This window comes from Magnolia sinica, chromosome 5 (genome assembly GCF_029962835.1).
Source record: "Magnolia sinica isolate HGM2019 chromosome 5, MsV1, whole genome shotgun sequence".
In the NCBI taxonomy this organism is placed as follows: domain Eukaryota; kingdom Viridiplantae; phylum Streptophyta; class Magnoliopsida; order Magnoliales; family Magnoliaceae; genus Magnolia; species Magnolia sinica.
The window spans coordinates 110,222,427-110,294,515 of NC_080577.1; the positions used below are offsets into that span (position 1 = coordinate 110,222,427).

Below are 72,089 nucleotides of genomic sequence, written 5' to 3' on the forward strand. Positions count from 1 at the left end.
ACCCAAAAAATTAAATCTCTACTAACAGTTCATGTTTTTTGTCCGCCCAACCTGATGAAACACTCCTATCTCTCACACGTATCCAAAGTTCCCACGTGCGAGGCGAGTGGAATTTCAAAGTGCGCTCGAGCGAGTGCTTTTAGCAGCTTCCTCTCTCTCCGGCTGTCTCCTTGTCCGATCGCCTTTTGAGCTTTTCTTTGTTCTTTCCTTCTTCCCTATAAGCATCTCTTCTCCTATATAAGAAGTGAAATCAAATGCAGAGAAATACGATTCCTGGTTTTTGATTTCCTGCATTTGGATTCCCGTAAGAAATAGCATTCTGGTATTTCGCGACTGAGAGTAGCGATGGAGATCACGAAAAAGCCAAGAGAGCATATTGAGTATATTAGGAGAGAGACATTCTCCATGGGAGGAAAACCAAATCCTCTAGCGGGAGCTTTACATCAGGCCGTAAATTATCTGTCCGCCGAGCTGTATGCTAAAGACGTCCATTTCCTCATGGAGCTCATTCAGGTCTCTCTCTCTCTCTCCCTCTCTCTCTCTCTCTCTCTCAGAATGGCAAATAGGCTGAGCCGGCCGACACGGACCGGTTCGGCAGGAGGATGGACCGGTCTGGGTGGGCTTTAACCGCTGTTGGCCCGTTATGAGTTTTAGGCCCAATAACGTACTGGGCTCGGCTTAATCCATGATAGCAAATCTAATTCTCAGGAAATATTAAAATTTTGTGGGTTTTCTCGGGATATTACTGGGAAAATCTCGCAAAACTAACAATATTTTATAAATTAATAAATAATTTTAAAATGTTAATTTATAATTATGTATTAAGTTAGTTCCGAATTTAAATACTTGTTACGTTAATCACGCGATAAATTGGTGGAAAAATCGCGAAATATTCATCACATAGATATTTTAAAATTTGCAAGATTTGTGTTGATCCAAACCCGAACCCGATTTTAACACGGTTAGATCGGGTTCGGGTTTGATTTTTCTTACCCAAATTTGATTCGGCTGGTGTGATAATCTCCACGTCAATGATACGGATGGGGTTTTAACCGTTTAATACGATAATCGTTTGGCCTCGGGTTGATGAAGTCCGAATTGGGTTTATTAGATACTTATTAAAGTCCGGCACCACTTTAATCCAAACCGTGCAATTCTCGGGCCCCACTCTAAATGATGGCATGTGTACATCAAAGTCAGATTTGTTGGGCCACCTGTACTTCTTTTCTAGAAAAATCCTACGTTGATTCATGTAACGGGAGATAGTAGATGGTGGACCCCACATTAAGTGGGCCACGTACCTAAAGTTGAGATCCCAACTAGGGCCTAACTTCTGGGACCTGTTTAGATGATTAGTCGGGTTCGGGCCCATCTTTTACCCAGTTAAAAGATGTGCTGCTTGGTACAGCCCCACTTTAATCAAAACCGCACAATTCTCAGGCCCCACTTTAAAAGTCAGATTTATTGGGTCATCTGTCCTTCCTTTCTAGAACAAGGCTTTTTTCAAATAAGCCAATTCGTTTGGGACCCTTGCGGATCCATTCTTTTTTCTATTAAAAGATCAGCCATCTGTGTTTTCACGTTGAGGAATGGTGGGCCCCACATTAAATGGGCCACGTACCTAAAGTTAATATCCTAACTGGGGCCTAATTTCTAGGACCCGTTTAGATGACTAGTTGGGTTCGGGTCCATCTCTTACCCAGTTAAAAGATGTGCTGCTTGGTACGGCCCCACTTTAATCCAAACCGCACAATTCTCGGGCCCCACTTTAAAAGTCAGATTTATTGGGCCATCTGTCCTTCCTTTTCAGAACAAGGCTTTTTTTTCGAATAAGCCAATTCGTTTGGGACCCTACAGATCCATTCTTTTTTCAATTAAAAGATCAGCCATCTGTCTTTGTGTTTTCACGTTGAGAAATGGTGGGCCCCACATTAAATGGGCCACGTACCTAAAGTTAATATCCTAACTGGGGCCTAATTTCTGGGACCCGTTTAGATGACTAGTCGGGTTCGGGTCCATCTTTTACCCAGTTAAAAGATGTGCGTAGGCCATGTCTCAGTTAATGACTGGGTTATGTTGAACTTGCGTGATGACCTAACCTGATGGGATTTAAATTATTTTGGGCCTTATCTCTGATAGTAGTAGGTGGTCCAATTAAATGCTGCCATGTCATGGGACTGTAGATGTGATACCCGTAGGGTGAATGGGAACAACCTGCATTCAAAACATAAAAGCTAGAATGGGACCACAAAGACCTAGACCCGATGAGAGTGAAACTCCAGTGCACGGGTAATTCATACTCGTGAAAAGTCTTGTGATGGTCAATCACTTACAATGTGTTTACACGTGCTACAGTGCCGATTCTATTGACCATCTGAGCCGTTCAAAAGGTGGACCCATTTATCAAGGTCGCTTTGCTAGAAAGTCTGGCGGAGTCGTTCATTAACTTGGTCACACATCAAGTGGGCCACACATGTGTTGAATAAGACCATCAACGGTCCGTATATAGAGCTGTATCGTCTTTTATGCCAGTGTAACTTGGCCTAATGGGTGGGCCAGCTTGAACTTTATTCGAGGAGATTCTTCGAGATGAGCCCACCTTAGATTGACTTGGGCCTCCTCCGTACACGTCCACTGGCACGTGTGACAGGTTTGGTTACTCCATTCAATTCACTGTATTCCTAGTAAGAATCCAGAGGGCATTTGAATCTTAAGTTACTTAAGATAAGGAACTTATGCACGAGGATTTAGAATAATTGTTCGGCTTTGGTCGATGATAGGAATTTGGAATTCTACTCGGATTTGCTTTCATGGGTGTTGTACGTTGAGATCTAGATGGACTGCATCCTGTATCACGGTTTGCAGTTGTAAAAGCTTGATGACGTTCTTTTGTTATTTCCTTTACTTTGGCTAGCGCTGAATCCTGTGTGGGACTCATAATGGGAGGTCGAGTCGAATAATAAGGCCGAGTAAGGACTCTTGCAAGCTGCATTTCAGCCATACTTATCAACTGAACCACTTCATATATGTTCCCAATGAAATGTATCTGAACTCGATCATGAATTGTTGATCGTAAACTGTTTATGAACCGTGCTGCCTTTTATAATTTGGTCTCCGTCGAGTCATTCCGCGTTGCTAACCAGTGGAATTTTTCAGTGTATTATGTGACAGTTCGATTCCTTTATCGACAATTTTTGTATTGCTGGAACAATACATGCTCATAGTCAATAGGAAAGAATCATGATCGAAGAACGCGTTTCATCCGTGAACATGATCGGATGGGTACCTTGTTTTGTCGGGCACATGCAAGTTGTAATTGCTCGTACCATGAAAATACACCAGATTTTAATTTATTGCTACTAATTTCACTTTAAAAAAAAAGTAAAAATGTTCCGTTACATTCATGTATCAAAATATCGTTCTATTTCGGCTAATCAATCGAGGAAATCTTTTATACACAATAAGCCATTAAAATTGAAAAATTCGGCCTTACCTCGTTAATTTCTTTTAATATTATCTAGTTGATCGTCTTTATGCACCGGTCGTTGGACAACACCATGACTGATGTCCTCCTTGCTGGAGCTCGACTCATCTGGGGTAGCTCTACGATTCACCTTCAGAAGTGCTTTACGAAAATTAGGGTTATGCTGTACAGTGATCACAGGTGGTTGAGTATTGCTTGGGCTCGCAGTGGAATTAACGCATTTGCAATACGATTGAGTGTTGCCTGTAGTCCTTACATAGTCAATTGACTCTCCCGTTGGAAAGCTATCATTCTTCCCAATAAATAATGAATCCCTAAATCACCGTTTATAGGATTTTTTTGCATTCCATTATTAGTTGCCATCAGTCTGAGAGGAATCCTTTCTCTAATACCAATTCACACAGGGAAAGACGTGATAAGGTTGATCATCGTTTTCCTCTTGACAACTAATTTGAATCCACGAACTTCTTTGAATTCCTCACAGAGTTTCTCAAATCCATGAGGGATAAAAAATCAAAATAAATTTTAATAAATTTGAAAATAAATTGATCAATCATAAAAATGAAATTATAATCCTTTAAATTAGGGTTGATAGTCAGGCGGGTTGGGTCGGATTGGTGCTCAACCCTAGCCCAACCCAAGGTTCCTATACCTCAACCCTAACCCAACCCAACCTCGGGTTTGGAAAACTCAACTCAAGCTTAACCCAAGTAGGTTAAGCAGGATCGATCGGGTGAATACATGCTAATATTTTCGTTATTACATTAGTCTGCTATATTTTCAATATACATTTTATTTTTTGTACATATGATTTTATTAATTATATATGTGGTTATTTATTGTAAAGAACTTTATTTTTTCTAAACAAACAAGCTAAATATATAGGACAACTACTCCTTTAAAAGTCATGTTATGTAGCACGCAATCCATTAGGGAGAGAGAAATTCGGTGTATCTTATTAGCTTGGTCATCATAAATGACATGGACCAGTGAAACCTGATGGTACTGGTGCCTTCAACACAGTTGATCCGCACTCAATTATAATTTATAAGTGACTTATATATCGGTCGGGTTTGGGTTGGGTCAGGCATCTCGAGACCTCAACCCATGTCCAACCCAAGTTTTATCGGGTTTGTGTTTATATAGCCCAAGCCCGAGACTGAACTCGATACATCTTGCCCAAGCCCAACCCAATATCAGGATAGTCATGGGTCTGTCAGGTTAAACCCATCTGACTTTCAGCCCTCCTTTAAATAATGAGTTTAAACCTAGGACGAAGTTTTAGACTCAAACTAAAATCAAATTCCCTAAAAATGTGCCTTACTATAAATAATAAATTTACTATTTATAAATGGTCATGATTCCTACTAGATTTCATTATTTTTGGCTAAAAATAATAAGTGTCCAATTTGACCTAACCACATTATTCTCCTAATTTTTTGAAGTCGTTTCATGTTGGGCACTTCTCCTACAATTCAAAAGGATCAAAAGTTATGATCGAAATAAAGCTTACTATTTATACTAAAAATGAAAATAAAATGGACTTTCGAATGCCGGTATAATGGAATCTCATAAATCCAGCATGGGCAAACCAACATAGCGGGGTTGGTGGGCTAAAGTAAATTCTTCTACCTTAAAATCATATATGGTATGTCAAAAAACTTATTTCAATTTGTGAGATATGATTATTTTAAGGTTTTGACTGTCGCTAGCACTTCTGCCTCCAGTCGGCCACACCATAAGAAACATCATGAATTGAATGACCACTGTTGACAACTTCTCGGGGGCCATAAATTTTGATCTAGCTTATATTTGTTTTTGTTTTTTATTTTTCTCCTTCATTCATGTTTTTGTTACTTTATGAAAAGGTAGGATGACAAATAAACATCACTGAGAGCCCACTGGGAAGGTCTCAATGGTGGATGCTTTTATCTCCTTTGTTTCTTGTGATATGGTCCACTTGAGTTTTGAATATGCTTCAATTTTAGGCTCATGCTATGAAATAAAATGATATAGAATAGCGGATGGACAACGTAGATAATATATACATCCATGCTGATGGATGGCCCCACAAAGTGTACTCAGTATGCTATAGTAAGCAATCTGCTTTTAGGTCCCACATAATGAATAGTCCCAATCAAGGTTGATGGATATAATGGATGCAATGGGCCTTGTTCAATCCTCAAGTATAGGGTTGTGATGTAGTAATAAACTCGGTAAGATCGAGGTCGAATCCCAAGGGACTGATACTTGTACATTATCTGAAATTAAATAGAAGTAGAACTAGAATGAGATGAAATCTAAATCAAGTGTAAGTTGAGGAATAATGATGAAATAATTATCTAAAACTTAAAGAATTCAGGTAAAGAAAACTAGGGTGCCAAGGATCCACTTGTAGAGATTAGGGAGATCTTATGCCTGCGTCAAGAATTCAATTGGACTTAGAGTCCCATCTTCATGGAAATCAAAACCGAACTTCCTTTGATATAGTTTTCAAAAGACGGAAGGTATATGAATTAGAATGGATTCCATCACCAAACCATGCCCAGGAGACAAGGTAAACAATAGAATTAAACTAATTACCAACCAATCAACATGCTATGAAGGTTAGGAAGGGTACCATTATCCAACCATGCCCAGGAGACGATGGTGAACAACAGGGCTTCCTGACGTCATAAACATAAAAAAGGGAAAGAAAATACTCAAAGCCATCGCAGACCCATTGTAATTTTAGTCACAACAGACCATTAAAAACTAAAAATATTCCCATAATAAAATTAAATTAGAATCCATTCAATCTAAACAAAAGGCACACGCATAAATTCTCCCATTACGTTACAAGCTTCACCTCTTAGCCCTAGCTAAGAGGTTTAGCCAACCATGATTAGGCTAGATCTCATAAGAATAAAAGAAAACTCTAACAGATATACTCTCCCTGCTCCACGCTCACGTCCAGATCAACCCTCCCTTCTCGCTTCTCTCTTCTCTCTTTATAACATATTAGGGATGGTGGAGAGCTTTCGCAGCAACAGTCGGTGAGAAGATTACGCAGCAGAGAAGCGGCGTGCGCAAAAAAGAGTGAAAACCCCCTGCTTTTGAACTCGGTTTGCTCGATGGACTATCCAATTATTTTGAAACTGACATCATAGATAGAGTTAGGACCACCCTTTCAAAAGGTTGAACGGTCTGGATCATCGATCTGATCACGGACGGTGGTCCGCAATTGCCCGCAATTTTCGATTTTCCCGGACGAGGCTTCTTATGCACGGGTTGCGCTAAGCTCTCGGTGGGACCCACTTCAGCTATATTTTGAGAAATCCACGCCGTCCACCAGATTCCTCTCAAATTTTTGGTCGGGAATGGTCGGTTTTGGATAGGTTTTGGCATGGCCCACGGATTTTCTATTCAGCCGTCCATCCTGCGTTTGACGGCTGAAAACCGATCAAGCTGTCCTCTTTTAATTTCCACTTCTAGGTCTGGGTCATATGGTTCTCGTGCTTCAAATGGACGGTCCAGATCATCCCCATAATCGAAGATGGTGGCCCACTCATCACTTCAGCGCAATGCCCTGCGAACAGAGGAGAGAGATTCTCTCTCACTTTGGAAAGTCGGGTCAAACAGACTTTGACTGGGCTTCCACTCCAGTGCATGTGTACTCCATGTACACGCAGTGTAGTGTGGAGTCCATCATGATAATCTTGAAAAATCTGCTCCGTTCATTCGTTTTTTCAGTTCTTTTAAGGAGTTGAGACCAAATTTGAAGTATATCCGGATATCAGGTGGGCCCCATATCACCATTTTGGTGGCTGATCTATCAGTTGGGCCACTTCTAGAGAGATTCAAGAGCTGAAATTCGACGTGTATTGTTCATTTATGGTCCTCAGGCCATGTATGAAGTTTCAAGCTGAACGGATGGTGGAAACCCTGTGATCTTGCATTCTGGATGATTTTCGGGCTCGTTTAACATGAGTGGCCTGATTTTCTCAATTCTTTGGCGTGTAAATCCGTCGATCTTGGTCCCTTGGAGTCCGTCCCTTACCTTGGTGACATCAGAGCGTTAAATCCACGCTCTTAGCATCCTTTTCAATCACATGCTCGTAAATTCACCCTGTAGCACAAACATGATTTAAATAGCCCTTTAAACATTTTCATGGTCGTAAATCCATGTAATAACTGGGGTCTAATATGCAATATTTGACCCTCAATACAACCCCCAACCAGCATCTTGCTAGTCCCGAGCAAAGTATACAAAAATAAGTTGAGAATTACAAGAAGTTTTCTATAAACTCGAGTGATTTTTTTTTTTAACCATTAAAATAATCCAAGAACTAGAATTCTAAGATTCATGGATGATGGGCATTACTTTCTCCTAGATTTGAGTGTACAATAGACTTCCTAATCAAGTTCAAAATATTAATCCATCAATTAGAAAAAATTCTAAACGTTAAGATCCATGGGTGTATAGTGTAATCTCAGCTTATCAACATTAATATTCAATTCGTTATTTCATGATATCATTGGTTACCAACAAGAGCATTCAAGACACCCAGAACCTAAATTAAAATGTGCCTCACAGATCATTCTTTTTCTTTCTTTCAGCTTTTGATTTTTCTATTAAAAGTAATGCCAAGGAGGGGAATCAAGTCCTTACCTATAGGGAGCAAACCTATGGTGAAGACTGTACACCTAACCCTTTTCACATATCATCCATAGGGAATTAAATCTACACCTATAGGGAGCAAACCTATGGTGAAGATTATTCGCCCAACCCTTTCCAAAGGTATCTATTTTTTTTTATTTTTTTTATCTAGGTATTTTCTTTTTCTTCAATTGATCATGATAGGTAAATTTTCCAGGTTCTAGGCTGGTTCCTTACATGCTTAGTGATTACCAAGTTAACCCTTCAATATCAAACTGAAACCTGAATGTAAAAGCGAAATGTGACATGTAAAATCATGACTCAATCAATGTTTATAACTTCTAATTCTGGATTAACAATTTAAACTTAACTGTGAAGTCTAACAGATGGCTGAATCCAAGAGACATAAATTACGAACATCAAGTATCTCGCAATTCTAAATCAAAGATGGCTGTCAAAATTTCATCGAATTTATAAAAAAATTTAAAAAAAATTTGAAAATTTTCACAATTTTTTTGCTCAAGACTTGCCCAAGACCAAGAAAACACTGATTAGGTAATCTAATCTCCAACCCCCAACCTAAAATCTACATTGTCCTCAATGTAAAAGATATGAGCATGCAATGCACATGAGACAATGAAAGTAAATGAGAAGTGATGGGAAGATATTACCTGGACGAAGGAATCAAGGAGCTTTTACCAAAGAGATCGCAGTGTGAGAGCGGGTCAGCACAAGAGTGAAACCAACGAAAGTAAACTATCCTAAAAATAACTTAGAAAGCAAACTATCCTAAAAACAACTTAGAAAGCAAACTAACCTAATGGCATAAAACCATCTAATTTAGAACGACATCAAGCAAACTATCCTAGTCCTATGAAAGAAAGGGAAAAATTACTCAGTCATGCCGCAAAGTTCCTCTTCCAGCCAATATCTGGATAAATTTCTCAATAGGTTTCTCAACAAGATCATCTAAAAGCCCTTTTTGCAATAGGCTTGGATGCCCTGGAGCATGAATGTTCAGAAAAACTTATGTATCTCAACAAAAATTTGTCGTTAATTCGCCTGAGGTATCCAAAGTATATATGATTCACCTATGATGGAAAAAGTTTCAATGTTAGTATCACATGGTGAATCAGAGACTACAAGTAAATAAAACTCAGAAAACTTTTCAGAAAGTGATGTAGTCTTGACACATTCCGAAGTTTCAGACTTCAGTTCAATTTTCAGCTTCTCCTCCCTTAATGGTAAATAGTTAGGATCTGAGGAATAAGGGGCTTCAGAGTAAGGGTTCTCTCGGTTAGTAAAAACTACCGAGGTACTGTCTTGTGAGGCATCCACTATTTCATGTATCATGGGGTCGTCAGAATCCACAAAGTGTGCCATGCATGTAGTCAAAGGATTGAGACAATCAGCTGAGAATGACTCGTCTCCTGCATCGAAGTCTATGATGATTTGTCCAAGGATTTCATTATCTTTTGAAGTGGATGGACGCTTGCTCGCTTGCTGTTGCCCTTCATAGACAGATGGACAAACAATAGGTGAAGAATTGATGTGAAGACCCTGACCATTGAAGCTTCTCAGTGGATGCATTGAATCATCTAAAGTGTGTAGCTTAGATTGTGGCCTCAACTGGGTAGTTTTAAATTCCAGAGTCATATCAAGCAAATCGTCCATCACCCGAATCATATCATTATTCAATTCAGGGCAGTGGTCTAAACATGCATCACAAGGGTTGGAAGGGATAGTTAAAATTGGTTCATTCTCCACATTCAAATTAGTCATGTTAGACAGGTGGAGTAGATCACTATGGTTGACAACTTCCTGAACCTCTTGATCATTGGCAGGGGCCACACTTGAGATTGAATCCCAATACTCATCATCGTCAAGTTCCATGCAGTGTACACTTGGGATGGGATCACATTCCTCACATTCTATTCCTAGATTGGGTTGAGGTTCGAATAAACTAACCTCTACCTCATCAGTGTAATCATGTGTGTCATGTGAGTGAAGTATGTCACTATCATTATATTTGAAAGACACCCACGTCTCTTGATCATTCCTTTGGACAGTCATCGAGATCGACTCATCGGGAAATTGAACCATATGATCATTAATGAACTCCAGCTCTTCATTCATAATTTTAGTTTCGTCCACAAGCGAGTTAGGATCACTTTTCTCGCATTGTGTTTCTAGATTGAGTTGTAACTGGGACGAACGAGCCTCCAATGCTTGATCAATGCGCAATGCAAGTACTTATATTGTTTTTCTAAGGCCCGAAAAATCATATATGTCGCCCTGAAGTGTCTCCTCTTGGGTCGTTTCTGATTGAGTTTCAAAGGTAGAAGATCCAAGAAAATGTTCACTAGGGTGTATTGCTGGTTCATCTTTCCAATTTTGATGTTTCCACTGATCATAGTCATATGGATCATATGTAGGAGAATTTGGTGGTTGGTAATACATATTATCACTTATTGTTTTCTTTTTATCGGATGGGTGATAATAATTCTCACTCACATAATTATGATAACCCCAACACTCACGTACTGTTTTGTTAATCCGTGGGGGTGTAATTGTTCTCCTGCACATGATCACATAAGGACTTCTTAACCGGTAGATCTTTATATTTTGATCGGTTCTCGATGATAGTTTTAGAAAAGTTTTGAGACATAGGTTGATTTCTATCATAATCATCATCCCAATATACGTTATTCTTCTCAGCATACTAACGTTCCCACTCATGCATATACATGGTGAAACCCAAACTCTGAATCTAATTTTAAGAAAAACAAAAGAAAAGATCCTACAACAATATGGAAAGTAAGAGGAGGAGAAGTTAGAAGGAAGGTACCAAGTTAGAAATTCCTATGTTAAGATCCTGCAAAAGAAAACAAAAGAAATTAGTTCCTAAAAATAGAAATTCTAAAGTTAGAAAATTCTAAAATGGAAATAGAAAGTTAGTTTCTAAAAAAAAAAAGTTTCCTAAACCTAGAATTAGAAAGTTTCTAAAAATAAAGGAAAAATGAGTTAGTTTCTAAAATTAGAAAGAGTTTCTAAAAAGGAAAAAAACTAACCTAGTTTCTAAAAATAAAAGAGGAAAGTTCTAAACCTAAAGTTAGAAAGTTCTAATTTAGAAATCCTAATCCAAAAATAGAAAGCAATGTTAGTTTCTAAAAAAGAAAAAAAATTCTAAAATAAATGAAAGCCTAGAAATAGAAAATTCCTAAAAATAGAAAGTTAGTTTCTAAAAAGGAAACCTAGAATAAGAAAGTTTTTAAAACTAAAATCCTAATTCTAAGAACAGAAGAAGTAAAGAAATCAGAAAGAGGTTACCAAATTAGAAGTTTATGTCAGGATCCTACAAAACAGGAAAACAGATTAGTTTCTAAAAATAGAAAAAATTCTAACATAAAATTAAAAAATCCTAATCTTAAACTAATCCTAAAACTAGTTAATCTCAGAAAAACGTAACCGTCAATCCTCGGCAATGGAGCCAAAAACTTGTTCAATCCCCAAGTATAGAGTTGTGATGTAGGAATAAACTCGGTAAGACCGAGTTTGAATCCCAATGGACTGATACTTGTACGTTATCTGAAATTAAATAGAACTAGAACTAGAATGAGATGAAATATAAGTCGAGTGTAAGTTGAGGAATAATGATGAAATAATTATCTAAAACTTAAAGAATTCAGGTAAATGAAACTAGGGTGCCAAGGATTCACTTGTAGAGATCATGGAGATCTTATGCCTGCATCAAGAATTCAACTGGACTTAGAGTCCCATCTTCATCCAGTTGAAGAATGTAACCATGGAAATCAAAACTGAACTTCCTTTGATATAGTTTTCAAGAGACGGAAGGTATATGAATTAGAATGGATTCCATCACCAAACCATGCCCAGGAGACAAGGTAAACAATAGAATTAAACTAATTACCAACCAATCAACATGCTATGAAGGTTAGGAAGGGTACCGTCATCCAACCATGCCCAGGAGACGATGGTGAACAACAGGGCTTCCTGACGTCATAAACATCACTCAAAGCTATTGCAGACCTAAAGCCATCGCAGACCCATTGTAATTTTAGTCACAACAGACCATTAAAAACTAAAAATATTCCCATAATAAAATTAAATTAAAATCCATTCAATCTAAACAAAAGGCACACGCATAAATTCTCCCATCACGCTACAAGCTTCACCTCTTAGCCCTAGCTAAGAGGTTTAGCCAACCATGATTAGGCTAGATCTCATAAGAATAAAAGAAAACTCTAACAGATATACTCTCCCTGCTCCACGCTCACGTCCAGATCAGCCCTCCCTTCTCGCTTCTCTCTTCTCTCTTTATAACATGCTAGGGACGGTGGAGAGCTTTCGCAGCAACAGTCGGTGAGAAGATTACGCAGCAGAGAAGCGACGTGTGCAAAAAGGAGTGAAAACCCCCTGCTTTTGAACTTGGTTTGCCTGACTGACTGTCCAATTATTTTGAAACTGACATCATAGATAGAGTTAGGACCACCCTTTCAAGAGGTTGAATGGTCTGGATCATCGATCTGATCACGGACGGTGGCCCGCAACTGCCCGTAATTTTCGATTTTCCCAGACGAGGCTTCTTGCGCACGGGCTGCGCTGAGCTCTCGATGGGACCCACTTCAGCTATATTTTGAGAAATCCACGCCGTCCACTAGATTCCTCTCAAAATTTTGGTCGGGGATGGTCGGTTTTGGATAGGTTTTGGCGTGGCCTACGGATTTTCTATTCAGCCGTCCATCCTGCGTTTGACGGTTCAAAACCAATCAAGCTATCCTCTTTTAATTCCCTCTTCTAGGTCTGGGTCATATGGTTCTCATGCTTCAAATGGACGGTCCAGATCATCCCCAAAATCAAAGATGGTGGCCCACTCATCACTTCAGCGCAATGCCCTGCGAACAGAGGAGAGAGATTCTCTCTCACTTTGGAAAGTCAGGTCAAACGGACTTTAACTGGGCTTCCAGTCTAGTGCACGTCTAGTGCATGTGTACTCCATGTACACGCAGTGTAGTGTGGAGTCCATCATGATAATCTTGAAAAATCTGCTCCGTCCATCCGTTTTTTCAGTTCTTTTAAGGAGTTGAGACCAAATTTGAAGTATATTCGGATATCAGGTGGGCCTCATATCACTGTTTTGGTGGCTGATTTATCAGTTGGGCCACTTCCAGAGAGATCTAAGAGCTGAAATTCGACGTGTACTATTCATTTATGGTCCTTAAGCCATGTATGAAGCTTCAAGCTGAACGGATGGTGGAAACCCTATGATCTTGCATTCTGGACATCTTTCAGGCCACTTGAGCTTCAGTTTTTTGATTTTCTCAGATCTCTGGCATGTAAATCCATCGATCTTGGTCCCTTGGAGTCCGTCCCTTACCTTGGTGACATTAGAGCGTTAAATCCACGCTCGTAGCATCCTTTTCAGCACATGCTCGTAAATTCACCCTGTAGCACAAACACGATTTAAATAGGCCTTTAAACATTTTTACGGTCGTAAATCCATGTAATAACTAGGATCTAATATGCAATATTTGACCCTCAATAAGCCTCACATGATAGATGACCCATATCAAAGTGCGGCCCTTCGTTATGGACAATCCACATCAAGTGCACCCCACCTAATGGATGGCCCACACCCAAGGTCTTATAAGATTGACGGCCCATATCCAAGTGGCCGAACATGATGGATGATCCACGTAGAAGGTGAGTCCCACATGATGGATGGTGGACATCAAAAGTGGGTCCCACATGATGGACAACTAACTTTGAAAGCGAACCCACATGACCCACATGACGGATACATCAAATGTGAACTCAACGTTATGGGTAGTGGACATTGACCATGTAAAGGACAATTAGCATTGATGGTGGGCATCATATGATGGATGACCTAAAACAAGATAGGCCCTCACATGATGGATGACCTACATCAAGGTAGGCCCCACATAATGGACAGTCCAAGTCAAAGTTTAGGCCGTAATGATGAATGGCCCAGACTTTACATGGGCTCACATGATAGACAAGTTACTTTGAAGGTTTGGCCCACACAATAAACGGTCCACATCAAAGATGGGCTCTATATGATTGATTATCCACATCCATTGTTGGATCTAATAGACAGCCCAAATGTCTGAAAACATGAACTTGAAGCCATCTATTCTTTTGCCATTTTGGGCAGTCCATTTATGATGAGATACACCAAAACAACCACATGTTAATCTTATACCTGAATTGTTCTAATTTTTAAAAATAACATCAACTACCACAACAATAGAAAATCTTTTTCAAATATTTTACCAAATATATTTATTTTAAATATTAGCTTTTTCACTTTTAAACAAGTGATTTTTCCAAACAAATTTATTGTAAAATTGGGCAAGTGTCATGTAATGGTCCACCATCTTGTACGTACCAATCAGGTTGGGCATGTGTCATTGACGTAGAGAGGGTCGCGGACAATTTCGTGGCCAAGATGGATCAGAAAAGGCCCGGTCGATGATAATGATCCGGACCGTCAGACCTTAAATTAGGCGTATCTCCCAATCCGGAATGAGTTACTGGACGTAAAATATATGATTTTGCGGTAGAACAAGCTACTTTAGCCACCTAACCCTGCTATGCTAGGTTGCACAAGCTAAATTTGCAAAATACCACCAGATTGACAGTCGTTTCCTTATTTTAATTCCGTTTTTACTACAAATAGTAAGTTTTATTTTGATTATAACTCTTCATCCGTCGGGCTTTAGGAGTTGGGCCCAACGTGAAAAGAGTTTAGAATAATTAGGAGAATAGCTTGGTGAAGCCAAATAGGACACCTACTATTTCTGCCGAAAGCCTTGTGCACTAGTAGACATCACAACCATCTATAAATAGTAAGTTTACTATTTATAGTAAATTGCGAATTGTAGGAGTTTTAGTTATAGTTTGATTCTGATTTCTCTCCCATTGCTTGGTATCCCTATTTAAAGGGTTGTGAACTTGTTTATTTCATTCATCAATCAATTTCGAATTTTATATAAATTATTTTATATTTTCTTATTCTTTTCCTCGTGGATTCAAGGAGTTTATGTGAGGAGTCCAAAGAAATTCCGTGGATTTGGAACAGGTATCCTCTTGAGGAAGACGTGCTTGACCTCATGTCCGTCAGTCATAGACCTGTACATGATCCATGCCTCATGTTGTATTAGTTTCACCATGCATGTACTTCTATCCTGAAATCATACCCATATGTGATGATCCTAACCATTCAAAGGTGGAGCTTTCACCAATTTACAAATTTCTTCTTTTCGGATAAAAAATGATCCAGTGCGAAACACCGGTAAATGAAGTTCTTTATTGGTAGGGTGTCAATGGACCGGGCTCAGGCGTGAAAAATCAGAAATTTGGATAGGACCGGCCTGATGGCCCGGCCCAAAACAATGCAAAATCTGGGCCGAAGTTTACACCAGGCCCGGCCCGTTGACAGCTCCATTTATGGTTGAGAAATTATCAAGTGGGCCCCACCTAAAATCATTCTTTTTTCTGGACTCTTATCACTCAATAGTGAAAAATCTGCTTTTCATACTAGCAACTAAACTATCGCATCTTTTTTTTTTTCTTTTTTTAACCTTACTTTCTAAAGAGGAATATTTATATACACCTCAATGGACTCTAAGTTACGACCCATCTCATTCACACGTGCTAACGTGCCACGAGTGTATTGCATTTGAGTCGTCCAAAATGTGGGCCCCACCATGAATATCTCCTGGTCTAAAATCAGGCTGATCTAATCATGAGGGGGAGAACATGCATGTTCTGTACTTGGTGCAATTGAAGGAATTTGGATTATGAATTTACAGAACGCCGAAGATAATGAGTATTTATCTGATGTGGATCCGTCTCTGGAGTTCGTTATCACATCAAAAGACATCACAGCAACCGGTGCCGCCTCGACTCTACTTATATTCAACAATGAAAGAGGCTTCTCTGAGAAGAACATCGACTCCATATGCAATGTTGGAGGATCGACAAAGAAAGGGAAGAGGCAATGTGGATATATTGGAGAGAAAGGTATTTTGATTCGATAATAGTTTTTCTTCCCATCACTTCTATTACCGAATTTTCTTGAAGCAGATACATAACAAAATCTCTGATGTTTTTCCATTACAAAGTTTTCAGTTGGATTAAGTATTTCCATAGTTGATAACAAAAATTAAAGTGGTCATCTATAAATTTCATTTTCATATAAATGTCCCACTAGAAATAGGAAATTTCAGTAGCTGGCCTATGTAACCCGTAGATGGTTTAAAATCATTTACAGCCTGTCTTGTTTGGTTGTAAGTGATTTACAGATAAATGATTGTCTGTGTTTGGATAGCTTGTAAATTGTTTTAGTCCTGTAAATGGAGAGCCTGTAAATGAAATCGCAACTATTTGCCTGTAAATCTAATGAGGCTGAAATCTGTAAATGATTTACAGCCTGTAAACCATTTACAGGCATCCAAACGACCCCTATTGACTGTTCACTTGGGTGGGTCCTTCCATAGATCTGTGACTGGAATTAAATATCTCACTGTTCAGACAATCTTAATGGTTCAATGCTGAGACATACAGAAGGTTGATGGAAAAGGATATTTGGCAAATGTCGGCAATGAATGTAAAAAGTGATTGGCAAGCAATACCCACCTTATGAATGGTCTTGACAAAGGATGGTTGTGACATGTGTCCTACCTGAGATCAGTGCATCATATAAGAACTTGTTGAGGTACTCAATTTCATCATGGTGGGACCCACCTGATGAATGGTCTTGACTGCGGACACTTGTCCAAATTGAGAGCAGTGCGTCAGATAAGAAGTCGTTGAGCTCCCCAATTTCAACACCATCATCATATCTATTTGGGGTTATTTAAGTTTCATTATTTGAAATTTCCAGAGGTCTTTATTGTTTTTATCATGCATATTCTTTTAGGTGTTCCTAAATCCTAATGCATTTTGGAAGTAGGTTCTCTTTTATGTTTTCATATTTGAAACTTGAACACTCTTTTATCTTCACTTGTTAAGCCTTCTGTTCTTGCTGCATGCTTGAAGTTATTTATGATTATCTGAAACATGTTCTTGCATTCATCTAACTGTAAGCTTCTTGTTTACTCATTGAGTTCTTGATTTTGGTTGTGGTCTTGATGTTTTAACAATTTTGAATGGGGAGTTTCTTGATACTTGGCCGTGTATGAGTCTTGATAAGCTGACTAAATTGTGGAACAACTCAAGGTCCAAAGTCAGATTGGTTGAACAATCCCAATCTTCGACATGTGGACACTTGCTTGTTGAAACAGAGCCATTGGGTATTTTTTAAACTTTTAACCATCCAAGAAATTTTCTCCAATCTGATTGTCGGATATCAAATAAACATTTTCATGATACATCTAAACTGGGACCCATAAGTGACCATTTTGATATGAATTACTCGTTCAAGCTAGTTTGATGTTGATCTTCATCATGGCCTTGCCCCAGTGATTGGGGTCGATCTTCTCCAAAGCCTTGCCCCAGCTATTTAGGGTTGATCATCTGTATCCTTGTCTTAGCTATTTGGGTTTGGGGTCCCATTTCATAGTAGCCATGTCCCAACCATTTGTCATTGATCTTCATCACAGCCATATACCAACTACTTGGGGATGATCTTGATCTCAGGGTGCAACGCGGGCTTGTTGGCTCGGGTTTTGGGTCAACCGTAATCTAACCTGAACTTTGGAGCAACCAACTGCGCAATGCAACCCAGCCTGACTTCCAACCCAAGGTGCCCAACCCAAAATCCTATATATTCGATCCAATGAACTCCAACTGACTGGATCAACTCATGTTGCAGCCATGTCTTCTTTGTGGCCTTGTACTAGCTATTTGGGGTTGATCATCATAGTACCTTGGCTTGATGTACAAATCTTGTTTTGCCAATAGCATTCTAAATATTCAGATTCAAGATTGCTTGGCAGAAGTTGTATGATTGGCCGCTCACCTATTCTTTTATATGGGTCTTTCGACCGGCTGGCTTCCAGGTGGATTTTCCCATTACATCTCAGATATTTCATAAAAATGTCATGGAACTTGAAAACTGTTTTGGAAAAAAAGGATCCCCAACTTTCACTTTAAGAAAAGATCTTACTGAACCAATGTAATTTATATCAGATAATCAATCCTGGTAACTTTCAATTCAACAAATGTCTTCTACATTCAAAATCAGTATCATAATATCTAGTACCTTCAAGATACATTTATTTGCATCACTTGTTCAAAATCTATACCCCATTGATGATCTGATAACTCTCAAACCATGCTCTAGGAGATTGTTTCAATTTATACAAACAATTTTCTAACTGACAAACCTTTTCTTCCTCACTGCGAATGGTTAATATAAGTTACACATGTAGGCCTTCTATAGATCTCCATACAAAAAGGCTTTGTTATTATTATTATTATTATTATTATTTACATCTAATTGATGTAGACTCCTACATTTATTTTTGGAAACAAAGTGAATTACTCAAACTGAGTTTGATATTCGATCAAATTTACATATTGTGAATAGGTTTGATAAGACGAGTCTCTTCCAATGCGTTGGAATTGCGCATTTTCCAACATCTAAACATTTCCAGTGAAAAAAAAATATTTAAGGGCCTGTATCAAGTGCCCTTTTCATTTTCGATTAGACTGTTTGGGAAGGACTGGCTTTGCATATGTAATCAATGGATGTATGCATGTTCAATGTTTGTTGAAGGATCGATCTATGTGGACTTCGTATTCACCACATACACTCATTACACCATTGACCATCACATTGTATCTATGTGGGCCCCATCACGGTTTATGGATTTAATCCAAACCGTCAATCAACTTATATAGATTAACATACAGAATGAGTCAATCCACCATCCAGATTATCACGGTGTATGTTGACACCCCACTTCTAGACTATGCACCCACAATAACAGTTTGATTTACTTATTAGGTGGGCCTTCTTTGCACTATGAGTCAATCCACCATCCAGATTTCATCACCTAATGATCTCCAAGATAGGGCCAACCTTTTCAACGGCTAAGATGCCATTCACACGAAACAGTGGGTAATGAATTGAGGTTCTGCCATTCACATGAAACAGTGGGTAATTAATTGAGGTTCTGCTTTCACATAGACACAGCACAAACTCATCCATTACAAAAGTATTGAAAATTAAAGATCCGATTACCAGATGAAGCAAAGAAAACACAGTCCAAAGATAACACTACACATACAATACGATAAATACAGATTCTGGAACGAATTAGCTGTAAGCTGAAAAAAAAACATATTAATATATATATATATATATATATATATATATATATATATATATATATATATATATATATATATATATATATATATAGGAGAGAGAGAGAGAGAGAGAGAGTGACAGTGAGGACAGTCTCAAAAAGATAACGATGAAGCTGGTCCTCAGCTTTCTCCGCTCATCAGAAACTTGAAATAAACCATGCAACTGCTACATATATAAGCACGACTCCAATCATAATTTTGATGATGCCATTCATAATCCCCTCGTTATCAGTATTTCGAAACATGTCCGAATTCGAGACGCCTGAGCCCTGCACTCTATTTCGATCTTCGTCGGTGCCTGGCGGGGACTGAATGGGAGCGAAACCACCTTCAACTCTTCCCAACAGTCTTCCTGTCATGTTTGATGATGCCCTTTTATGTACACCACCGGTGTTGCCGGACCCATGTTGCTACAGAGTGGCCTAATAACATGTAATCAACTTACTATTACACCTCAGATACAATGGATGAATCTGAAAAAAAAAAAACAAAAATTCCTAAACTTGTCTTCAAAATTTTCCGTTTGCAATTTAGGATTATACCTTGAATGTAGTCCACCCTCTGACAGCCTCACCGTGCGTTCTGAACGATCGGTGTCTGGACCCGCTAAATCTTTCAACCCGTTCCCGAGCATCCTCCCAGTTGTCATATATTCCTGGCACTCTACCCACAAATACGACATAGTATTTACTCATTTCTACCTACAAACAAAACACGTTGTCAGAATGAAAGTGCATTGTGTGCTCATGGATTAATCCGGGGTCTTTTATAGAACTAAGAACATCACTTGTGGTCATGCAGTATCCTAAATTTTCTCACCTGAACAACGAATTCAAGCCAATTACAAAATCCTCTCGAATATACCTTCTACATTCAAATGATAAGGTAAACAAATTCATCTGGCCTTCATGTGCATATGTATTTAGATTCTCTTCGAAATTAGCAGTATCCATACATAACCAAGTATGATTACTTGAAGTCAGACTGTGACACCACAATATGACTATATGAAGAAGTAATCATATCTGTTCATAATATTTATCAATTGTTGAATAGGTATATGGCACCTGTACATATTGAGGTGTCAGTATGTAATAGATAGAATTTATAATATCAGAGATGAATGACTTATCTTAATAAGGAAATAGAAGCATAATCAGCTAAAAATTTAATCCGAATGGACTCAGAATGAATCTGAGGCAGACATCACACCACATTCCTGAATTAAGGATTGAACCATAAAGTGGACAATATATCAGTTGAACAGAAGTGAACAAATCTAGTCTGCAAGTCCGTCGTAGACATCACTTGCAATGTATTTATAACCTACATTGGTCAATATATCAATGAATGAGAAGTGAAGAAATCTGCTCTGCAATTCTGAGGCAGACATCACAACATATTCCTGCAATATATTTATAATCTACAGTGCACAATATGTCATATGAAGACAACTCCAGATATCTGGCCTAATAGTCTGAAGTAGACTTCACAGCAGGTTCCTGCGAAGTCTTTATTAAAACCTACACTGGACAATATATCAAATGAAGAAAACCGAATATATCTGCTCTGATAATATGACGCGAACATCCCAACAGGTTACTGTATCATGTAAAAGATCAATAGTCTGTATGTTGAACATAAAAGGATGATCACAAATAGCAGATTAAAAAAAAAAAAAGAACTATTGGGATGGTCCGACCATTAACACTTACAAAATCCAAAATTAACTGTCAGACATCACAGCGCAGGCAAGACTAAATCCCACAGCATCCAAACCCATCCAACCATAATAGTTATACAGTAAATTTAAGAAAGAAAGTTTATAAAAAAAATCAAAAAGAGTGAAACAGTTTCATCATGAACCCATAAACAAAGTAGCAAATGGAATGTTTTTTTAAATCGGATCACTGCGTTCAAGCAGTTTTTGCACCCACTCCTTACGCCTCTCATGGCCCATCTTCATGAAAAGCCCGACAGTGACAACGTCCCCCTGCAACATCCGTGCAGCATGCAGTTGATCCTCAGGGTTGAGTCCCTCTACCTCTTCAAGTATGCTCAGAATTTTTTGGACTCGGGTCATTTTCTTGCCTTGGGACATTGTAATAGTAAGGGACTTCACGGCATCAGCCACTTCACCCATTCGGTCGCCAATTAAATCACTCGGTTTCTCCCTTTTTGGACGAGACAAGCCGATAGTGGTAGAATGGGTGTTCTTGGACCCCCTCGAGGTATCCACGTTTGGTGCATTTATCCTATTCAACCGATTAGATGCATCATTGACATGAGGGGTTGAACCACTGTCGTGGGCCTCGCCAGAGTCTAAAGAGAGGCGAACTGTGTCAGCCCCATAGTCGTCTGTATCAAAGTCAGAATTCAACTCATTTCTACTTCGTCAGCAACTATAAAAAGGTGATGAGTAAGCCGTGCTCGCAAATGAGCCATGAGCAATGTCATTCCCGAACATGAATGACAGATCATAGTATCTGTCAATATGTTTGCCACGCACCTTTTCGGCGAATGGGTGAGACTGCAAAAAGTAAAATACAATGTTACAAACCCATTGTAACGAATAAAACTGAACAAAGGAGAAGACAAAGAACTTTTAATGCATAATTACTTATAGCTATGTACCTATCCCAGACTTCGTCTGTCGCCTTCACCATTTTGTTTTCACGGTCCCATCCAAATCCGAAGGCATTCAACATGTCTTACACGGCCCAAAAGAATCTTTTTAACGTCCGCAATCGGTTAAAAATATGTTTGTTCTTAAGATCATCATCACATCTATCAGAAATTTTTGTTATGGTGGCCTTTTAAGCCTCTGGTTTGAATCCCATATCAGTTTTCCTCCCGAGGTAGACTTGTTCCACTAGTGCATCAATTAATGCATTGTCCATATGATCTGTCCATTGAATTCACCCAATTTTCCTACCAACTGAACGTTTACTTTTGCTGCCAGTTGTCAAAATTTTCCTATTAGGGCTACTAATAAGCCTACTTGGTGATGTTGTGTTCTTTTTGGGGGAGCATGTTTCCAGTCTCGGGGAACCTGTTTCACGTAAACACCTTTTTCCCTTGTACGTACTTCTTAAGAAATTCATATTACCTACGCATTAGTAACAGTTAATGGGAATAGAAATAGTTAACATAATAACTTAATTGCAGTTTATAGGAAACCATATAAAGTACAGATTAAAGCATCTTGAAATATAATAGGACAGCTACTGTTAACCCGGCATGTAATCAATATTAAATTTAGTGTCATAGAAAAATATCCATGATGATAAAGTACCTATTAGATCTTAAAAAAAAAAAAAACCAGTTCAAAATCCCACCAACCAAACACAATTTTTAAAAGAAGACAATTTGTTGTTATACAAACAGCATAATACATGAAACAGACGCAAGGCGAAGTCAATGACGCTGTCGGGTCCGAGACAAACTATCATCCCACATCCTATCTGCGATGTCATCCCTTTTTTTCGTCCAGTCTTCTCTTGTTTTATCTGTCATGCAAGAAAATGCCCGATTTTCTTCCATCGTACTTACGTCCACAGGAGATGGCGATATGTCATTAGCACTGTCTGCAATATCCTCAACTGTTTCTGTAAATCCGTCTTCACCACATACACGGATGAAGTTGTGTATTACACAACATGCTATAACAATCTTTACTTGAGTTTTAAATTTGAACTGTGGTGCTACACGGAGTATAGGGAAACGACGTTTCAAGAGTCCAAAACAACGTTCAATGACATTTCGCAGCTGTGCATGACGATAATTGAATAGTTATTTCTTATTTGTAGGCTTTCGTCCGGTACAAAACTCATTCAAATGATACCTGACACCCCGATAAGGTGCCATAAAGCCAGGAGAATGCGCATAACCCGCATCAACGACATGGTACTTCCTTACACAAACCAACGTATGGGTATTACAAATTTGTACATTTGACCTTCTAATATTATTTCTGTTACGAAATCACATTGGTGTTTAGTTACCATGAGGTATAAGGAAATAATCTGGTCAACGAGTTAACGCATCATGTAAAACATGAGCATCAGATGCCGAACCATCCCAACCCGCAAGCACATAGACAAATTTTAAATTAAAAGTACAAGCTGCCAATACATTCTAAGACAGATCACCTTTCCGATTTCGAAATGTGGCACTTGCTTCTTTGGGCAAATGTGCAGGTATATGAATCACATCAAGTGCCCCAATACAATCCTACAAAAATGTTGTTATGACTTTTAGGTTCTTATTTACAAATTAACACATAGTTAATTCATTTCAAATATGTAAATCATTACTAATTTTACCTGAAAATATAATGACCACATAAGATTATCAGATATCTCTTTCGGTGTATATAAACCTGGAAACTTGATATATTCAGGATAAAGTCTTCAGAAATGACTTGGAAATGAAGCATCAAGAACTCTTCAGAAATGACGACTAACGGTCTCACCAGACCTGGAAAAGCAGTGTCCAATGACCCGGTTTCTTACATTGTGGCCTATTGTATGGAGGAACAATACCACTTGTTCCTCCAAACTACACCTCCTTGAATCCGAAAATAAATTCCGATCTCTTAGTAGAGAGCATAATTCGAAGAACTTATTCCAACCCATCCTTAACTGTGCTACACAGTCAACATCACTCTTTTTAATGATTCCATTTATGAATCTATTTCTCTCAATATCACCACCTCTATGCCTTGCGTTCATACAATATCGCCGATAATATTAAGCAGCTCCCATGACACACGTAGACGCTGTGATAACGATTAATGCAGCAGCTATTTCGTTTTCATTCCATTCACTACTGGAAGACTGATCTCCGTTGTTTTCCCCAGAATGAGACACCATTTTGTCAAATGGGGGCTGCACCTGTTATTATTCTTAGTTATTTTGTAATTTTTAATGCATATGACATAACTTGAGTATATGTACAACAATGAATACAAGTGTAATAAAAAGAAATATAGAAACACAACATACAGGAAAGGTAGATATGAGATGTATGTAAATTTGGGGATAAAAAATTTAACCAGTCTTTACAATATCGCATGTCATAGTGGAAAGAAATGAATCTGTGATTAGGGAAATGTTAACAGTCGGCCGACAGGAAATTACATATATCAGGAAATAGATGATGGCCCGATCACATGTAATGAATGTAGGCATGATCAGACAGAGTATAGATACGCACCTCTGTTTGTTGTTAATGAACTGATTAGTGTGACGATTTGTACATATGCAAATAGTGGATTCTGCATCAATGGTCGTCAGAAAATTCTGTAAAATAATCTGAATTCAACAAGAAATTTGAAAGTAGAATGGGAACGATATTCCATCCAAAATGAAGACATTTGCTTACAAAACACTAGAAATCTGATCTTATAGTCTTTCAGACAGGTGTATCATGAACGATGAATATTCATAGCATTATGGACAACAATATCTATAAACAACAGGTTTCGATTTGCTGTATTGAGACATTGTAACATATTGAGGTTGGAGTATTACCTTCTATATTCAACGCAGCACTACACGAAACAAACCATTGGAAAAGACAAGAGAACAGTAGTTTTTGGGTGGAAGGAATTGGGCGAGGGAAGCATCTGATATAGGCAGAAACTTTAAAAAGAGTAAGCATTGGCAGATGGATATCATAAATATTCGAACAATGTATAACACGCAGTGGTCATGTCCCACAAGCCATGAGGTGAATCCATCAGCAGGATTCAGTTCAGATACGATTTCACCTCATGTAGATCTAAACATGGCAGAAAATTGGATTGAAAACTTTCATCGGATAGACCCTCTGCGTAGGGTATAGGAGAGAGGTGTATACGAAAGTACTCATCTCCTCCTGTAAAAGAGGGTACATGAGAGAAACGGTATCCATGGATGAAAGGATGGATACAGTCCATTTAGAACAAGGATCAGCTGTTGTCCCAGAATGTATAGTGGGAAGAGAAACCCATACCTTCTTTCACTTCTGCCCTTACGGTAAGAAATTTTGGGCGTAAGAAAAATAATGTTTATGAAATGATGGCCCTAAGAAGAGGGCATATCTTCTTCAACGTAGGTGAAGACGATGAAGCAAGCAACTGCGTCTCCGTCTAAGATGTGGCCGTAAACTCATCCATTCCTTTTACAAGAGGGTTTTTTACGACGGAGAAGAAGAAGGATGGCGCAGGAAGAGCATATGGATGTGCGAAGCACGCAGTCGTTTGAGGGAGTTCTCTGCTTTAAGAGGCGGTGCAGTGCAATGACATCGCTACACTGCCCGATGTCGTCGTAATGTACATCCGAACCGCGTGTCCACGCAGTTTTGGTTCGGCGCTGTATTCGCATGCTATGTACTAAGGCGGATTTCAAATCCAATTCAAACGCGGTATATTGTATTTATTCAACTTAAAACAATGCAGTACGTTAGGTCCGGGCGATCCAAACAGGCCCTAAGAGTCCAAGATTGATCTTATCTAAAAGAACAAGAATGAGAATTTCTCTTATGGATGACAACACCATAAACTCTTTCACTGATCTCCAATGAGAAAAAAAGAAGAGAATGGGGACAAAAGAAACAATAAAAGCAATTCAAGCTCATTGCAAATACTGTTAGACAGCTCACATACCTTGTATATCCATACCTTATATATCTTGTTTCTATAGTTAAAGAATTCTGCGTTTATTCTTTCCTTGTATAGATGATTGTAATATCTATATATTCAACCCCATTGGTTGTCTCAAATATACAGAAAAACTTCTGCATCTCTTTACTTTCATGGTATCAGAGCCTCCTTGATCCAAAACCGTCCCTGCATCGTCCGGTCACCACCCCTGCTGCGTCTGGCAACTGCCCCTGCTCATCCGACCGCCCCGCCTGCATCATCCGACCGCCCCTGCTGCGTCGTCCGTCCATCCCTGTTGCGTCCGGTCACTGTCCCTGCGCATCCGATCGCCCCTCCTGCATCATCTGGCCGCCCCTGCTGTGTCGTCCGGTCATCCCTGCTGTGTCCGGTCACTGTTCCTCCGGTCACTGTTCCTGCGCATCCGACCGCCCCTGCGTCATCCGGCTGCCCCTGCTTCGTCGTCCGGTGATCCCTCTGCTTCAGATCTGCTCGTCCTGTCCTAGATCTGCTCATCCGAACCTTGCTACTGTTCGAACTCGTTGCTGCTCCAGATCTGCTGTCCGAATACTATTGCTGTTCGAACATATTACTGTTGCTGTTGTTCCATCCTGTTCCAGATCTGCTTTTCTAAATCCTATCTCTATTCAAATCCGTTGCTGTTGTTGTGTTATTCTACCAGATCCAGAAACTACAATTGCTTGGGTATCTCCTGCTGTATGGTACATCTTACACCTTCTGCTGTAACTCTTTGAGTACTTTAAATTACTTCAAAACAATGGACAAGAACTCATCACGTACAGAGGCCCCACGTTGTAGTTTTGATGGTACCAACTATTCTCTCTGGGCCATCCATTTCCAGAACTTCCTCAAGGGTCGTGGGTTGTGGGGACTCATTGATGGATTTATTTCTATCCCCACTTCCACAGATGCCGAAAAATTAGCTGATTGGGACATGAACAATGGACGAATTATTACCTGGATTCTCGATTCGGTCGATCGGTCCATTGCTATTGGCCTCACACCTCATCGCACTGCTAAGGCAATGTGGGAGCACCTCCAGACAATTTATCAACAGAGTAGTGCAGCCCGGTTATACCGCTTGGAACAGGATCTCATTAACCTTACTCAAGGTGATGACAATATTCAATCATTCTACTCCAAAATTGTCACTATTTGGACAGAGATGGCTATGATGGATCCAACATTTCCTCATGACTTTAAGATATTCCAATCTATGCGCGAGAGTGCGCAAGTACGACAATTTCTTATGAAGCTGCGTCCGAAATTTGAGCATTGTCGGGCTGCTCTCTTGAACCGTAGCCCTCCTTCATTGAATTCGATTATTAATGATTTATTGGCAGAGGAACAACGACTGAAGGTTCTCTCTCTTCCTTCCTCAACTCCGGGGTCATCTAATATGGTGCTTGCTGTGTCTACTACGACACCAACACGTGGTTCCACTTATTTGACTTGTCGCGGCTGCAACAAGGTGGGTCATGTTGTCGCTTAATGCAAAGAATGGTGCGCTTATTGTCGACGGACTGGTCATGGTATTCAGGACTGCCGTACACGTGCCTATGCATCTTCTTTAGGTCGTGGTCGTGGTCGTGCTCTTTCTGCTACTACTACCACTTTCTTCCGAGCCGTCTGTTATTGGTTCTCCACCTACTATTTCTGCTGAAGGTATTTCATCTCCGTTGACTCCTGCGATGCTCCAACAAATCGTTCAGGCCCTTTCTGCGGCCGGTATGTCAAGTATATCCCCATCTCCTACATGGTTCTTTGATTCGGGTGCTTCAAATCATATGACCGGTGTTGTATCCCATCTTTGTGACATTCGTCCCTACACTGGCAATCAAGCTATTTCTACTGCGGATGGCACTAGACTACCTATTCAGTCCGTTGGTTCATTGACTTTCTCTCCTTCTGCTCATCGTCAATTCACTCTTCCTGATATGTTTCATGTCCCTAACCTCTCCTCCAATTTAATTTCAGTTGGTCAACTCACATCCAATAACTGCTTAGTCATGTTTCTTTCCAACTGTTGTTTTGTGCAGGATCTGGCAACGGAAAAGGTATAGTGCTGGACTTTGATCCATCTGTCACTCCGACTTGTTATTTCTTTTCTCCATCTTCATCAGATACTACTTCAGCAAATAAATTGTGGAAATTGTGGCACTTTCGCCTAGGTCATCCTCATTCTGATCGGTTACTTCAGTTAATTTCATCTGCCATGTTAGGGAATATTTCTCTTGATAAAAATGATTTGGATTATTCTTGTTCTTCCTGTTGTCTTTCAAAAAGCAAGTGTATTCCCTTTTCTTTAAGTATTACAAAATCATCTTCTATGTTTGAACTTGTGCATACGGATGTCTGGGGTTCTTCACCAATTATGTCTCTCTCTGGATTACGATATTATGTTATATTCATTGATGATTTCACACGGTACACTTGGATTTACTTTCTTCAATCAAAGTCACAGGTTTTTGAAAAATTCAAGTTATTTCACTCTATGGTGAAGACTTAGTTTCAGGCTACAGTTCAAACTCTCCGCTCTGACTCAGGGGGGAATATCTCTCAACCGAATTTCGTACATTTCTTCAAAGTCATGGGATTATTCATCAAACCACCTGTTCTGATACTCCACAACAGAACGGGGTGGCTGAACGAAAAAATCGTCATATTGTTGAAACTGCCAACACCCTGATGACAGCTATGGGTGTTCCTCGTTCCTTCTGGGTGGAAGCCATGTTACATTCAGTCTACTTGATTAACCGGATGCCAACCAAAGTTCTACACAGTAAATCTCCCTACTTTGTTCTCACCGGCTTACCTCCTGCATATTCCACATTCCGTGTTTTTGGTTGTATCTGTTATGTTCACCTGGCTTCACGTGAACGTAATAAACTATCTCCAAAATCAGTCAAATGTATGTACTTGGGATTTGGAGAAACTCAAAAGGGTTTTCGATGTTATGATCCTGTTTCTCGTCGTATTCGGGTTTCACGGCATGTTATTTTTCTTGAACATATTGCATTTCATTCCTCTCCTCCTCCTCTGCACACTCCAAACTCTTCTGGTCTAACCACCTTTCCTGAAATTCCGTTTGCCTCGAGTACTCTCCCTCGTCCGTTGCAGGTTTACTCACGTCGAGCACGTACAGATCCACCACCTATTACTCAACCCGAACCTACTGTACCTGTTGCGGATCCCGAACCTACCTCGATACGTCGTTCCGCTCGTGAACATCGAGCGCCTGATCGCTTGATATGCTCTATGTCTGCCATGAATGCTACTCTGGATACTGTTTCTATTCCTACTTCATATTCTCAGGCAACCACTCATGATTGTTGGAAGAAGGCTATGGCAGAAGAACTTGCGGCATTGGATGATAATCATACGTGAGACATTGTCACTCAACCTACTGACCAACAACTAATTGGTAGCAAATGGATTTATTCTGTCAAGCTCAAGTCTGATGGATCATTGGATAGATACAAGGCTTGACTTGTCACTCAGGGATACAAACAAGAATATGGAATTGATTACGATGAGACTTTCGCTCCTGTGGCCAAGATGAAAACTGTTCGTACTCTTCTGGCTATATCTTCTGTTCGCTCATGGCCACTCTCTCAGATGGATGTGAAAAATGCCTTTCTTCATGGAGACCTTCAAGAAACCGTATATTTGAAACCTCCTCCTGGTTCCTTAATCCCTGACAATAAGGTATGTCGTTTAAAGAAAGCCCTGTATGGCCTCAAACAGGCACCTCGGGCATGGTTCTAACACTTTCACAATGTTATTACAGGTGCCGACTTTACTCAAAGTGGTCATGACCCATCCTTATTTTTGCGCACAACTGCTCGTGGAATTGTCATTGTCCTCGTCTATGTTGATGACCTCCTACTGACTGGTAGCGATGCTACTGGCATTTCGGCTTTAAAGGAAGTTCTGCAAGCATCCTTCAAGATGAAAGACCTCGGCCATCTAACATACTTTCTTGGACTTGAATTTTCGCGTTCCAACCGTGGGATTCTGGTCAGCCAGCGTAAATATACCAAGGATCTTCTCGCCTTGGCATCATTGACGGATCAGAAGACGGTTCAGACTCCTTTAGAACTTAACGTTCACTATGGCATTGACGATGGTGATCTACTTGCACAGCCCGATTTATACCGCCGTCTGGTTGGGAGTCTGATTTACTTAACTATGACTCGCCCTGATATTGTCTACGCTGTCCAAGTCGTCAGTCAGTTTGTTTCTGCTCCTCGGACTCTTCATATGACTGCGGTGTTACGCATCCTACGGTACCTTCGTGGCACTCTAGATCGATCTCTGTTCTTCTCCTCCACAGTGACTCTGGATCTTCATGGTTATTCGGATGTTGATTGGGTTAGATACACTCTCACGAAGATCTACCACTGACTACTGTGTTTTTCTTGGCACTTCTCTCATCTCTTGGAAGTGTAAGAAGCAGGCCATTGTTTCCAAATCAAGTATAGAAGCTGAGTATCGGGCGAAGTCAGCTGCGTGTAGTGAGCTCGTCTGGTTACGTGGACTTCTTTCAGACTTGGGCTTTCCTCTACAGAATCTCACTCCACTCCATGTCGATAATCTCAGTGCAATTCAGATTGCCTCTAACCCGGTTTTTCATGAACGGACGAAGCATATTGAAGTTGACTGTCATTTTATCCGCGAGAAATTTCAGTCTGGGCTCATTTCTCTTCCACATGTGGCATCCCATGATCAGATTGCTGACATTCTCACCAAGTCCCTCACGTCTGCACGTCACTCTTTTCTTGTTGGCAAACTATTACTTGTTGATGACCAGCATTAGTTTGAGGGGGGATGTTAGACAGCTCACATACCTTGTATATCCATACCTTATATATCTTGTTTCTATAGATAGAGAATTCTGCGTTTATTCTTTCCTTGTATAGATGATTGTAATATCTATATATTCAACCCCATTGGGTTGTCTCAAATACACAGAAAAGCTTCTGCATCTCTTTGCTTTCAAATACAACCGCCATGTTGTTTTTTATTTTTACACTAAGAGAATAATGTTACACAATCCCTTGGCTCATTTGGATTTCAAATTTTAAAAGCAAACCTAGATGCTTGAGATTGATGGAGACTGTGATAGAGAGAATGTGGTAAAACTATCTAACGCATTATATGAGAAACAATCAAACACAAGTGACAAGCATCAACATACCTATATAATGCCTTACATTAAAAATCACCTAAGAAGCTACCCAATAGATGAAATGACAAACAGTACCCTTTTTTTTTAAAAAAAAAATTGAACTCAAAGAAAGAGTGTAAGCCAGTTACGTATCCAACACAATCCACACCATACGTCTATGTGAACCATTATTTCATTTGCCGAATTTTTGTACGTATAAGTTTCGATCTCCACAAGAACAGGGTTTATTTACTATCATATCCAATTTCAAAACCACAAAATCTTTTCTCTTCGTCTCTTGAAAACTTCGTTGTCAAAGCCTTAGATGAGCTATTTGGAGTCGGCTCTAGCAATCCTGTTTCTGGGCCACATGCCAATCTTAATATCTGAAACAAGAATTCTTATGATTGATTTGGTAAATACCTGTCATCAACCCTCCAACTAGAACTGGAGTGTTTTTACTGGTGGAGAATTCCTCCTCCCTTGAAAAAATGTTCACAACAGGCAGTTCTTGAACATGATCCTTGCTATCATCTCCACTTTCAAAACTGTGGAACGTTTTCCATTCATTCCTCGAAAACATATGGTTTCTTGGAAACATATGGCTTCACACGAAATACCTGGCATCAATCTCCACAAGTACAGGTTTTATTTACTATCATATCCGCTTTCAAAACCACAAAACCTTTTCTCTTCGTCTCTTGGAATCCCTCATCCCTTGAAAACATGTTCATAATACGCAGTTCTTGAACAAGATCCTTGCTATAATCCCCAGTTTCAAAACTGTGGAACGTTTTCTATTCATCCCTTGAAAATATATGGTTTCTTGGAAAAATATGGCTTCTCACGAAACACCTGGCATCAACACCCATCCTTTAACTAGGCTTGGGAAAAGGTTGAGTGTTGTTACTGGTGGATAATTCCTCATCCCTCGAAAAGATGTTCATATGCGGTTATTGAACATGATCCTTGCTATCATTTCCACTGTCAAAACCATGGGATGTTTTCTATTCATCTCTTGAAAACATATTGTTTCTTTCATCATTCCAAAATTAGCTCTCAAATAAATTGCCTAACTGTTATCTACCTATTTTCCCCCCAAATTTCTTTTAGTATGATCAAAACTAACATCTTAGGTGATTGGCAGGTATCGGATTCAAGAGTGTATTCCTCATTACCAGCCAGCCTTATATTTTCAGCAATGGGTATCAGATAAGGTTCAATGAAAACCCACATCCAGACTGCGATCTTGGATTCATTGTCCCTGAATGGGTGGACGAGAACCCAACTCTTTCCGACATACAAAAAATATATGGCTCTGATAAAGTCCTTCCAACGACGATTATAGTCCTGCCATTGAAGTGTGAAAAGGTAAATGCTGTGAAGCAACAGCTTTCAAGCATGCACCCTGAGCTCCTCTTGTTTCTTTCAAAAATCAAGCAGCTTAGTGTCAGGGAAGACAACGATGATCCTCGGCTCAATACAGTTGGTGCCATCTCTATTTCGAGTGAAACCGACTTCAAGAGGAGGAAGAGCATCCATGCAGAGTCCTGCACTCTCCAGATCTCTGCTAAAGATCCCTGCAAACAGAAAGGGAATGAATGCACTTACCATATGTGGAAGCAAAGGTTCCCAGTTAAATTGGAAAACCAATTTGAGAGGAGGAAGGAAGTTGAGGAATGGGTGATCACACTAGCATTTCCCTTCGGCGAACGCCTCGATCGAGGGATGGGAATGCCTGGCATTTATGCATTTCTACCGACAGAGATGGTCACAAACTTTCCATTCATAATTCAGGCAGATTTTGTTCTAGCATCATCAAGAGAAACCATACTCTTGGATAATGCGTGGAACAAAAGCATTCTTGATTGTGTGACCTCTGCTTTCATCAATGCTTCCATCTCTCTAGTGAAAGAAACAGGCAACACACCCACATCTTCCCTCGTGCCGATATTTAAGTTCTTGCCAGTAAAAAGCTCTTCATTCAAGGAGCTGAACACCGTGCGAGAGGCAATAAGAGCGAAGGTGGTCACAGAGAATATCATACCATGCGAGTCATACACAGAGCAACAGCTATTCCGCAAGCCCAGTGAAGTGGGCAGACTAATGCCTGCATTCTGGGATATCTTGATCAAGGCAAGGGAGCAAGGTGTGAGCTTCCAGAATCGTTCATCCCATGGGACCTACATTCTGAACTCAGCATTCGATCAGGCAGAATATGACGATGTCCTGGTTTTCTTGGGTGTGGGATCCATCAGCAATGAATGGTATGCGGAATGCATCAAGAGCTCAAATCTAGTACTGGGCGTTTCTGAGGATCTTTATATGGAGCTGCTATCCTTTTTCGCAGACAATTGGAACATTTTCAGGGAGAGTGATATCAGTAATATACCCCTTTTGAAATACGTTGATTGGAACTGCATGCAATCCTTGTCGAGCATCAACAATGCAACCACCAAGCATGGAAATACAATATGTTTTTCATCCGAAGCTAATCATGTTTCGTGGCTTATCAAATGGAACCAGGAATTCCGATGTGCCGCGCACCGCTTCTTCTTCCCAGAAGACACACATGAGGCTTTGAGATTGTCTCCAAAGAGGGAAACAATACGGGAATGGCTTCGGCAGTATGCTAGTGTGGACAGTCTGACTGTATCCGAATATGGCGATCTTCTCGTCAATGCAGTGATGAATGATAGAAAGCTTGTTATAGCTTTTACCCACTTCTTATATCACTCCCTCTCAGAGAAATACTTGTCAGTTCAGGAAGTCTCTCAGCTATGTGCTAAAATGCCGCTTGTAGATAACTACGGCGAGGTGACTGCACGAAGGAGGCAAGTTCTCGTCCCTGCCAATGGCAGCAAGTGGGTTAGATTATTGGGTTCTAACCCATGGAGAGGAGAGAGCTACGTTGAACTGGGTGAAGATTATACCTGGGATGGCGATTTTGCAGGTCTGCATTCATCCAAGAAACAGCTGATGAAGTTCATGGAGGATTACGCTCAAGCTTCTGACATACCGGGTCTCTGTCCTCCTGATGCTTCTTTTCCTACTGAATCATCTCCGCTGACGAAAGAAAACACATTTCTGCTTTTGGAATGGATTCGGAATTTGAAATATAAGGGGGTGGAGATGCCCAGTAGTTTCTTGCAATGCATCAAGGAGGGGAGTTGGCTGAATACCTCTATCGGTTACAATCCTCCCTCGGAGACATTCCTATCGAGCTCTGACTGGGGAAGCCTACTTCAGATGGGGTCTGTGCTGGTTGATATCCCCTTGATCAACCAGAAATTCTATGACAACAGGATCAGTGACTACAGGGAAGAGCTGAGAACAATTGGTGTGATGTTTGAGTATGGCGAAGCGTGCAGGTACATTGGTAAACGTCTCATGAAGCTAGCCAGTTCTACCAAGCTAACGAGTGCGAACGTGCTGTCGATGTTGCAGCTAATAAAGTTCATGCGAGAGAGGATTCTGTCACCAGAGGAATTCATCAAGAGCATCAAAGACGGTCGTTGGCTACGGACCAATCATGGTGACAGATCTCCAGTTGGGTCTATTTTATATGGGCCTGAATGGAAAACTGTGTTGGAGATCAGCAATCCGCCATTCATCGATGAAAAATACTACAGCAACAATATAAAATGCTATGAAGAAGAGCTTCAGCTGCTTGGGGTTGTGGTTGGCTTTGATGCAAATTACCACATGGAAATCGTGGCGAGCAACTTCAAATTGCCTGCTTCTTTACCTTCTCTGTCAGCGGATAGCATTCTTTTGATATTGGAGTGCGTTAGGAATTCAAGATTGTCTGACCAGATCAAAAGTAAGCTTAAAGATGAGAGATGGGTAAAGACCAATCTCGGTTACCAGTCACCAGACAATTCTTTCTTCTTTGATCCCAAATGGGAATGCCTTTTGAAGGTTGTCAATGGAATTCCGTTGATTGATGAAGGATTTTATGGGAGCCGGATCCGCTCATACAAGGATGAGTTGAAAGAGGCCGGGGTAGTTGTCACGCTACAAGGAGTGTCTGAGGCAGTCACCCGTCGTTTTCAAGAGCTTGTTAAGACGTCTTCCATCAGAAAAGAAAATGTGCTAGCACTGCTGGCATGTTACCGTCACTTTAATGAAGCAAAACGTAGCTTCCCCAAAGAGCTATTAGACTGCATGCTCAAAGAAAAATGGCTGCAGACCCGCTTCCTTGGCTTTAAATCTCCACAGGAATCAATACTGTTTGATGTGGAATGGGAATCTATCTGTCCAATTTCGATCCTTCCTTTCATCGACGACAGTGACGCGTGCTATGGAAAAGACATCCATGAATACAGAAATGAGTTGAAGGATTTTGGTGTTGTAGTAAAATTTGAAGATGGATTGAGGTTCGTAGCTGCCGGTCTCAGTATCCAAAACCCAGACGGAATAACTCCTGCAAGTGTGCTGTCGCTGCTGAAATGCATCAAGAACTTACTGGAGCACAGCAGCACCTTACCAAAGGAGTTCATGCGGCGTATCGATAAGAAGTGGCTGAAGACCCATATGGGCTATCGATCGCCAAGCGAATGTATGCTGTTCGATTCGAAGTGGGGTTCTCTAGAACGTGAAGATGGGCCATTCATTGATGAAGCTTTTTATGGGACCGAAATCGCATCATATCGAAAAGAGCTCAATGCGATTGGAGTGACTGTGGATGGTGAAAGTGGCTGCCCATTGCTTGCAGGCCACCTTAGTTGCCATTCTCAATCAGCAGTGATAACTAGAATCTACGAGTACTTGAGCAGATTCAACTGGGTCCCAGACAATAAGGAAGCTAGGTGGATTTGGATACCGAATGGAAGCGACAAGGGCGAATGGGTGGGTCCGAAAGCCTGTGTCATTCATGACAAGGATAATCTCTTCGGCTCACGGTTGAAGGTTTTGGACAAGTATTACACGAAAGATATACTTGGCTTCTTCTCCATGATTCTCGGAGTAAGCTCAAATCCGACTGTCGAAGATTACTGCAGTCTGTGGAGTGATTGGGAAAAAACAGACCGCAAAATGGTGTACAAGGAGTGCTGTTCTTTCTGGGCATTTGTGGCGAAGCATTGGAATCCAAAGGGGGAGCTTCTCTCGAGCAGCATCTCCAAGGTGCCTGTGAAGACGGCTTCTGAGGGAATTGGTCTAGTCAATAAGCAAGACGCTTTCATTCCTGACGACCTGCAATTGAAGGATCTTTTCGAGGAGGCTTCTCAAGAACCAATATTTGTCTGGTATCCTCAACCGAGCTGGCCTTCTCTGTCTCGTGATAAGCTCAACAAGATCTACAGCAGCATTGGGGTCCGAACTATTTCAGAATCTGTTACTAAGGATGAAGATTTCGCATCGAACATGCTCGAATTCAAGAAGTTAGATCAGAAATATGAGATGCTCCAGAATGGGTTGTTCCAAATTGCACTTGGGTTTCTCTCAGATCCTTCATTTGAGATGCCCATGGACGCGAGGCATCAGAAGGTGAAAAGCCTCCTCGGCGTCGAACTCTTTGTTTCGGAGGAACCCATTACAGTAAGCTACAACCTGATACTTTGTGCAGGAAATATCATCAAAGCAAAAGCTGCAAGAATGATTCGTTGGGATAGGGAAGCTTCAAAGCTGTTTGTTCAGAAGATTTCCTGCAACAAATCCGACATCAAATTCGCGACGTATTTCTCTGAAGTGATAGCAGAAGGGCTGTTATGGGAGGAGCCTGATCGCATTCCAGGCCTCTGCGAGCTTATCAAGATCGGGTGCTTGTTGGAGTTTGAGGAGGAGGCGATTGAGTTCTTGTTGAAGACTAAGAATCTGCAGGTTTTCATCGTGGATGAGGAGTTCCTCAAATCTGCACTCTCATCTGCATAGAAGCTTATGAAGCATTGTTTGTGCTGAAACTCTTTGTTTTTTGTTTGGATGATTTGAAGCTTGTATTTTTCTGTTTTCTTTTTGTTTGGATTTTCAAGCTTTTATTGTGTTGGTGTTTATGTTAGTTAGTGGAAGTTAGTTTCTGCTGGAAATTCTTCTGGTTTGGTCGAGACAAAGATGAGCTATATTCCAGTACAAATTCTTCATACTTTGTTAAGGTGCAATTCTATGTGGGGTCCACTTGTAGCATTGTACCATTGGGGTAGTTGGATCCATCATGTGTTGCATGTGGCCTTAATTGCACGCTCATTGGATGAAATTTGCTTTTTTGAAGAGAGCAGGGGAGGAATTCCATTGCCACGGAAGTTTGAGGAAAAAAATTGAATTTTTGAGGAGGGTTGGCCCAAACCATACAAAAATTTGGGCCAGAATCACCTTAATCAGATGAATTAGTCTGTATCATCCAATCAAAGTGATTTGTGCCTATATAAAAAAAAGATGTTTCTGTTTCTTTTACCGAAGAAGAAAAGCCTCTATATCCGAACTTTCGCCATATAATCGCCACATCTTTCGTTGACCTCTGTTCGATCTGCACAGCTCAAACTACCAAACAACAAAATCTTCCAAACGCCGAAAATCAAAACACAATGAGATGCTAGTACCGAAGCTTCTAGAATTTAATTTAGGAACTAGCAGAATCGAGTCTGATCGATCACAGAAGTGTGTTCGAGAGAGACGTATGCAGGAAAGAAGTTTCTACTGTTAAAGAGAGACATCTAAGCAGGAAAGAGTGTATGGGTCCGTTTGGGAGCTTGGATTTGGAATGCATTACAAGTCCAAATCACAATTGCATTGGAATCAAGGTGATTCTGAATCTTCATTTACATTCTGATGAAATGAACTAGTATTTGGCAGGCATTGGAATTCTTGGGTATATTGACAGCACATCGTGATATTTGTTAGAATGATTGAAATACATCTGTTAAAATATATACTTCGGCAAAAAAAAGAAAATTTTAAAAAATAAAAATAAAAAGAAATTTTAAGCCTTCATGCAAGGATTTTAAACTAGTGACTCAAATTTTTTAACCATCCATTTAGATGGTTTAAATCATTTTATTGACGTGATTTTAGTGTTGTGCTGATAATTAGATTGTTTTTGGGTATCATGAGTGTGCCATGTATCTAGTGTATTAGTATCCTAGAAACTCCTTTATTACATCTGCCCCTCAGCATTTTGTTGAGATTTCAAAGCATATCTAAAGTGTAAATTTGAAATACCTTCTATTCCTTTTCCTATGGTGTGGTCTACTTGAAATTTATATCTGCTTTAGCTTTGGGACCATAGCCTAAAATAAGTTGGTAAAGCGAATGAATGTCGTGGATATACAATGCATATGTTGAGGTGGGCCCTATGGTCAGGGTCTCACCCACATTACTGATTATGGGGTCACAGCTAAGTCATGCTGGATTTTCTTTGGCCAATGATAAGTTATGAATGACCTGTCGCCTGTACACCAGTCCATATGTATCCTTTGGTTCATCGACTACAGCAACATCTGAGAAACAATGTCCAATTTGATTTTTCTCCCTTTCTATTCATCACAATGCCCATGTGCTAGACTGGTTTATGGATTTATTTGCAAATGTGATTGTGGTTTTCATGATCAAAAGAGTGAATTTCCTTTCTAATAGATGGTTTCATTGAGATTTGAATTCTAGAAATGGATTTATAGCTGTAGACTTAAATGAATGCCCTTTCTCTAATTGCTTATTTGTGTAGTGGTTGATGGGATTTGGTTGAGATTAAAAAATCGCAATTGCTTATTTGCATGTAGTGCTTGGTGGGATTTAATTGAGATTTAAATTTCATATGCGCTAATAAAATATTTTCTTTTTTACTGCTGGGGTCGTGACAAGCCCTAACACAACTTGTTTGTTGTGGAAGCAACCTTAGATGGAATCATACAACGCGATAGGAATATAAAAATTCAACGAATTTTACGTGGAAAAACTCTTATGGGAAAAAGCCACAACACTAAGCCACAAACAATCCATTGTGAATGAAAAGTTATAAGAGATGAAACAACCCACAAATGAGAAACCCTAACTTCTCCCTCAAAACCCTTAAAAACTTGCTAAGCTTCTTTCATTTTACCCTAATTGTGTAATTAGAAGTCTATGCATACACTTAAAAAATTAGAAACAAAAACCCGTACTTACACATTTCGCTCGGTCGCACCTTCGGTCGACCGAGACATCAACAAAGTTTCTTGATCAACTGAAATAGATCTCAGCCGCTGAACTTTTTACACCCGATTAAAGGCACTCTATCAACAATCTCCACCATGGCTTTAATCCTCTAGCTCCACTGCTCCACGTTGCTATCTCCATCTCCACTCTCCTTCGTAGTAGCATCATCATCATCGCTTTTCGTGCACACTCCGTCTTCATTCCTTCTTTGTTAAGCCATGAGAAGTCGAGTAAAACCTGAACTTCTTCACATGAATAACCTTCGCAAGCATGTCCACTAGATTTTCACTAGTGTGAATCTTCTTAAGAGTTACACGGCCTTCCTCTAGCATATGCCGGATAAAATGATTACGAACATCAATGTGTTTAGTCTAGGAATGGTACACTGAGTTCTTTACCAAATTGATCGCACTTTTGTTGTCACAATATATAAGCACGATTTCTTGTTGAAGCCCTAACTCATTCATCATTCCTTTCAACCAAATAACTTCCTTGAATGCTTCCACTTCGATATCTAACTGATCACTCCACCCGCTAACACAAACGAGTAACTGGAAGTTAGCAGTCTATTTTCCACATTACCAGCATAATCCGCATCCACATATTTTACAAGTCTTTCATCAGATTTTTCGAATGCCAAGACGTAGTCCATCGTAACTCATATGTAAGGAAGTTGTCATTTCACTGCCTTCTAGTGTTGCTTGTCGGGGTTTAACATGTATTTGCTCACAACACTCACTACATGTAAAATATCTAGTCTAGTACAGACCATGTCATACATAAGATTGCCAACCGCGCTCTAGTAGGGCGCATGAGATATACCGATTTTCTTCATATGACATAGGACATTACTTTGAAGAAAGCTGAAAGTGAGCAACATGGGGTGTATTAACCAGTTTAGCTTATTAAGTCTGAACTTGACCAAGACTTTTTCAAGATACTATTCCTGAGACAACCATAGTCTACTTCTTTCCCTATTTTTGTATAAGTCGATGCCGAAAATCTTTTTTTGCTACCCCCAGATCTTTTGTCTCGAATGTCCTAGATAATTGAGCCTTCGATATGTTAATTTAAGATATGTTATGACGTAGGGGAGGACGTGAGGTCGAGCACTGTCTTCCTCAAGAGGATAACAATTTCGAATCCATGGAACTTCTCTGGACTCCTCACAGAGACTTCTCGAATCCACGAGGAAGAAAGCAAGAAAATAGAAATAAATTCTAAGAAATTCAAAATTGATTGATGAATTTTTTTTTAAAAAAGAGTTCACAACCCTTTAAATAGGGATACCAAGCAATGAGAAAGAAATCAGAATCAAGCTATGACTAAAACTCCTAGAATTTGCAACTCACTATAAATAGTAAACTTACTATTTATTGACGGTCGTGATGTCCACTAGTGCACAAGGTTTTCAGCCAAAAATAGTAAGTGTCTTATTTGGCTTCACCAAGCTGTTCTCCTAATTTTTCTAAGCTCTTTTTGTGTTAGGCATAACTCTTAAAGCCCAATGGATGAAGAGTTATAATGAAACTAAAACTTACTATTTATAGTAAAAACAGAATTAAAATAGGGCAACGACAGTTAATCTGGCGGTATTTCACAAATCCATCTTGGTCAACCCGGTGTAGCAGGGTTGGTTGGCTAAAGTAGCTCGTTCTCCCCTAAAATCATATATTTTACGTCTAATAACTCATTCTGGATTGTGAGATATGCCTGATTTAAGGTCTGACGGTCCGAATCACTTCTGTCGTCGACCGGGCCTTTTCTGATCCATCTTGGCCATGTAACTGTCTGCAATCCTCTCTACATTAGTCTCCTCCACTTCAAAAGAACTGGTCCTCGAGTTCTTATATTGCTCTGGTTCATGATACTTGGTCAGGTCCGCGACGTTGAAAGTCCTTGAGATCGTCATGTCATTTGGAAGATCAACAACGTAAGCATTGCCATTGATCTTTCGGATGATTGGTACCGGTCAAATCTTCTTATTCTTCAAATTGTTGTACGTTTCGGTCGGAAATCTTTCTCTACGCAGATGGACCATTACTTAGTCACCCACCTCGAACACTATTTTGTCGCCGATGCTTGTTCGCTTGCTCCTTGTATTTTCGTTTGAGGCATGTAGCTTGGTCTGTACCTCTGCATGAATGTCCATGATCCCATTCGTCATATGTTCTGCTGCAATGCTTATGCCTGGGAGCTTGGGCAGAGGGACCAAGTCAAGTGTGTGGCGAGGTACTCGTCCGTAAATAACATGGAACGAGGATTTTCCTGTTGAGCGGTTCACCATGTTGTTAAATGCAAACTCTGCTTAAGACAAGGCCAAATCTCACTGCTTCAGTTTTTCTCCTGAAATACATCGAAGGAGGTTTCCCAACGTGTGATTCACAACCTCGATCTGCCCGTCAGTCTGTGGGTGGTAGGCGCTGTTGAACTGAAGTCGTGTATCAAATTGAGTCCACAAAGTTCACCCTAATGAACTTTGTGTCACGGTCAGAGGTAATAGTCTTACGAACCCCGTGTAGCCGCACTTCTCTGGTGCGGGCATGGTCGAAATCGGAATCGCCACTAGAGGGGATTAAGCTTTCTTCTTTTCCTTAGCATCGTTGAACTTTGGAAGTTGATTGGTAGATGATTGAATGGTAGAACTGAGACGGCTTACAGACGTCGCTTCCCTCAGACGACGCCAAATTGTTGATGCAGTTTTCCACCAGATCCAATGCGTAGGCCTCTTCTGAACCTGTAGAAGCAGAAAAGAGAGACAAATGAGGCCCCGTTAATACAGGGAACTCTCTGTAACACCCTGCACTTTTCAGTACACGGGTGTTACCATTTACATCAAATATAGTATGAACATATGTTAGAACACCCAACCCATAACTTACATGATGCTTGATTACTCACGATCCACCCTTGATTGACCCCTTCTCAGCGTAAGATTACATCATCATTGACTAGTCTACCCACGATCTAAATGTAGCCGTTAAGGCATGTGATACCGCACCTAAACACTCCGAGATCAACCTGTAAACTCTAACATACATCAATCTAACTGTGAAAAACAACCTTCATCGGTAAATCAAGTCATTTGACCATTGGTTCTCAAAGATAAGCAAACGTCTCATCATAAAATCAACGTTGGCCTTCATGAACCCATTGTATGTCTGAGATCCCAATGCTAATGAAAGTCTAAACCTTGCCTTAGTGAATAAATTGAACCCTGCATTATCGATATTGGATCTTAGATCATCAAATCCACAATTCGTCAAACTCACAACATCCAACCTATAGGGCCACCACCTAACCATCATGCCAAGGACCTCAAACCACTAATTCATCCTCTAAATCCCATCTATGCAGACCTAGGACCCTTATAATCGTAGACGAACAAAATGGACGCAATCTGGCCATCGGATTAATGAAAATTTAGAAATAAAGGACCAAAAGCTAAAGTTATGACTCATCTAACTTTTGGATCTGTTGAGAAATTAGTCTGATGACCTATCAGTAGTAGTAGAGCCAAATTAACAGTATGGATCACACGGAGTAACACGTGGACCCCACTTTTGAATTCGTGCATGTGCACAAAATCGTGCACACCTGTCGTGCACTGGGCGGTGTAGCCAGTCAAACTAGGCATTGACCCGGTACAATTTGAAAAAAAGAGAGATTTCTCTCCTTCCTTTGTTTTCACCAGTGACGGACATTTGTCTGCTATGTTGGTTGGTGGACCATCACCACCACCCGTTTGGAAGATCCAGACCGTCCATCGTGTAGGTAGGCCTGTTTTAACCAAAAAACTAACGAGTATGCTCGTGGAAGCCTGTTTGCCTGCGCACGATCACAATCGCAAGTTGAGTGCGCAAAGGAAATCTTGAAACGGAAAAGATTCCATTCTCTCTCACAGCTGGACAAATTTGTATGAAGAGCTCTCCCTTCATCTTAACAGTCCATTCAGAGCAATCTTGGCTCTCCAAACAACCCTTGGTTTGGGGTTTTCGTAGATAATGAAAAGGCAGAAAGAATCCTTTTTTGTTCATGCGTTGTCACGATCCCAACCGCTCATCCGCTTCTAGAATCAATTTAGAGCATTCAACTTAGGATATAATATTCCAGATAATCCCAGATCCCTAACTACAGGGAAAGAATCCGCAGCTGCAACTAGTTCTTCCCAGTTTTTTTTTTCCCAAAATCACTCGACTCCTTCATTTAAACCCACCAAGAAAACTCGTCTGGAACTCCGAGTTCTTGCATCCACAAGCTCCCTAGAGCTCATTTGGACCATTCAACATCACTAGATCAATAGAAAAAGCCGTCGCATGAGATCTGCCATTGAAGCTCGGTTGTCTTCCTCGCCAGTAAGGAGCCACCGCCCAGACTTGTCTTGCTCGATTTCAAGTCTGGTATGTCCATTTGGTAAGCCATCAGAGGAAAACTTGTTCATTCTAGTATTTCAGAAATCATGATATTCTATCAAATCTTTATTTCAGATCTTTCCAGTGGATTACAAGTTTGCGCAACTGAGTCGACTCAGTTCGAGTTGACTCAGTTGCGCAACTAAGTCGAATCATGTCGTGTTGATTCCATCTTAGTTGTTAGAAGGAGAAGAGTAGTAGTGAGGGGATAGAGAAGTTGGTGAGTTCATAGTGTAACCGAGTTCAACCCCGAGGTGTAGATCTAGTTGTGTGAGTCGACTCGAATTACATTTGAGTCGGAATTGGATTTGGGAGCGTGTTAGCGAGAAACTAAAAAACTCACTGGTTGTTAATAAGTCGTCCAACTTCTGGAGTAGTCCAGGGCCAGTCCAACGCTGTTTCTGGTCGCAGTTTTTGTTGGGGATTTGTGCTGCGAAATCACACAGATCTAGATCTAGGATAACAATTCAATAGTAACAAGCAATCACAGAAGAACACAAAGTTTTAACGTGGAAAACCCTTGCGGGAAAAAACCACGGCACAAAGCGACAGAAATCCACTATGAAAAGAAACTTACAAGAGAGAGGACTTACCCGATTCGAACAACCTCGAATCTCACCCTTGCTACACCCTTTTGATAACCCTAGAACCCTTTAGAATGCTTTAGAATAATTTTTCCATTATTTAGAAAAGCCCTAGGGACCCCTATTTATAGTTTAGGCAACTTCCTTTCGCACCTTGCGAAAGACTGACTCAAATTTTCGCAGTCCGCATCAGATTCGGAAACGAATCTGCGTAACTACGACTAGTCGAGCCGAGGCTACGACTGGTCGTAGGACCCCTACGACCGGTCGAGCAATCACCACGACCGGTCGTGAGTCCCGGACACCAAAAAAATGAGCTCGCTGGACTTCGAGTCGTGCAGTGCTCGACAAGTCGAGCAGCTCCCTCGACCGGTCGTGGCTGACCCACGACCGGTCGAGCAACAGAAAAATCTGAAGATTTAAGGCTTCAGACAATAATCTCCACCAAGTCTTCAATCTTCAGCCGTGTAGCTCCTTGACCTCTTCTCTTATCTCTTCATTTCATCATAGCTTCAATCAACGCTTCTCGTGCACACTCTGTCCTTCTTTTACGCCATCGCCAAGCCCAGAGAAGTTGCACAGAACTTGAACTTCTCTGTAGGAACGACCTTGGTGAGCATGTCTGCTGGATTCACGCTAGTGTGAATCTTTTCCAATGCGACGCCTCCTTCCTCGAGCACCTATCGGATAAAGTGGTGACAAACATCAATGTGTTTAGTATGAGAGTGATAAACAGAATTTTTAGCCAAATTGATAGCGCTCTCGCTATCACAGTTAACCGGCACGGCCTCCTGCTGAAGTCTCAACTGATTTATCATGCCTTTGAGCCAAACACCTTCTTTAAATGCTTCTGTCACTGCCATATATTCTGCTTCGGTCGTGGAAAGAGCCACCACGGACTGAAGCTTCGACATCCAACTGATTGCTCCACCTGCCAGTATAAACGAGTATCTTGAAGTAGACTTCCTGAATTCTATACTGCCTGCGTAATAAGAATCCACATACCCTACCAACTTTATTCCTGTCTTTTCAAAAGTTAAGACGTTGTCTTTCGTACCTCGAATATATCGAAGTAGCCATTTCACCGCCTCCCAATGTTGCTTGCCGGGGTTTGACATGTATCTGCTCACAACACCAACTGCCTGTGAAATATCCGGTCTCGTATAGACCATGACATATATTAAACTGCCAACCGCATTCGAATAGGGCACATGAGACATATCCTACTTTTCTTCATTGGATTTAGGACATTGTTCTAAGGAAAGCTTGAAGTGAGCCGCGTGGGGAACGCTTACCAATTTTGCCTGGTCCATCCCATACTTGATCAATACATTTTCAAGGTATTCTGCCTGTGACAACTAAAGTCTGCTCCTCTTCCTGTCTCTATGAATATCTATGCCGAGAACCCTCTTTGTAGCCCCCAGATCTTTCATCTCGAATGTCCATAATAACTGAGTCTTCAGTATGTTGATTTCAGATATATCATGACAGGCGATCAACATATCATCAACATACAGTACTAGGATGATGAATTTTCCATCACTCAGTGTCTTGTAATAGACACAGTGATCGTATTCACTCCGAGTAAATTTCTGACTCACCATGAAAGAATCAAATTTTTTATACCACTGCCTAGGCGACTGTTTCAGGCCGTACAACGACCTCATTAACCTGCAAACCTTTTTCTCTGCCCCTTTAACTTCGTAGCTCTCTAGTTGCTTCATGTAGAACTGCTCTTCTAATTCCCCATGCAGAAATGCAGTCTTCACATCCATCTATTCTAACTCAAGATCGTATTGGGCAACCAGCACCAACACGAATCTGATAGATACCTGCTTAACCACCGGCGCGAATATCTCTGTGAAGTCGATTCCTTCTCTCTGAGCATAACCCTTCGCTACCAACCTTGCTTTGTATCTATCCTGTTTCCTTTTGAATAACCACTTGCATCCGATCGCTTTTCGGCCCATAGGAAGCTCCACCAGCTCCCATGTGTGATTTTTGTGCAACGAGTCCATCTCATCATCCATCGCTGCCTTCCACTTTTCTGCATCAGGCTCATCAAGAGCCTCCTGAATAGTAGATGGGTCCCCCTCATCTGTAATGAGGGCATATGCAATATTAGAGTCGTCCATGTATCTTGCCGATAACCTGCAATCACGCAATGAGTTCCTTCTCACAGGTGGCTGCTCTACCTGACCGTGTACCTCTGTCTTCGCATCTGTCTCTGCCTATGTATCATCTGTATCAATCTGGACATCTACGATCACCTTTTCCGGTTCCTCCTGCTCCTTTTGATCATTCTTGTGAAATAGGGAGCTTTCATCGAATCTGACGTCAGGACTAGTGATGACCTTGCGTGTGACCTTGTCGAATAACCTGTAACATTTTATACCAATGCCATAGCCAACAAAGATATACTTTTTGGTCTTATGGTCTAGCTTATCTCTCTCAACTGACGGTACATGAGAGTAAGCCTCACAACCAAATATGTGTAGATCTGAATAGTCGATTTTCTGACCACTCTATACTTCCTTTGGGATTTTACATTTAATTGCCATTGAAGAAAACTAGTTCACCAAATAACAAGCCGTGTTAACGACCTCAGTCCATAGGTCCTTGCCCAACGCAGCATTACTTAACATGCATCTGGCCCTCTCCAGGAGAGTCTGATTCATTCGCCCAATCACATCATTTTGCTCGGGCGTGTGGCGCACTGTGTTGTGCCTGATGATCCCTTCATACTTACAATAATCATTAAACTTAGTGGAAGTAAATTCTCTACCATTGTCAGTCCTTAAAACCTTTATTTTTCGCCCTGACTATTTTTCTACCATTGCCTTCCATTGCTTGAATATGGTAAAAACTTCGGATTTACGTTTCATGAAGTAAACCCAAACTTTCCTGGAGTAGTCGTCAATGAATGAAACAAACCATGACGACCCCCCAATGGAAACTTCTGGCGATGGCCCCCATACGTCAGAGTGCACATAATCAAGCACTCCCTTACAAACATGTTTTCCAGATTTAAAAGACAGTCTAGATTGTTTACCATATATACAATGCTCGCATATATCTAAATCAGAATTTTTAAAAACTGGAATCAAACACCGATCAGAAAGTACCTTCATGCCCCGCTCGCTCATGTGGCCCAGACGAGCATGCCACATACGTAGAGACGTGGAGTCTGCAATAGCTGCTGCCGCTCCACCTGCCGAAGTGCTCCCAATCAACCTGTAAAGGTTTCCATGCCTCTGCGCTCTCATAACCACGAGTGCCCCTTTTGAAACTTTAAGGACACCATCAATACCAGTGAACTTGCACCCTATAGCCTCGAGTGCACCGAGAGAAATCAGACTTTTCTTCATATCAGGAACGTGCCTGACGTCAGTCAAGGTACGCTCCATCCCATCAAACATCTTGATACTCACTGTGCCAATAGCCACAACATTACAGGCATTGTCATTGCCCATAAAAACCTGTCCACCATCGCATTCCTTGTAACTGGCGAACCAACTCCGATGAGGAGTCATGTGATAAGATGCTCCTGTGTCAAGTATCCACTCGTCTTTATGATTGTCGTGTAAGTGACCAATCATGGAAACAGACAGAACATCACCACCACTTGATTCTTCATCAGATGTGACCACATTGGCCTCCTTGGAAGAAGCCGCTGAATTTTCTTTCTTCGTTTTAGGATTTCTACAATCCTTCTTCATGTGTCCAGACAACCCACAATTCCAACACTTTAATTTTCCTTTGCCCTTGCCCTTGGATTTGGATCTAGGTCTTGAGGATCCTGTACCTCTCTCAGAATCTCTGCCCCTCGTAATCAGTGCATCGGAAGATGCCCCCATGTCACCGTTTAACTTTCTCATAGCCTTTCCTTGAAGGGCTGAGATAACGGTGTCAACACTTAGGGTTTTATTTGCGGTGCACATCGTGTCCCTGAAAGACTCATATGATGCAGGAAGAGAATTCAACAATATACATGCTTGTTCCTCATCTTTGACCACTTCCTCCATATCCAGCAATTTGCACATCAATTTATTAAAGTTGCTGATATGGGCTTCTAGATCTTCACCCTCTGCCATCTTGAAGGTATAACACTATAGCTTCAAGTGTAGGCGATTTTCAGAGGATTTCTTTGTATAAATGTTCTCTAACTTCACCTACAAACTAGCCGCAGTTTTCTCCCTCAAAACATTATAGAGAACCTCATCCGTGAGACATAAACGAATAGAGGCTAAAACATTGCTATCAAGGTTTTCCCATTTATCATCTTTCATGGTAGATTTTCGCTCCTTAGGAGCCTTAATCTCACCTTGCTTGGTTAATAGGCTAATCATCTTAACCTTCCATAACTCAAAATTATTTTTGCCCAAGTACTTCTCAATATCAAACTTGTCGTTTCCCATTATTACTAATCCTGCAGATTTAGATCTATACCCCAACGATTTCTCTGATACCACTTGTTGGGGATTTACGCTGAGGAATCACACAGATCTAGATCTAGGATAGCAATTCAATAGTAACAAGCAATCACAGAAGAACACAAAGTTTTAACATGGAAAACCCTTGCGGAAAAAAACCACGGCACAAAGCGACAGAAATCCACTATGAAAAGAAACTTATAAGAGAGAGGACTTACCCGATTCGAACAACCTCGAATCTCACCCTTGTTACACCCTTTTAATAACCCTAGAACCCTTTAGAATGCTTTAGAATAATTTTTCCATTATTTAGAAAAGCCCTAGAGACTCATATTTATAGTTTAGGCAACTTCCTTTCGCACATTGCGAAAGACTGACTTAAATTTCCACAGTCCGCATCAGATTCGTAAATGAATCTGCGTAACTACGACTAGTCGAGCCGAGGCTACGACTAGTCGTAGGACCCCTACGACCGGTCGAGCAATCACCACGACCGGTCGTGAGTCCCGGACACCAAAAAAGTGAGTTCGCTGAACTTCGAGTCGTGTAGTGCTCGACAAGTCGAGCAGCTCCCTCGACCGGTCGTGGCTAACCCATGACCGGTTGAGCAATAGAAAAATCCGAAGATTTAAGGCTTCAGACAACAGTTTTGAAGCAGGATAGAGGAGAGTTGTTGTTTCACTCTCCCTTACTACCAATCGAGTCGTTCAGTGAGTTAACTCACTATAGGTTGTTGTGGTGGGGCTTGTGTTGTTGATTGTTTTGTTGAGTTGGAGAGGAAGGAGAAAGAAAGAATAGAAGGAGAAGGTAAGATAGAAGAAAAAAAAGGAAGAAGATGAAAGAGAAGAGGATAGCGTGTTGCTGAGTCGGGCTCGGGTTGAGCTGAGTCAACTCGGTAACTCCAGAGTCAAACTCTTAGGTCGACTCCTTGGAGTTGTGAGCTATTGCCAAGACCTCCGCTTACTGTTGGGGTCGGGTCTAGAAAGTGCGATTTGTTCTTGGTCAAGTTCGAGTTTCATAGCGAATTGTTTTTGAGTTGATGTGATGTGTTCGAGATACAATCCACTGTTGAGTTAACTCAGTTAGACTCATTAAGTCTAGTGGTGTGGATGATCTGATTTGGGTTAGTTTCAGTCAGCCTTTATTAGAGATTTTGCTTTAGAGGTTTGGCTTAGTGGGAGGAGACATGGTTGTCACCAAGTCAAATTAGCTTGCGATGAATTGTAAATTTCCCAATACCTCAATTGGATTGTGGAATGTGACCAAGTTGAGTTAGGACCAACTCATTTGAGGTATGTACCCCTCAAATCTTCCATTGTTATCGTAACTAGAATTTAATTAAAGTTTGTTTTCTCTAAAATCTTTATTTAATTGTAGGAATTTGTTTTCTCCAAATTCACTTTCAATCTCATTCAATCTAGTTCAAATGATTCGTTTCATGAGGTGAGGATTACCCTTCAAGCTTTTTCCACATCTTGATAAGTAGCCCTGCTATTTTTCCTTGCAAAGTTAGTCGTGATTATTTACCACATGTATGTTCACTCCCCAAGTATAGGGTTGTGATGTAGTAATAACTCGGTAAGACCGAGGTCGAATCCACAGGGACTGATACCTGTACGTTATCTGAAATCAAGTAGAACTAGAACTAGACTAAGATGCGATCTAAATCAAATAAAACTTAGGGAATAATTTGTGGAATAATTATCTAAGACTTTAAGGAATTCAGAGGAAGGGAACTAGGGATTCAGAGGATCCACTTGTAGAGATCAGGGAGATCGTATGCCAGGATCACAAATTATGAAAATTTACTGAACTGCCATTGATATAGGTTTCAAGAGATGAAAGGTGTATGAATTAGAATGGATTCCATCATCTAACCATGCCCAGGAGACAAAGTAAACAACAGGATTAAACTAATTACCAACCATTCAACAATGTATGAAGATCAGGAAGGGTACTGTCATCCTACCATGCCCAGGGGACTATGGTGAACAACAGGGTTTCCTGACGTCATGAGCATCAAAAAGAAGAAAGAAATACTCAAAATCATCGCAGATCCATTGTAATTTCAGTCACAACAAACCCTTAAAAATAACTGAAAGTACTCTTTTTAATTTGAACAAAAATCAATATCAGTCCATCTAAACAATAGGCACCAGCAAAGTTTCTCCCATCAGACCACAAGCTTCACCTCTTAGCCCTAGCTAAGAGGTTCAGCCACACATTGGCATGATGTGGATGAATCTCTTAAACAAATTAAAATGAAAGAAAATAAACATAGCACAGTACCAACTCAGCCACTTTTCTTCTTCCTTTTCTTCCTCACGTTCAAAACCCAAACCCAAGCCACTAAACTTCTGCTCCTCTTTCTCTCTCCCTAGCTCGTCCACTCCTGCCGTCTTTCTCCCTGACCGTACACAGCAGCAGCAATTGCTCCAGCCGTTCCAGCACGCACAGCAGCCACACTCTTGCCAAATTCCACGTTCCCAAACTTCTCCTACTCACGTTTTTTTTCTTCCCGTCCTCTTCTTCCTTCCTTTAATAGCAGCAAGGCCGGTGGAAGGGAGTCCCGGCTGGAGTCGGTGCGTGAGGAGACTCCTTTCACAGCAAGGAATCGGCAAAAGAAGCGCGGGTCAGCTTACGCAGCCAGTGATCAGAGACTTCGTGCGGCCCGCTGTTCACTTTCTGATCAATTCTGCCAGCGTGGAAGTGGATGCATCTTCCCTCTCTATCATTTAGACGGTTCAGATCATCGAGAAGATTGATGATCGTGGCCCACAACTCCCCCGAATCTCCGGATTTCCCGGACGCGCGTAAGGCGTACGCAGAGGCGCTGACGTGTTCGGTGGGCCCCACAGAGGTGTTTTTGAAGAAATCCACCCCGTCCATTGGATTCAGGACGAAATTTCGGTCAAGAATGGGTAGTTTTGAACATCCATTGACGCGGAATCAGAGAAGAAATCTTCCAAACATCAATTTGAACGTTGCAGGGCAGTCCACTTATGGCCTCTGTATCGTGCACGTGTGCTTGCATGGGTCCAAAATTTTAGCATGGGTTTGAAGAAATCATGGCCCTCTACAAGATGGCTGGCTTGGATCATCCGAAAATTTACGCTGTGGGGCCCACTACCATCCGCAAAACGGTCCGTCCGTCTCGCCGCGTGAAACGGCCACCGCCGTATTTGAAGAGGAGATGCGGGTCAGCGCTGCTGACCCGCGTAGCGTGGTTCGGTGCACGGCCAGTGCCGTGTACATGGTGTACACGCACTGGCCCTGTGGGGTCCATCGTGATGTTTGTAAGAAATCTGCTCCATCCATCTGTTTTGACACGCAGTTTAAGGCGTTGAGACCAAAATTGGGGTATATCCAGATATCAGGCGGGGCCCACATAATGATTAAAGGGGCTGATTTGTCCGTTGGGCCACTTCCACAGTGATCCAGGAGTTGAAATTTTACGTGTACGGTTACTTTATGGTCCTCAGGCCATATATGGAGTTTCGAACTGATCGGATGGTGAGAACCCTATGATCTTGCATTCTGGACACTTTTCAGGCCACTTGAGCTTCAATTCCTCGATTTTCTTGGATCCCTGGCGTGCAAATCTATCGATCTTGGTCTCCTAAGGTCCGTCCCATGCTTTAGTGTCATCAGATCGGTAAATCCATGCTTTTTAGTGTCCTTTCCCAGTCCAAGCTCATGAAGACGCCCTGCATCACAAATACAATTAAATTAGGCTATTAAACGGTGTCATGCTTGTAAATCCATACAATAAATGGGTCTGATATGCAATATTTGACCCTCAACAGTAGTGTGTGTTGATTTCTGTTGATTTTGATTCCTTGAGATAATTGATGAATTGGATTTGATATGAATCAAATGCCTCTAATCTAATTTGAAATGTGTGCTTTAGATGTGCATGTGATATCTTGATATTATTATACATGATTTAGTTTATCATCCATGATTACTTGATGGAATGCTTGGAGGTCCTTGAACTAGTGGTCATTCTATCTAATAAATTAAATGAAATTTATTTGTGGTGGACTTATCATCCAATGAATCGTTGCGCCTTTATGGCTTTTGGGGTCAATCCCTTTCACTGTATCTTGAAATGGACTATTTACCCTATGTGGCTTTCATTGGCTAGTTGCCCTTTGTGGCTTTGATTGTATGTTTGCACCTGGTGGCTTGATGGAATAATTGCCCTAAGTGGCTTTTATGAATGATTTTCTCACAACCTCACGATGGTAAGTTCCACTTGTTTAATTAGTACTGGCCACTAGTTGGGTAGGTTACCTTGAAACATCCCAATTGTTAGTCTCATAAGCTAGGGATGGTGAAATGGGACACTATGCCTGAGCTGTCGGCCTATACTAGGTGACAAATACTCCATGGTGACCTATGAGTTTTCTTAAAATGATTGTTTGAAATTGGAATAATAATTGTTGGGCTAATCATGCATTTTCAGGGCATGCAGACTTTACCGGGCAATCGATGCAAGACATGGGAGTTTTCTTGGATCACTATGGGCTGTACTATAGAGTATTTTACCGGGTAATCCTAAGTTATTATTTCGTGCATTCGTACCGCTATGGGCGTCCTTGTTGTATGAAATATTTTGGGTGCCTAGTCCTCCTTGGGCGTGCCTTTTAGTACTTTTCCAGGAGACTAGTTCACCTTGGGTGTCCTCGTTGCATAGTCTTTTCCGGGTGCTAGCTAGTTTTCCTTGGGCGTACCTTTGAGTACTTTTTCGGGTGACTAGTTTCCTTTGGTGTACATTTGAGTACTTTTCCGAGTAGCTAGTTCTCCATGGGTGACCTCGTTGCATAGTCTTTTCCGGGTGGCTAGTTCTCTTTGGGCGTACCTTTGAGTACTTTTCCGGGTGACTAGTTTTCCTTGGGCGACTTTTTACTAGCTGGATGTGCATCCCCAGGTCTGTGAGCATGTGCATGCATCCATGCGTTTAAAGAAGATTATTTTGTGTGATTTATTTAATGAATACGTATCTGATGAACCTTATTTGATTCTCATGATAATCATTGTGAATATTTGTTACAAACTGTCTTTGATAACTATGCCTAATTATCTTGATGATATGATAAATCTTGGGGGTTATACCTCATTGTGATAGCCATTGACGCTATGAAACCGTAATCAGTGTGCAGGAGACGCAGAGGGTGCGCATACTGGTGTTCAGGTATAATAGGAGGAGTCAGAAAATCTTGCGACTCCCTATTATTGATTTCATTTGCATTTAGGTTGTACTGTCATGTATTATCATAACTTAAGACATTGGTTTATATAAGTTCTTGGGTAGCCATTTGAATATTTGATTATGCATATTTGGACTCCCTCTCATACTTGATTTAATTATATTCCACTAGTTCACTAAATTTGATAAAGAAAAAAATGTACGTGAAATTTGAGATATTTTAAAGGTTAACACTCGGGTTTCGGGAACCAGGGTGTTACACTCTCCAATGCCTAAGTCAGGCTTGAGGTCTTTGAGAATAGAATAGGATCTCCAGAAGAGAGATACCAGTTGAATATTAGAGTTTCCTCAGTGAACGTACCTTGAATGGTGGAAAGTACCTCTATTTATAGGAGACCCAGAGTACCGCTTTGGTTGGATTTTTCCTTGATTTCTTAGCTACAATCCCGGATTTCCGTGAGATGGGGGATTCTCGAGAATGTCGAGATCCAATATTATCCCCTAGAGATCTTGAGAGATCTTCTGAGACATTAGAAGATTATCCGAATCTTCTAGGTCGGTCTAAGGTTGGGGCCCAAGGTGGGTCTTGACTCTATCAACGAATCAGCCCTTGCTATCTGTGAGCCAGTTGAGAGCATTGTTGATCTATGGTTGTGCGGCTCTCAATCTATAGTCGATCTGTAATTGTCTGTCAGCTGAGCTATGGTCGATCTGTAATTGACCTATTACTGACCTATAGGCTAGGTCGGTAGTACATGGCTATTAGAAGGGCTCATTGGCAGGCTCTTTGAGTGTCCTTAAAGTTGCATCATCCTCCTTGGAGGTTACGCTCTTTGGAGACAAGGACTTCACTGGGCTTGGCGCTCGATAGGTCTGAGCCGGTTCAGTAGAGTTGGTCCATTCCATAAGCCGACTTATTGACTTGTCTATTTTTTCCCCCAACAATGGGTGTAGAAACATGCCTACCGAAGAGAGATTAGCCATTATATGTATTTGGGTCCAAATCATCTTGAGGAAGAAATCAAGCAAAGGGTCGTATGGATAGCTATAAAGTTTTACATTGTCAACACATGACACTTAAAAAGAGTTTTACGAGTATAAATGATTTACATGCTATTTTATTTGGCTTTTAAATGGTAATCTATTTACAGGTAAACAGATTGTATGTTTAACTAGCTTGTAAAATATTTACAATGGATAAAGTAGATATTTATATCATAGAGCTTGGGTGATGAGCTTTTCAAAATTTAGCAAGTCACATAAAGACTTGATTTTTAATTTTATTAATTTTATTATTTGTCGTAAGAAAGCATTAAAGCATGCACACACTATAAATGAATTATATGTCTTCCACCCATCACAATAGGCCCCAAATATAATCTGAAAGTTTTTAATGGTGGACGTCCCATCATTCCCTCATGTGGTCCATTTGATAATTAACGAGCTGTTTTTTTTAGGGCTATACGAGAGCATTAAGGAAAACACATAATGGATAAATTGGATATGCCATACATATTATGATGGGCACTACACATCATGAGTGTATATCAACCATTGTGTTCTAATATGTATAATACCTTTTTTTTTTAAAAAAGATAAAAATGTAAAGACTTGTAATATGAAACATAGCTTTTTGCTAGGTTAATATATATTAAAGGCTTTACAAGTATAAACATGCATCCAAACCGTCTCTATAATCCTTTTACAGCTTAAGGACTTTACAAGCATCCAAACGACCTATAGCAACCACATTCAGCTTCTCCGAACAACACCTAAGAACAAACTTGTGCATTCTCATTGTGGTCAACATTGACACAATCATTAGTATTTTTATAACCTCTAACCCGATATTTAACCAAAGCCTGTGAATGAGGTTGTGTGCTGAGGTTGAGTGCGAGATCACTTCCACCAACCCCCAGTTCGGTGCCCTCGGCAAGCTTCATTAAGAGGTTGATAGTCTTCAAGCTCGCCAATGCATTAAGCGATCAATCAGGTATTTCTGCAAGCCATGTGTCTAGGCTTGTATTACATCCTTCTTCATCTTAAATATTGATTATGGTACCACTAATTACATGACCACATGACTGGTCATGTAATATGTTTTCTTTTGTTGCCACTCACTGTAACGCACTGGAAATCGGGGGTCGTGCATACACACGACTCCCGAGTTCCCGGGTATCACTTATAACCAATTTTTCTTATTAAAAAATGATTAATCAAGTTTAAATACGCAGCCTGAAATTTCCTGGAACATGAAGCACAATTACACATGTCTACTGAAATGAAAGAGATCAAGTGTATATATACATGTCCAAAAATATACATGGGTCGCACCAGGCGTGCCCAACAAAATCACAAAAGAATAGTATGTCCAAAAAGAATAGAGCTGAGCCTATTGCTCAACGATCCAAATCCTGCCTATCAAGCCGATGGAGAGCCGCCCATTAGCTGGAAGTAAGACAGTTTATCCTCCTCGTCAAGACTCGCGCCGTCAGGCTCCTCGTACTCTGCGTCACCTGCATCTATGGGAGAGTCTGCTTGATGTTTTAAAACACTGTCCAAGAGTAAGAATGAGTGATCAATTTAGTGGGTGTTATTAATCTTAAGTTGTAACAGGTATCAATTACATTATAAACTTAATGAAAAACGATCATTCATAAATACCTAACTAATCTTATTAATGCATATGCATGATAGATGATATGATGCATGCCCTCGCCAAAATACTCCCTCGAGCAATCATTCATAAATACCTAACTGATCTCCTATTTATAAGGTCATCCTTGATTCTTGCTCCAAGAGAGTTCTCATTTTAATTCTTGTCTAACTTAGTAATTTAAATCTCTCACGGTGCCTATGGTCAAATGATTATCCTAGAAAGGCTTACTATGGCCTAAACATGTTTCTGTATATTGTCATCTTGATCTTATGGGCGTGGGTTATGAGCGCATCATGCTTTGGTTTCGTTGATTTCGGGAAAAGGAAGAATCAAAAGTTTTAAGATATCTCAGAGATTTGGAGGGCTGATGACGCTAAGAACGATGCAAAAAGGGAAGGAAGAAAAAGTTTTAGAAACTCAAAATGTTTTAGCGAAGTTTGCATCGAATACGAACTTACAAGATCTTAAGTAATAAAATTCAATCCTTCTAAGGAGTTGTAATCCAACCATGCTAGAAACTACTTGGAATATAAAAATATACTAAAAATAATTTGATTTAATTATACAGGACGATTCCTGGCTCGGCCCGCCTCCTCGCGAGCCGATCTTTTCTTTCCAATGAGGGAAAGGATCACCGAGATAGAAAAGGAGGCAATGGTTGCAAGGAATGTCATCTTTCTTGGCTAGAGGTGGATTGAATGTGAGGAAGGGATTTTGAGAAGGGGCTTGAGATTGAGTTTTAGGAAAGGGTTTGGGGAATGACCTTTAGAAATGAGTTTGGGGAATGACCCTTGGGAATGATGGAGTGAAATGAATAGAGAGAAAGGGATAGTGTGAAGGAAAGGAAGATGGGAGATTGAGATATGGGTTTTTGGGAGAGATGGAATGAAATGAGTTGAAGGTGGATGTTATTGGATGGGTTTTTGAGAATGGGTTTGAGATCTGGAGAGGGGGAGGGTTTATCATTTGAATATAAGCAAGTTAGGTTTCTCATTATGAGATTTTTGAAAGGGTGGAAGTACTAATGAGTGGGGGTATCCATATCTTGGTCACAATTTTGGAATGATATTTGGGCTGAGGATGATCTCATTTCATGAGAGGAGGCACCTACATCATGTACTCATCATTAGAATTGTGGTTTGGAAACACTACAGGTTGTTGAAACTAAAGGCACCACAAGATAAGTAGCCTTGGGAATCTAATGAGCATCTTAAATGGGGTTGATAGGAATATCCTTGAGCTTCGTTGGAAGCTATGGATATGGTTCACAATTTCATCAAAGGTATTCTTCCCTTCTTGAATTCAAGGGAAAGATTCTGGAATATGACGGGATTCTTGAATGGAGTTGAGGTGGATGTTTATGAGTCTGAGTAGAAGTATGACTCCTCCTCTCCATGAGTAGAAGGGTGGATACTTGTCTCAGCCTAGGTTAGTTAGTACCTTAATGTGAAGTGTCATAGAAAATGAAATATTGTCTATGACTAATTTTAAGAAAAGTCACCTTTCCTCGCTTACATGTGCTTACTGTGTGTTAACTGTAGCAAACATAGTATATGGAATGCAATTTTGATGACAATAGGAGTGGAAATGAGAAATTAGTTAAGATTGATGAACAACTATCCCATGGCGACTGTCTGATATGTTGGCCTATAATTTATGAAAACTAAAGATATTGAGAAGGATGTTGTTCATTAAATTTGAGTTGGGTAGCTATAGTGGAGATTTGCATCTAGAGTTTTCACGTGATTGGCTATAAGACCAGCTACGCTTTATAGATAGAATGTTAGGTAGTCAACAAGCAATATATTCATAGGATGTGTAGCGAAAATAAAGATGTTGAAGTGGACGCGTGGCAAGCTAAGGAATGATAGATTTAGAAATGGATGCTTTATGTATAGTATGTTCGGCAATCAAGAAACAACACATTAATAGATTGAGTGTAATTATATATGGATGTGAAAGTGGATGAGTGGTAAGATGAGGTAGGGTATAATTCAAAATGAATGAATTTGTCAAACTTATGAGTAGCACCAACAGGTAGTAAGATGAGGGAAAGTTATCACGATTACCAGAAAAATTATTAAAATTCTAGAGGTGACAGTTGTCTAAACTAATGATTCATCATTAAGTTTAAAAATGTCTATATTTATTGTAACACTTCTTATATTTTTATTATTTAAATTATTTTAAAAATTTTTATAATGATTTATCATTAAGTTTCAAGTCATCCCATAAAATTTCATATCATTGAGAGTAGTAAATAAATTATTAAAATTCTAGGAGCAACAGTTGTTCGAAATTAATAATTTTTGGATAGTTGCAGATCATCTTAATTTTAACTATATTATAATTTTATTTTATTTTCCTCTTATTTTTATATAAAACTAGACTCATCAAGCTTCAATCTGGCTTTAAATCACCTAAATCGGAATTGTAACAAAAGAGATGAATTTTTGAAGTTGACCCAAAATTGCAGGAAATTCTGACGAGGCAACTCGGGCCGGGCGGGGTCACGCGGGCTGGGCGGGGTCACGCCGGCCCGTTGGAGAGTTGGGTGGGGTCACACCAGCCCGTTGGAGAGTTGGGTGGGGTCACACCGGGCCCATGGAGAGTCCACTTTAGAACGCGGTTTCCCGGGCGCTGGTGAGGCCCCCCGGGGCGTGCCATATATGAATTTGGGATAGGAGAATCCGATCTACGCAATGGACCTATTTATTTTATGAAATTCCTCCCATTTAGTGGTCAAAACCCAGTTTTTCTCCAGTTCCACTATTTTCGATAAATTTTCATTCACCCCTAACCCTTTATCCTTAAATGGGTCGAATCTATCAAATTTGGCCCAATATTCACTCATTTAGTCTAGGAAAATGGTTTCGACTGTCAAATCATTCAGTCTCCAGCTCATTTCTATCAATGTCCTGGGAAAATTAAAGGACAGAGTGAAGGTATGTGAAGATTTTAAAGGGATAGGTTGGGGAGAGGAATTTGGACTTAGGCCTGTTTAACCAGTGATATTAAGCTATACTAAATGAAATTACAATGCCAATCCCAGCTCAAGATTGGGAATGGCATGTCTGGAACGAGCGTGGGATGGGACTCAAATTCATTTCACAGGCTTTGCTAAATGAGCCTTGCGTTGGAAGGTGTAATGTGGGATTTTCAATTCCCAGGATGATGGATTTCTAAGTATAATTGAGAAGGAAGACCCGGGATTTATCCTTAATTGAATACATTCCAACAGGGCATTATAGAACATGGGATGCACTCAACACAGGGACAATACCTTACACCTGCATTTATCGTTACTCAAACTCATTTCACCCTAATCCCACAAATTTCAGTTGGCACAACGGGGCCTAGGAATTTGGTGGACTAAACTAGCTAAATTTCCTAGTTACTCGAATCGAATCTTGCCGTCAAGTTCCCAATTTCTTACCCGGGAATGGGCCGTGGCACTGTAAGACTCTCAGATCCTCTTCTCTAAGGTTACTATTCCCTCTCTCTCTACCTATTCCTAACTCCTGGGAAGTCCTACCCTCCGTCTACAATTGTTGGTTCAGGGTCTAGGACGGTCCCTAGCGTTCTAAGTCCCTGTTGCGTTTTCTATTATGTATCCTCTCAAGTCAGCGGACACGTTAGTGAGTTCATGACCCATGACCTAATGGATTCCAAACTATTACTCTGATACCATCTTATAACGCACTGGAAATTGAGGGTCGTGCATACACTCGACTCCCGAGTTCTCGAGTATCACCTATAACCGATTTTCATTAATATGCGTTTAATTAGGTTTAAATTCGCAGCCTGAAATTTTCTTGAACATGAAGCACAACCACACACGTCTACTGAAATGAAAGGAATCAAGTATATATATACAGGTCCAAAAATATACATGGGTCGTACCAAGTGTGCCCAACAAAATCACAAAAGAATAGTATGTCCAAAAGAATAAAGCTGAGTCTATTACTCAGCGATCCAACGTCCCATCTACTAAGCCGATGAAGACCCGCTCATCAACTGGAAGTAGGAGAACTCATCCTCCTCCTCGAGGATTACGTCGCCGGGCTCCTCATACTCTGCATCACCTGCATCTACGGGCGAGTGTGGTTGGTGTTTTAAAACATCTTCCTAGAGTGGGAGTGATCAATTCAATTGGTGTTATTAATCTTAAGTTGTAACAGGCATCAATTACATGATGAACTTAATGAAAAGCAATCATTCATAAATACTTAACCAATCTTATTAATGCACATGCATGATAGATGATATGATGCATGCCCTCGCCACAACACTCCCTCGAGCAACTCCATCTAACGATCGCGTATGACCAACACTCCCTCAGAGCAACCTCGACTGCCGAGTCGCCAACCTAGCTAGTGCGATGCAATGATAATGTTAGCCAAGTTCTTAGTTAATTCCATTCATCCAAAAGGTTGGGAAAACTGATACACCCCACGTATCAATACCCTCAACTAATTGCAATGTTAAGGCCCCTCAATGCGCGAGGCCAAGGCACTGCGATCCTTGATCCCGTCGGGTTCCCCATCCACGACTTCAAGCATATGGGGAGTGCTAAGAATTGAATTACTAGCGGTCACTATGGGGAGGCTCGTCACCCCAGCGTAAGCCGATAGCTCGGACACAGTGTCCCATTCCACCATGCCCGGCTCATGAGTCAGTGGATCGGCTTCAATTTGGTTATCAATGGGCTACAACGGTTGTAGGGTATTCCAGGTTCCATACATAAGTGAGCAGATAGGGTTAACAAACAAGGTGGGTCAGTAAGTGGACTAAACCGCACAGATTCAGGCAAGCATGTGACAGACGATATCGGGTATGAGCGACTCATGTAGTCTAACTACTGTTGCCCACACGCACCCACCCAAATCTATGGGTTTAGCCTCAAGATAGCCCTACCAACGGGACCATCTTTACTCTCCTCATTTTCCTAACCAACCCAAGCGTTGAGGGTAATTTCATAACATAGCACAATCAGGGTTATCATCCAATACAAGTAGAAGCATACACTCATATCCTCCAACATAGAATCTCGAATTTCTCTACCAAGCAAAGCTAATCATGATGTGAATTAAGGGTGCAAGTGTGTGATGTGGGTTAGTGAGGAAGCTAAGCACTTCCCACACTTCATGGAATTAATTAGTACAAGAATTAAGGAATTGTACATGTTATAAAGCAATACCTTATGAGAAAAACAACAAGACATGAACATGTAATCAACCAATGTAGCAATTCATGTGAGAGGTAAGAACAACATCATGTAAGTACTAAACAAAACATACCATTTCGTGTAATTCCAAGCAAAACATACAATTCCTATGTTTTCTCTAGAATTTCCAAATACGTTATTCAAGCAATCAAAATCATTAAGCTCATAGTATAGTTGGTGCTAGGCGACCTAAGGATAATAGTCCGCACCTATGGATCGTTAAAGACTTGTAAAATGACCTAAGAGCGTGGATTTGGGGTCGACCGACCGCAATCCCTAAAGCAAGCACTTACATGTTAGAACTTCATGCCAATCCCTTCTCAACACAAGGGTTTTCAAGAAAGGGATGAGGGATTTACCTACCCAATCGGTTGAGAGGGTTCTTCCCAATTGTGGATGATGGATTGGTTAAGGAAGAAGTGAGGAGTTGCAAGAATGGGTCTCCTTTGGGCCCCACTAAAGTATGGCCCACCTTCCCTCTTCTTCACTCTCCCTTCCTCTCTTCTTCCTTTCTTCTTTCTCCTCTTTCTCTTCTCCCTTTTCCCCCTTTCCTCCTAGGGCAAATTCGTATGGGGAGAGGGGTGCCCCAAAGAAGCCCCTTTTATAATGCCAGATTCGGTCCAAATGACCCAGAGTGTTGGGCTTTTACTATACTAACCCTATGGGAGGGTTTTTTATCCTCTAGGGCCCATTATGGGGTGTACAAGTTGATATACACCGTAGGATAGTTAGCCCTAATGATGATCTACGTATGTATATGATCGGCCCGCCGTTTAGATGCGTCGATCGATAGATATGATTAGAAGTCTGTTGAATGGTCACCGATAGTCGATCGGGGTCGCGGTTATACGGATATGAGTAGGGAAATATCTTTACTCCACGGGTAAATTTTGGTCGTAAATTGACGGTTCGAAATTCTCAACTTTGCATAAGAGTGGATGACCCAATTCACTTAAATTCTAGCTCCTTTCTTTAGGGTATATGCACTTCTCATGCACTCGTCCTTTGGCTCAAGTTGAGTGGTTCTGGGCAATATCCAAGTCTGACTCCCGCAATGGACGTCAAGCCCAGTAAGACGGACATTATTCTATAGTTTTGGAACCAGTAGTCCAACAACGAGCAGTCTAGATCTCGTTCGGAGAATCGGGACATTTTTGGAATGAATTTGGTAGTGAGATTTCTCGTGGACAATGATTAGGGTTTGGATTAACTATGTTCATATTGTGGCCTATTTATAACTAGTGAAAGTGGAGATTAGGTCATGATTACTCTGAACCGTCGGTTTTGGGCTAAAGGAGTAACGGGGTTGATTTGGTCTATTAGTCAAATCCGGGCAAATTCGTTGGCTTCCTATGGTTGATTAATTAGACTTACGTAGTTCTTTACTGGTACCACCCCTGTATAAACTAGCATTGAGTGTTAATGGTCATTAAGTGATATTATAAGTTAATTAATAGAAAAATTTTCAAGGATTTCTGGAAATCCAAAACAGTGAAAATCCAGGATGTTACACTCACCAACATAAAAAGGGCTTATTTGGGAGCTTATAAATGTAGGTAAATCGAAAATGAAATTGGAGGTAAATGAATTGAGAGTAAATGACTTGCTCACCATGTGTTTGGATTAGAGTAAATGAAATGTATTTAAAATTCAAATATTTTGTTTGGATAAGAGTAAATGGGAGGATTTAGAATACATTGGATTTTTTCAATATATTCGCAATAACATATGTAATATCCTAACTAAGTTTTAATATCTCAAATTAGTATACATAGTGGTATTTAATATATTGATTATAATAAGCCCATCGAAATATATAATTTAGCAAAAAAAAAAAAAAAAACCTTAAGTGAGCCTCAAACATATGATCACAAATAGGTAACTTACCAATGCTTTTTAACTGTCCATTTAGATATCAACCTTTAGATAGTTTTAATCATTTTTATTGGTGTGATTTTAGTAATATAGCCGGTATTTGAATGATTTTGAAACATCACTAAGCATGTCATGTGTATGATGTACATGTGCATAGCACCATCTTTGTTTAGTCGCACGACTCTCTAAGGAAGCTCGGCATTTCATCCTATTTATTATATAGGGAGGATTCCAATTACAAGCCCAATTTTTTTTCTATTTCATTTCATTTGCATGCATTTACTTCTATTAAAATGCACATAAAATATTATTTAATTTCATTACTTCTAATTCGCTCCATTTACTTCTATCCAAACAGCTGCCAACACTCATTGAATTGAATGACCTACCATTGAAGAACCACAACTATCAAGAAACCCTAGCAACCCAATTTGCCGCCATCTAATTGATGATGAATATTCAGTGTATTTGTCATTAATTCATGTTAGAAGCAAAGAAGCCCAATCATGGATTGCCGACTCTGAACTGGTCAGGGACCTTTGTCATGCCCCAAACTCAGAAACCAGACTCACAGAATTCCCGATAACCAAATCCGGCGCTGACATGAACCACATTAACAAGATATAGTGTTGAATGAGTGTCAACCATTTAAAACATTTCAGGGGCCATAAAAGTCTTGGATCGAGATGATCTTTGTTTTTCCCCTTTATCTAGGCCTGTATGACCTAATCAACATATGTATGTGGGCCCTACCATGATGTATGTGTTTCATCCATGCCGTCTATCTATTTTTTAGATCATTTCATGATATGAGAGAAAAAGTGAGGTATATCTAAATCTCAAGTGGACCACATTACAGGAAAAAGTGTTGGATGAACATTGACCATTAAAAATGTTTTAATGGCCATAAAAGTTTTGGATCAAGCTGATATTTATTGTTTCCCTTCATTCAGGTCTTTATGACCTAATCAATCTATTAGATTTCAAATAAATAGTACAGTGGGCCTCAGGAGGATTTTAATAGTGGATATCCAATCATTATTGAATTCCTGTGGTATGGTCCACCTAAGATCAAGCTGTGTGGGCCCCACCATGATGTGTGTCAAACATCAACACCGTGCATTTGATGGGTCTCCTTAAAATTATGTGATATCCCAAAAATCAGCCATATAAGGAACTCCTGTGGGCCATACCATCTAAAACCACGTGAAGACATGCCTAAAACATATAAAAGCACTTGGTGGGCCCCACCTGAAAATTGGATGCGTCTGAAACTTGGTATGACCCCTCATCCAACTGGCACACACATAATGGATGGGCTGGATTTGTGAACCACATCTCGGTGGGCCCAAAAAATAATGGATAGGCATTAGGATAGTTTCAACGGTGGGAATCACTCTCCCCACTTTTTTCTGTGGTGGGGTCCACTACAGATTTTTATCTCCTTAATTCTTTGGCTCATGACTTAAAATGATATCTCCAAATGGATGAACGGTGTGAATTTAAGACATACATCATAGTGGGGCCCACAGGCTAAACCCGTTCGTTTAACCTAAACGGTGTAAAACGCACACTGTTCATCCATTTTTCACCAAATGCCATTTTCCCCTTCTCGCGCTCATTTCTCCCTCCTCTCGCTCTCATTTTCCGATTTTCGGCGCCCTAAAATCTCCCCAATCCTCTCTCCCCCTCCCGAGCTCTGCTCCATCTTCTCATTTGCAGAAAGATCTTAATCTGTCCTCGTTCGACACCGGATTTCTCCAGTTTTCAGCTTCTCCACAAGGTAAAAACCATTGCTTCTTCAATCATCGTCGGTATAAAAAAAGCTAGGGTTTTGTTCTGTTTCATTTCCATTCATCTCACAACGGTTCACATCTACTCGTTTTCTCGAATTTCTATATTTAAATTTCAATTTTTTTTAAAATATTAATTGTTGAAGAACTGCAAAAAGTACATTACTGTAAGGGGTTTTTCCCATTTCTGCCAGGAATGAGCTATCTATACCAAGTTTCAATTTTTATTTTTATTTTTTATCTCACTTTATATCTTTGTACAGACTGGATAAAAACCAGAAAACTGAGTTGAAATGGATAACGTCCAATATGGAAGCCACGTCGATGCACATGTTCATGTCGATATTTGTTTTATAGCTGGCAATCAGTTATACTTTTATGCTGCAACATGTAGAGTTTTGTTCTATGAGAACTCGCAATCAGTTCATCTTAGTTCATCTTGAAAATTGAGAGTCACAAATCCGGAAACCTGTAAACATGCCGTTTGGTTGACAGATTTATAGTAACGAGAAAAACTTGTTTGGTTGACAGATTTGCAATTCAGTTTACTTGGTCATCCAAATGCAACTTGAGAAATTAAATGGTGAACAATATTGCTGTAACAGTTCTCTTTCATTTGCAATTTCTTTTTTCCTTTTAAGCTTTTATCTTTGGTTTTGAAATTGTTGGAGGAAAGAAATAAATACTCATCTTGAGATTTGACAGTGACACAAACAACAACTAGATTGCCAAATGAAATTTCTCAAATGAAGCATCAGTGCAGGAGCTCTCTCATTCATTGTATATACAATGCCTGGTTTTATCCACAACTTCCAACTCCAATCAAATTGGATAAAGAAAACCTATTTGTTGCTTTCAAGAGCTCTTTGTAAGAAACCTTTAAATGGGGTCATTGAGAGAAGACGTGCTTTTAGTGTTGGGATGTACTCTGGTTTAGTGCTGGGATGTACTCTTAACTAGCTCTTGCTTCATCCTTGATTATTTCTGGTTTAGTGCTGGGATGTACTTTTAACTAGCTCTTGCTTCATCCTTGATTATTCCCGGTTTAGTGCTGGGATGTACTCTTAAATCTTCACATTTTTAAAAAAATGTACCACCTACTTTTTATTTACTACTGAAGTTTGCCTGTAGTCTTGTGGCACAAGCATTGTAAGAATGCTGGCTATATTTGATAATTCAGTAATTTTTAGTTGCAGGGCATTGAAGAAATGTTGGAGCATAGTCAAGGAACCACTCCTTCATATACTTTTAACAATATGGAAAACCGGATTATGGTGATATGTTTGACGCCCAAGAGGGGTTTTTTCATGTTCTCACCACCTCTGTTAGCAATGGCTTCAATGGTGTCAATTCTGGTTGGAGCAGTGCTTTTAGTGATCTTATTTCAGATCTGTACAGTCAAGCTGAGCAGATATCCACTGTAAATTCTACTTGACAACCCACTGCAAATGAATTTAGTTCGACTCAGTTGGGCCTGAATTCAGATTTAGTAATGGTGATGATGATTTGGATGAAAATGACTGGGAATTCAAGGATGCCTTCTCAGAAGACACAGTTGGAAATGGGAATCCTGAATTTGAGATTGTAGATGCACATCAAAACTTTTCTGCTGAACTAAAGCTAAAGAATTTTGTAGGTTTCTACTCTAGATTGAAAGATGAAGCATGATTTTTCATACTTGACCATCTTGATGATCTCAAGGTGAGTGCAGATTCATTGTTAAGATCTATCTTTATCATTTCATAGAGCTGAAAGAAATTGAATGGTGGTTGCTGTTAGAAAGCCAAGAAGGATGCTGCTCTTTCTAGTGATGAAGTAAAGGTTATGTGGCCTTTGATGAGGAAATTCAGGTGTGTAGTTTCATCAAATTAGCTTGGCCTTTTCCTTTGGAACCTTTTTGTGTGTGTGTGTGTGTGTGTGTGTGTTTTGACATGTTTGCCTGGGTCCTATATGTTCCAGTTCACTTTTGGGGGTGTGGTATTTCTTCCTTAGGATGCTTCAGTTTAGTAATTCCAGGTTTGTGCTAGTAAAAGTATGAAATACAAAATACAGGTCACCTAGAACTTCAATTATTTTAATTGGGCTAATGATGGTTAATCATCTACATTGTTGGAGCTATTTCTGTAGCCTACTTGTGCTGCTGTCTTCAATGTCACCCAGTTGTCGTATACCTGGTTGTTAAGTATATAAGGTTGTGATCTGGAGTTGAGTATCAGTTGTTTACTAATGGATCTATTTTGGGTAGGATACGGATTAAAAGGTTGTGAATTAAACGAGTTTCTGTTAGGAAGCATAGTGCTAGTATTTCAAGTCAGATATGGACCAGAATCGGTTCCTAGAGTTGTCCGCACATCGTCCAACTGGATTCAATTAGCTTGAGGAGAGGCTCCTAATCTGCTTTAATTTGACATTTGTTCCGTTTCAGCCAATGGAGATATATGTGGATGATGAGGCCAAGTTGACCCTGCATGGTCTCGTACAGGTACTCAATGGTTTCTGAATGTGCATTGAGTTCTCTTATTACCTTCTGTTTTCTTGTCTTTTTTGTAATTGCTCTGCACTTCTTTTCTGACCATTTTATTAATTTTCTGAAGCATTGCATTAAACTGAGCGAGTTGGAGAAAAACTGCAAGTTGAATGACCTCCTAGATGCATCGGATTTTAATCAAGTCGTCATTTTCGTTAAAAGTGTGAGCAGAGCAGCTAAGCTGAACAATCATGGAGTGTAATTTCCCATCTATCTGCATCCATTCTGGAATGTCCCAGGAGGAAAGGTTGGTAAACGTCTTTGGGATGCACATTGATTTGCTTGCAAGTGCTTTATTTTGTACCTGCACAGGTCCTCACATTTTCTCTGATTTGGAAGGTTAACACTTTGTTCAGTTGCACTGTTGTAGTGAATTGCAATAATGAGTTCAATCAAGTGGAAATCGACTAAATTTCAAATACCTTAGTATTCATAACGAAGAAATAGCCCTCAAATTTGCATTCCTTTTGAAGTCCAACTTAAATTAATATAATTGCAATTTGGATCCCTATTCTTTCATTACAATTTCGTAATGAGGAAGTAGTCCTCCATCTTGCAAATTTGCATTCCTTTGAAGTCCAACTTAAAGTCACATAAATTGCTTCATGTGTTGGGAAGATAAATGGTGGGGATACATGTGCGCTTTGCTGTTGCTGTCTCTTGGATGCTTGCTTCTGAGGTGGGAGTAACTAATGTATCTTTTCTTTTATTTGCATGTAAATGGTGAGCCTGTGGCATGACTTGTCATGAAAGTGTATTATTCTGTTTCTGCATTTGTTTTTTTTTTTTTTTAAAAAAAATACTAAGATATGATGGGTTTTAATGGTTATGGATGAAAAGCCTTGTTCAACATACATATAGTTGTGATTTTTTTTTGTTTTTTTTTTTTGTTTTTTTGATAATGCCATTTCTTTGATGGGTTTGGTATTTAGCAAATAAAATGGCTAGAGGCCCGAATTCAATGAGCAATATTAGATTGTTAAGATCGCAGAATCAAGTGTGGATTTGGGCTACATTCAACAATGGGGCCTCAATTTGTTATTTTGTATGCTCTTTGTTTTTTTTAAAGGGTAATTTGTATTGTCTGGGGTTGCCAACTTGCCATGCATTTATGCCAAATGGTGGATGAGAACCAGACATTAAGAATTGTGCACTATTTGAATTCTAGCTCATGTTTTAATGGTAGCTACATTTTAGACAACAAATGCTACAAATGTCACACATTTGCTTGCTAAATGGGACTCAAGAAATTTTATTTATTTTTACTTTTATTTGTAAATTATTCATTTATAAATGGAAAGGGTGAACTTGTGTACATATGGTAGTGACGTAGCATTAGCTAGCAGCTAGAGCCAGAACAGATTTTGGCATGAGTGTGGGAATGCTGAACGAGTGGCACAATTGGTGATATGTACCATATGCATATACTGTTTAATTTCCCCAGAAAACTGAAGCAAAACCTGTTCAATCTTAATTCTTTGCCAGGAATGAGCTATCTATACCAAGTTTCAATTTTTATTTTTATTTTTTGTCTCACTTTATATCCTTGTACAGACTGGATAAAAACCAGAAAACTGAGTTGAAATGGATAACGTCCAATATGGAAGCCTAAAATTGAACCCTGATTGCATTTTTATCACTCTAGGCTACCTAGCCTCGAGAAAATCTAGAAATTCTATACTCCCATAAGTTCTGATTCAAAAACAGGCAGAAGACAGGTGGAGTTAATATGTCCATCTCATCTTTCAATCCAATTTGCATTATTTATTTATTTATTTTCATATTTCAGAAATAGGAAAATACTTGTTCTTTGGGTGTCTTTTCTAATACTTTCAGCTGCTTTCTTGTACTAGTCAAAAAATCAAGTGCATGAAGATTCAAGTACTAGAAATCAAGTGATGCTAGCAATGATCTGCAGATTTTCAATGCTGAGAACTTACAGAGCAACAGTAAAATCTACTACAGGTTTGTTTTCACAACCAAATTTAGGTGGATGCCCTTTTTTGTTGGTGGATTGGTGGTGGCCTTTTTCACCAAGTTGGTGTCTAATTTGAGGCTAAATCATTTTTTGAGTTTTGCAATACTGAGTAATCTGAGAAAACCTGAAATTTCTGACATAAGTTTATGATGTAGAGTTTAAGAACCAAAAATGTTAGAAATATGAAGAAATTCTATGTCCACATTAAGATGTTTTTTGTTGCTTGATTTTTGCAGGTTCATATGTATGTAGATTCTCAGGAAAAGGTTATAGCTCAGTATCAGGTAACACCATTTTAAGCCAGGTTTTTTGTTTTTTTTTGGTAAGGAACCCATCAGAACATGAACTCAATCCTCGTGTACTGTAGCATTGGACAACCACATGCATTATGACTCATCAGATGTATAGTTCTGGATTCACCATCCATAAAAACATGCGTACAGTTGAGTGGGAATGAACCATCCATAAACCATGTGTGCAGCTGAGTGGGAATGAAAGGAACTAATTAAGTCTTGCAATAGTGTGAAGGTTCATGTAACTTTGCAATCTATCCTTGGCTGTCATTGTCGTAAGGCCATAAGACCTAAACATTTTAGCCCTATCTATCAGTTGTTGCATGTTAAGGGTGTCTTCATGTGCAAATTTCTACACTTTGCTATATACCAATATGTGAAGACTTTAGCTACATTGTACTTAGTGCTCTTTGCCTCCCGATATAAAGCAATCGCTGTAATTTCTCCATTTCTCTGTGTGCTGTCTTCACTGTAACTTAGCTGCACTGGTCCTTTGCAATACTATTGTTTGGTTTTTGGCTTTTTACTAATCCTTTGCTTTTGAGATGACTCAACATTGGGGAGATAATGATAATTTGGTTTTAAAATCTCAATCATTTATTTTTATAAGCTGGCTTATTGTCATTTGGTCATGTTTTTATTTTTAATAACTTTTCTGAACTCTATGTGATTTGATAAGATTGTTTGTGTTTGGATGAATGTACTTTTATGTTTGGATGGCTAGTTTGGGTTTATATGGATGTGAATGTAAATGTGAATATAATGAAATATATTATATAACAGGTGTATATCAGGAAGAATATGATGAAATATGTATATATTGCAACAGGTGTATATCAGGAAAAATATTCCAACAATTTTGTGCTGGAATTATTATTTTTTTTTTTTAAGTAACTTTTACCTACGAAAATTTTCGTAGGTAGAAGTTCTTGTAAATATTTTTAGCAACGAAAATTTTCGTCTCTAAAAGTTGAAGGAATATTTTTTAGCAGCGAATACTTTCGTTGCTATAAGTAGAACGAATATTTTTAGTAGCAAAAATTTTCGCTGCCTTGTATAGTTTTTTAGCGACGAAAATTTTCGTCGCTAAAAGTTTAATGTATATTTTTGACAGCGAAAATTTTTGCTGCTAAAAGTCTTGTAATATTTGTGATGTTTTTTTAGCGAAAAAATATTGCCTTTGGCGGTGATTCGGATTTTTCGTCGATGAAACCCTTCTGCCTTGAACTTTTAGCGACGAATTTAGGATGAAAATTTTCGCCGCTAAAAGCTTTTAGCTACGAAAATTTGACTTTTAGCGACGAAAAGTTTCTCGTAAAGTTTACAAATTACAACCATGGTTACCTGTACCACGGGGAGCTATGATGCATGGAATGGGAACCTGTACAAAGTAATCTACTTCTTCTGATATGTGGTACACTTTATATATGAAATTCAAATTCCAGTTTATATATGAAATGATGAATCCTATTATTATAGACCTGCAGCTAATGAATTGTATTATATGCATGCTATTGTATAATCAAAGTACAAAAATCTAATTTTAAATATAAAATCTTTCCAGGGTTGGCCCAGTGGGGCCAGGGACACGGCCATGGCGACCTATTCCTGATCCCCTAATCCTAACCAACACCAATTATGGGATCCT

The 72,089-nt window shown here is 40.0% G+C and overlaps 1 protein-coding gene and 1 long non-coding RNA gene across 4 annotated transcripts; both read left to right on the forward strand.

Annotated features, from left to right (window-relative positions):
• Positions 1–241: 241 nt before the first annotated feature.
• On the forward strand, positions 242–37,394 carry LOC131246678 (uncharacterized). Its single transcript, XM_058247033.1, has 3 exons — positions 242–513; positions 15,983–16,193; positions 32,469–37,394. Exons 1-3 carry the CDS (start codon positions 346–348, stop codon positions 37,193–37,195), a joined length of 5,106 nt encoding a protein of 1,701 aa, XP_058103016.1. The 5' UTR covers positions 242–345; the 3' UTR covers positions 37,196–37,394.
• Positions 37,395–65,467: 28,073 nt separating this feature from the next.
• On the forward strand, positions 65,468–68,634 carry LOC131246679 (uncharacterized). 3 transcript variants are annotated; one of them, XR_009171465.1, is made up of 5 exons: positions 65,468–65,633; positions 66,834–67,344; positions 67,423–67,493; positions 68,069–68,125; positions 68,238–68,634. It is a non-coding gene; the product is annotated as an uncharacterized LOC131246679 (long non-coding RNA). The 3 variants fall into 3 exon arrangements; XR_009171466.1 differs by having other exon boundaries at positions 66,840–67,344; XR_009171464.1 differs by lacking the exons at positions 65,468–65,633; positions 66,834–67,344; positions 67,423–67,493 and having other exon boundaries at positions 67,501–68,125.
• The last annotated feature ends 3,455 nt before the right edge of the window (positions 68,635–72,089 follow it).

Coding starts and splice junctions, on each gene's coding strand:
- LOC131246678 (XM_058247033.1), top strand. CDS start 346: ATGGAGATCACGAAAAAGCCAAGAGAGCATATTGAGTATATTAGGAGA. Junction 514..15,982: donor TCCTCATGGAGCTCATTCAG/GTCTCTCTCTCT, acceptor ATGAATTTACAG/AACGCCGAAGATAATGAGTA. Junction 16,194..32,468: donor TGGATATATTGGAGAGAAAG/GTATTTTGATTC, acceptor GGTGATTGGCAG/GTATCGGATTCAAGAGTGTA.